At 34.7% G+C, this 72,089-nt stretch overlaps 1 protein-coding gene and 4 non-coding genes across 6 annotated transcripts; all 5 read left to right on the top strand.

Annotated features, from left to right (window-relative positions):
• The first annotated feature begins 44,065 nt into the window (after positions 1-44,065).
• LOC137835140 (putative beta-1,3-galactosyltransferase 14) lies at positions 44,066-48,657 on the top strand. 2 transcript variants are annotated; one of them, XM_090302234.1, is made up of 7 exons: positions 44,066-44,696; positions 45,540-45,673; positions 45,772-45,854; positions 45,972-46,071; positions 47,838-47,951; positions 48,036-48,178; positions 48,314-48,657. In XM_090302234.1, the coding sequence occupies exons 4-7, from the start codon at positions 46,031-46,033 to the stop codon at positions 48,397-48,399; spliced, it is 384 nt and encodes a 127-aa protein (XP_090158360.1). In that variant the 5' UTR covers positions 44,066-44,696; positions 45,540-45,673; positions 45,772-45,854; positions 45,972-46,030; the 3' UTR covers positions 48,400-48,657. The 2 variants fall into 2 exon arrangements, with proteins under 2 accessions (XP_090158360.1, XP_068499599.1); XM_068643498.2 differs by having other exon boundaries at positions 45,540-45,692.
• A 2,294-nt stretch (positions 48,658-50,951) lies between these two features.
• TRNAS-AGA (transfer RNA serine (anticodon AGA)) lies at positions 50,952-51,033 on the top strand. Its single transcript has one exon. It is a non-coding gene; the product is annotated as a tRNA-Ser (tRNA).
• A 9,609-nt stretch (positions 51,034-60,642) lies between these two features.
• On the top strand, positions 60,643-60,724 carry TRNAS-AGA (transfer RNA serine (anticodon AGA)). The gene has a single exon. It is a non-coding gene; the product is annotated as a tRNA-Ser (tRNA).
• An 8,256-nt stretch (positions 60,725-68,980) lies between these two features.
• TRNAS-AGA (transfer RNA serine (anticodon AGA)) lies at positions 68,981-69,062 on the top strand. Its single transcript has one exon. It is a non-coding gene; the product is annotated as a tRNA-Ser (tRNA).
• Positions 69,063-71,394: 2,332 nt separating this feature from the next.
• On the top strand, positions 71,395-71,476 carry TRNAS-AGA (transfer RNA serine (anticodon AGA)). Its single transcript has one exon. It is a non-coding gene; the product is annotated as a tRNA-Ser (tRNA).
• Positions 71,477-72,089: the final 613 nt, after the last annotated feature.

Below are 72,089 nucleotides of genomic sequence, written 5' to 3'. Positions count from 1 at the left end.
TTCGGTGTGCCCAAGCGCCTGGTGTCAGATAACGGAACTCAGTTTGCAAGTCACCTGTTGAAGAAGCTGTGCGAAGGGGTGAGAATTCAACAAGTATTTGCATCTGTCGAACACCCTCAGACGAATGGCCAAGTAGAGTCAGCCAATCGGGTTTTGCTGAGAGGCTTGAAGAGAAGGCTAGAGAAAGCCAAGGGATCGTGGGCTGAGGAGGTACCCCGTATAATTTGGGCGTACCACACCACCGAGCAGTCAGGAACCCATGAGACCCCGTTTAGCCTGGTCTATGGATGCGACGCAATGATTCCAGTAGAAATCCAGGAGAGCTCGCCGAGATTCCAGAACTTTGTAGCGGAAGACTCGAATGAGGAAAGAAGGCTGAATCTGGATTTGCTGGATGAGGTCAGGGAGGAGGCGAGAGTGAAGGCTGAGGCAGTAAAAAGAAGGATTGAACGAAGGTATAACTCGAAGGTGATGCCAAGGCAGTTTAGAGAAGGCAACCTGGTGATGAGGAAGGCCCACCAGTACGAGATGGAGAACAAGCTATCGCCTAAGTGGACGGGACCGTTCAGGATAACCGAGGTGCTCGGGAACGGCACCTACCGCTTAGAAACGTTGGAAGGAGGGGCGATTCCTCGCACTTGGAACGCCACGCACCTCAAGTTATATTACAGTTAAAAGCGTTGTAAGTAAAAACAAACACGACGAGTTTGCAAGCTTTCTGTTAAAACAGTTTGAAGGGGGCACTCTTTTTTTCCCTAAGGAGGGTTTTTAATGAGGCCACCCAATAAAGAAGAGTTTTCGAAGTTTAAAGTTGTTTTAGATTGCATGCTTGTCGTTATTGCGAAAGTTTTGAAGAAAAAACCTTGTCACTCGAACGTGATTTAAGGCAAGTTTTGAAGTTATGATTGCATGCTTTCTAAAAGGTTTTTAAGTCCCCGTCGTTTTTCGGCGATTGGCGGCATCAGTTAAAGTTAAAAGTCCTCATCGTCTTTCGGCGATCGGAGGCACCGACAATGTTTAAAAGACCTCAACGCCCTCGCGCGTCCTGAGGCGAGAAAGAGATAAAGACCTCCTCGCCGTCGAGCGAGTGCAGGCGAGTTAGAGTAAAAAGTCCTCAGTGCTTCCAGAGGAGAGAAGATGTAGCTTCTGGGGCAATGTAGAGGCACCAGTGAAAAGTCCTCAGTGTTTCCAGGGGAGAGAAGATGTAGCCCCTGGGGCAATGTAGAGGCACGAGTTAAAGACCTTCTCGCCGATGAGCGAGTTCAGGCAAGTTAAAGACCTTCTCGCCGCTGAGCGAGTTCAGGCGAGTTAAAGACCTTCTCGCCGCTGAGCGAGTTCAGGCGAGTTAAAGACCTTCTCGCCATCGAGCGAGTTCAGGCAAGATAAAATCCTTCTCGTCTCGAGCGAGTTCAGGTACGGTGTGGAGGGTGGAAAAAGTTTAAAGGATAGCTAAGGTAGGTTCGAAGAGAACACTTAGCTATCCGGCTTACTGTTCTGAAGGTCAGGGAAGGTAGAGAAGGATCCGAAGGGCGCCTCTACCCCCAGATGAGGGAACAATGGCCAAGTTGTGAAGGCAAGAGGAAGCTGGTATCGCCAAGACTCTTTGGCGACCAGGAGAAATTCAAGCGATGGCAAGAGCTAAGGCCCGTTTTGATAAGGCAGATCAGGTAAGCTATGTCTTAAGCTATTAGTTGGGTTGAAGCTCATTATTTGGAAAGTGGTTTCGCGCTGAGGTTCATTACCTTAAAGTTACAAGTTGTTAGAATGTTCTCGTTCGAAAGTTGATGGTTCGAAGCAGTTAGTACACAATTGCGCTCGCGAAGTTGCTAAGTCAATTTCGTTTAAGAGATTTATACCAGGAAAATAAAGTTAACAAAGAGATTATATAAAGAAGCAGGAAATGTCATAACACAGTGGCACCAGTTCAAAATACATGTACCGAAAAGGGGGGAAGATTATTACAAGTAAATGTGTGTAAGAGAGAAAACAGAGGAATAAGGGATGGAGGGAAGCAGCTAGTCTTCAGAAGGAACAATCTTCCCATCCACCACTTCATTGTTTAGCGACACCATGGAGAGATCCAAATCAGGGTACTGGCAGGCAAATTGCTCCAAGGCGGCGTCAAACCCAGCAGCGAGGATTTGGGCAGAGCTCAGCTCGAGTTCTTCAGTCTGCTTTTTTAGCCCCTCGGTCTGCTGTTCTAACTCTTCAGCTCGTTTCTTGAGTTCTTCAGTTGTTTCACGAGCTTGAAGGAGGTCTTCAGCAACCTTCTTGGATTCCGCCTGCGCCTGGGCCAGCTCTGCGGTGATTTTCTCATTTTCCTCTTTGGCCTCGGCGAGTTTAGCCATGGTGTCATCTCTCTCTTTTTCGACTTTCCCCAAGAAGACCTCCCGATCTACTGACCTCTTCTCAAGGTTTTCTACCTTGGCTGCATCGGCTTTGATCGACGCTTCCAGGTCAGCCACCTTGAGACGGTAGGGGATCAGTTTGCTCTCCAGCTCAATTTTCTCTTGAGCTAAGAGGTGCACCCTATGGCGTAGATCGGTGGCTTCCTTGCGCGCCACCCTCAGTTCGGTGCTCATGGCGTCCTCCACTCGCGAGTGGTCGATCTCTGCCAGCATAAGGTTGCAGGACAACTTCTCCGCCTCAATCCTTATTAGGCGATTCTCCTCCTGGAGCACGGAGATGTCGTCCTGAAGTTTCTTGCTGGAACTCTCCACAGCTTTTGATAAGATGGAGGGGAGGTCCTCTGCCATCATTTTGAGTTTTGCTGAGAAGGGTTCCCACATCCCTTTAACCGCAAGGGGAAGGTTGGCAATCGCTGGTGGTGGAGGCGTTGAAGGAGCCTGGTGCTGGCTCTCGCCACCGCCCTCTTGGACTGGTTGTTGAATTGGAGCTTCTTGGCGCGGTGGTGACGTGGGGGACTCAGTGATGATGATGGGCGAGTTGTGAGCGCCTTCATCCCCACCTTGCGCGGACTCGGCGTTTGAAGCAGTTGAAGGAGGACCCTCTCCAGCGGATATGAATGGCGTGGAGGCGCTCGGAGGGTTCTCCATAAAGTTGGGCTCAGTAGCCTCAACCACAAGAAATGCAGCCGCCAAGGGTACTACTTGAACTGGCGGTGTGGGAGCTGGGGGAGAAGGCGGTGTTGGAGTTGGAGCTGGCGGAGAAGGCGGTGTTGGTGTTGGAAGAGGAGGTGGAGCAGGTGGTGAAGAAGGTGCCACCCTTCTTCTTTTGGTGATGAGGCCATCCTCGGTTGCCTCATCGTCTTCTTCTTCATCACTCACCACCTGAGGAGTTTTCCTCTTTGGCTTCCCAAGGATGAGTTTTTTGCGTTGTTGGGCGGGCAAGGCTTCTGAAGGAGCTGGGCCTTTAGGGGGCGATCTGCCCTGGGCAGCGGCGATCTTCACCACTGAGTTGGGCACAGTTTGGGAGCCCGACGCCAACCCATGAGCTCGGGCGAGCGCCCTCAGTTCGGCCAGTTTTCCTTTGCCCAGCATGAGATCTGCATAATACAAAGGTATACAGGTCAGCTCAAAGACAAAGATAAACACATGAGTAAGTGTGCAAACGAAACAAACAAGTGGTGCAGAAAATAAAGACCAAGTCTTGTGCGCAACAAACAAGACGCCCAGCAACAGTTAACAGAGGTGCAGCACAGGGCAATAACTTAGATATTGAGGTAAGCACTAACCTATACGAGCCTCGAGTTGGCCCTCGTAGAACTCAAAGGTGATGATCGCAGAAGTGAGGAAGGTGATGTTAGCGGACGCCACGCTCTTCCAGAAGAGGCACAGGTCCTTGTCCAAAGCGCCCATGTTGTCGGGGCTTCTTGGCTTCCTAAAGCTTCCCTTGGAGTCTTTGTTTCCCTTGTTTACCCAGTACAAGGGAAAGCCGTCGAGCAGCGAAGCGTCCTGGTCATTTTGGCGCACTTGGACAAATTTGCCTTTCCAATCCTGGTAGGACTGCTGGAAGATATAGAGGACCGACCTCCCAGCAATTCCGTTCAGGCTCACCCAAACGCGATCTCCAGGGTTCTTGGCCTCGAACAGGAAGAGGAACACGTCTACCGAGGCCGGTAGTCCCAAGTGCGCGCATATAATCTGAAACGCCCGCACGAATGCCCAGCTGTTGGGATGGAGCTGGGCGGCGACGATGTCGAGCTCGATTAGTAATTCCCGCTCGAAACGGGTAAGGGGAAACCTAAGTTTCACCTTCTTGAATAAGGTGGTGTACACAAAGCAGAACAAATCGTCGTTGTTCCCTTTGTCGTCTGCACAGACTGGCACGTCGGGGGGGCAAGGTAGCACCATCAGCTTGTCATCATGCTCCTTGTGGAATGAAAGGTTGGGCTCATCCCCCTTCTTCAATCGAAGCACCACCAGGGGAGAGTTTACTGAAGAGGTCTCCTTCAGCAAAGTCGAGGTGGCCCATGGGTATAGCTTCTTGTAGTCTGGGGAAGGGATGGAGGCACCTCCGGTGATGGGTGGAGTTGCCTGAGCAAGGTTGGGATGAGAGGTTGCAGGCCTCTCAGCCTGGGAGGAGGAAGCACCAGGTGCTCGCGGTGGGTTATGAGCTTGAGATGGAGGGTTTCGTGACGAGGGAGGAGGATTCGCGGTGGTCTATGTTCGAGCCATCGCAGGAACTGCAAAGGAAAAAAGAAAAGAAAGGTGAGCGAAGGTTGCAAAGGTCGACTTGATTGTGAACGAAGGATGAAAAAGACGAACGAACGAAAGTTCGTTATGATGGGAGAAATGAAAGACGAAGCCCTAAGTGCGAAAAGGGAGAAGAAGAAGAAACAACCCACAGCGTATGCACCAGGCAGTTAAAGGATGATGCGAATCGGTTAAAATGCAGCAAAACTCAACAGAAGAAGTAAAGGGAGTACCTTTCAATGATCAGTCGAACGCTGAAGGAAGTTGAGGATTCAGAAGGTTGAAGAGCGTCGTGGGTTTTTGCAGAGGAAACTCAGAGCGTTTGAGAAGGCAAAGAGATGATGGAACAGTAGAAATGAAATGGGTTTAAGGGTTTTTCAAATGATTTTTGGAAGCGTAAACGACAACTAAAGATGATCGTTGATGAAGCCACGTGTCGAGCGATTGGAAGAGTGTTTGGTGGAGCGTCAGGAAAGCAGAAAGTACAAACGCTTGGGATTCTGCGCCAGCGCCACGTAGATCGGTATTGACGTGACTCCTTTAGTCTTTTCGCTGGACAAGTCTTCGCTTAAGACTGAGGGGCTTGTGTACCGCCCTGGTAGTCGGAAGTGATGACGTGGCATCAAGCTATTATATAGGCGTGTTGGACGGGACACCTGGCTGGCAGAAGGGAAGGAAGTCGGGGGGCTCGTGTAGTCGCCAGTTGTTAAGTTGGCGTGCTCCGATCTCCAGCATACCAAAACCGGCGGTCACCGGGTTGAAGATGAAGTCGCCAGATGTGAACCCAGGCGACCAAGTGATTAGAGATCGCCAAAACAAGGACATCGCCGAAGATGGAGTCAGATAGTCATTTCCCAGCTGGCCAGAGGATGAGCTCGGGAGACAGCTCACCTGAACATACACGGTGAAGCAAGAAGAGTAGATCATGAAGGCGGCCGGCGAGACCACAGGGAAGGTGTGTACGAAGGCACCCGAACTCACCACCCAGAAGAGATCACGCTCCAAGGCAGCTATGCACTGAGTTGTGTCATGCATAAGTAACTTAGCCAAAACCCTAAAGAGTAAGAAGTGGCGCCCAAGTCAAGGATGCTCCAGATGGTGACACATGTACAGCTGGATGCGAGCCACGTGTCCAGATGTGTAACTGTCAGGAGAGAGAAAGTGCACAGGTATATAAGAGATTCTAACGAACTTCTGAGGTACGCACGTTTAGATTGTTTCTTTACGCTTGCGAGTCTTGAGTACGCTGAGAGAGAACTTTTGCACGGTTCCTTAGAGTTCTTGAGTTTCTCTTAGTAATTGGTGGTTCAGTCGCTGACTTGGGCGTTGGAGTGTGATCGGCCGCAGCGGCGCCGTTCTGTCTTTTGCAGGTTCTTGAGGTGAATCGCGGTGAAGGACGGAGGCTAACACGACGCAGAAGTCGATCCAAGTTTGACGAGGCAAGGTTCTTGCGTCCTAGTCAACAGGCAGGATCAGAGTGGATTCAAATTGTTTTAAATGGATGATAAGAATGTTGTCCTCAATGGAATCATCAATGAGGAAGTCTATGTTGAACAACCACCGGGCTTTGAAGGTCATCAACATCCTAACCATGTATACAAGCTGAAAAAGGCCTTGTATGGGCTTAAGCAAGCTCCAAGGCAACGTGGTATGAGAGGCTTAGTAACTTGTATATGTTCATCCTTTGTAAAGTAAATTGTATATGTTCATCCTATGCTTTTGGCTTCATAAGAGCAAATGAGATTCTAAACATGCTTGAGGTAATGCAAAGGTATGAATGTATTTCATTATGCATTTCCCATCACTTTGAAAAATGATTTGCTTTGAAAAATAACATTTTCTTGCTGTCTCAGAAAAACAACCGATTGTTTTCATGAAACAACCGATTGTTTTACCTCTGGCACATTTGAATAAAGTTGTTATGATTTCTTATGCATGATTACAACTATTTATTTTCTTTCATAACCCATTATGAGTCAAATATGCATTCTCTGTGCCTCTGAATTAGATCATAAAGAGATGTATTCTTTGTTCTCCTTGAAATTCAAAGCTTGTTATGAATGGCAATCACATTGGTGGTCATGGGGTTGATGAATATTTGTGAATGTATCTTTGGAACGTCTGGAAGGTTTGCTCTTAATAGAAGAGAGAATATTTCTACCTAATCCGCCTCTTGAGCAATCATTTGACCAACTTGAATTGCTGGATGAAGAAAAGATAGGGGGAGAAATCGTGGTCTCCTTGGTACTTTGATTCTGTTGCTTTCATAGCTCTGATACACCATAGATTTTTGCTGCAATTTTGATATGGAATCACAGGTTTGTTGCTGCAATGGTGCTGCTACACATACTGGTATTATGATTTTTCTTAATCCTGTTTTTATCCCTTCTTTCATTCTATTTGAGAAGACAATTAGGGGGAGAATGGTGTGGTTTTATGTGTTGTGTTGCTGCTGCTACACTTTGGTGTTATCTGGTTTTATCATAGTTTAAATTCTGTTGTTGCCATGCTCTTATTCACCATAGTTCTGTTGCACACAAGTCTCATTTTGACACTAGTTTTTATGGTTATTTGACTGGTTTTTCTGCTTAAAGGCTTATGCAGAAAACTGGTTTTGTGTGCCTTGGTATCCTGCTGGTATACTTGTTATAATGTATGGCTTTAAACTAGAGGGGGGGGGGTGGTGAATGGTTTAAAGAGGGTTTTCGAAAAACTTTTCAGCCTTGAATGAAATTACTTCGAGAATATCTTGATTAAGAAATTAGTTTTTCAAAACACAAAGCAAAAAGCACAACACCAGAAAAAACAATCGGTTGTTTATACCAGTTTACAAAAATAAAAACTGAATTTAAAGAGTTAAGGGATAGAGAAAATGCACACAGAGATTTATACTGGTTCACTCTACACCCAGAGCTACATCTAGTCTTCTCAGAAACCACTGAGGAATTCCACTAAGCAATCAAACCTAGATCACTTACACCACAACCAAAGAAGTGACCTTGATCCCCTCAAGACACACACTTCTCTTGGTCAACACACCAACACTACGAATGTTGATCTTGATCCCCTCAAGAACACACAACACTTCTCAACAAACACACAAGGTTTCTTTTCAATAGATACAAGGATTACACTTGTTACAGAACAAATCTGAAATCAATACAAGAAAAAATCCTAGCTCACACTCTTTTATCAATTTCAATCTCAAAGCAATCTCAACTTTTCAAAAACTCAAAATCAGTAAGTTGTCAAAAACCCAAATCTGTTTTTCTGTATATAACCAAAGTTGTTGTTTGTTATCAAATCTTAACAAATTATTAATTGCATTTAAAGATTGGTCAAAGCATTAAAAATTGGAGCGTAAACAGTTAGAAAATAATTTAATGCTCAGTCAAAGCACAAACCATTTTTCTGTTATGGTACCAAAACAAACAATCGGTTGTTTCCTCGAATCAATCGATTGTTTTGGTTTTGACAGCTCAACCATTTGAAAAACAGTTTTCAATCTTTTCTAAAAACACCTAAGTATAAAACAATTGATTGTTTCGACAAAACAACAGGTTGTTTTTCACAGCTTGAAAAAAACTTTTCTTTTAAAAGGATTGAGAGTGCTTATGCTTTGGATTCAATCAAGAGTGGATTACATATTAAATCTACCCCAGATCCTATCTAAAACAACTCAGCAACAGCAAGCACAGCCAGCCTTCATCATCTTTCAAAGGGTTTGGATTATTCAAAGCTTGAACACCACTTGGTTCAAAGCCTTCATCTCCCCCTATTTGATGAAGACAAATCCCTGATGCTTGTGTTTGATCTGATTGAATCTGAAGCAGTACCTGCAAAAATAACATATATACAGTCCAATGCTCTTACAACAGCAGGTTAGATTTTCACATATTGAAAGCATATTTCTTGATAAACAATCGGTTGTTTACTCGAAACAATCGGTTGTTTCTATCAGTAGCAACAAAAAACAGTTTTATATAAGAGATTTTAACAGATTTAACCAGTTTCAGATAAGGATACACAAGAACCAATTAATTCTCCCCCTATTTGTCTTCACAAATAGACTTTAACATGTATCAAAACAATTTTAAAAGAGATTATTAAGATCAAGGATACCTAACTCATTTCTTAGAAAGAAGTACCTCTCTTTTGGTAGTGGTTTAGTGAAGATATCAGCTAACTGCAGTTTGGTCTCCACAAACTTCACTTCACAGTTCCCATTGCTTACATGATTCTTGATGAAATGATGCCTTATCTCAATATGTTTGGTCCTTGAGTGCTGAATCTGATTTTTGGTTAGATTGATGGCACTTGTGTTATCACACATCAAAGGGACTTTGCTGATTTGTAATCCAAAGTCTGCTAGTTGTTGTTTGAGCCACAAAATCTATGCACAAAAGCTCCCAGCAGCTATATACTCAGCCTCAGTAGTAGAGAGAGCAACACATGCTTGCTTCTTGCTATGCCATGAGATTAGGCTTGAGCCAAGAAGGTGACATGTACCACTTGTGCTCTTCCTATCTAGCTTGCAACCTGCAAAGTCAGAATCTGAATAACGAATTAAATGAATTGGAGAGTGAGAAGGATACCATAACCCAACAGTTGATGCTCCTTTGAGATATTTCAGAATTCTTTTTGCAGCTTTGAAGTGTGACTCTTTAGGATTTGCTTGATATCTTGCACAAAGAGACACCGCAAACATGATGTCTGGCCTACTAGCTGTTAGATATAGCAAAAAGCCAATCAATCCTTTGTATTTGGTTTGATCTACACCCTTTCCAGCAGCATCAGCATCCATGTAGCAGCTTGATGGCATTGGAGTGCTTGCTTTGCAACTCTCAATTTCAAATTTCTTGAGAATCTCCTTGCAATATTTTGATTGACATAGAAAGATCCCATCCTTTGTTTGCTTAACCTGCAATCCAAGAAAGAAAGATAGTTCTCCAATCATACACATTTCAAACTCACCTTTCATTGCAACCACAAATTCTTCACACAAACTATCTTGTGTAGCACCAAAGATGATGTCATCAACATAGATTTGCACAAGAATTATTTCTGAATTTGACTTTTTCATGAAGAGAGTCTTGTCTACCATTCCCCTTTCATAACCATGAGATAGCAGAAAGTTGCTAAGCCTCTCATACCACTTTCTTCAACTTGAAGACATGGTTGGGATGTTGATGATCTTCAAAGCCCGGTGGTTGATCCACATACACTTCCTCATTGATGTAGCCATTCAAGAAGGCACTCTTGACATCCATTTGGAAGAGTTTGAAACCACTTATACAAGCAAAAGCCAGCAGGAGCCTCACAGCCTCCAACCTTGCAACAGGGGCAAAGGTTTCACCATAATCTATGCCCTCCTCTTGATTGTAGCCTTTGGCAACTAGCCTTGCTTTGTTCCTTGTGATCACACCATCTTCATCCAACTTGTTTATGAACACCCACTTCGAACCTATAATGTTCATCTCAGCTGTTCTAGGGACAAGAAACCATACCTCATTCCTTGCAAACTGATTCAACTCTTCATGCATAGCTTCAACCCACTTTTCATCATTGAGAGCTTCATCAACTGACTTCGGTTCAATTTGTGAGACGAAAGTTGTGTGCCTACAGAAGTTTGAGATGGAGCTACGTGTGGAGACATCTTCCTTTATCTGCCCTATGATGTTTTCCACTAACAAATCTCTAGGAATCCTCCACTCTTTGGGTAGGTCACTCTGTTGCAGAATTTCAATCGGTTGTTTCTGCGAATCAACCGGTTGTTTTTCTGCACAGATTTCCAGCTTCTCCAAATTGATGCTCTGTTCATCTTCTTCAGCACTGGTCTTCGGGATTTGGATGTTTCTGCGATCTACCTCATCAAAGACAACATGAACTGACTCTTCTACAGTCATCAACCTCTTGTTGAAAAACACTTTTGTTTTAAAAGGATTGAGAGTGCTTATGCTTTGGATTCAATCAAGAGTGGATTACATATTAAATCTACCCCAGATCCTATCTAAAACAACTCAGCAACAACAAGCACAACCAACCTTCATCATCCTTCAAAGGGTTTGGATTCTTCAAAGCTTGAACACCACTTGGTTCAACAATACTTGCTTTGTATATGTACAAATTCTGTTTTGCAGGACCTTTCAAGTTCAAAAACAACAACACAAACAAACCAGGGATTTCTCTTCATCAAATAGGGGGAGATTGTTGAACAAGATGCTTTGATGTGTCCAAATCCAAGAGGAAAGCTTGAAGACCTTGCTGCTGGGTGTGTGTGTGTTGTCTAGTTGTTTGAAACTTGTTAATTCACTCCTTAAGATGATCCAAGTTCATTTGAATCTTTAACCTTTTGAAAAGATGTGTTTTCTAAAAAGCTGTCAAAATTTCAATAGGTTGTTTGAAACAACAGGTTGTTTTACCTTAGTAGTTTTTGAAAAGGTTTTGAAAAATTGGTTGACTTTGCTGTCAAACCAAAACAATCGATTGTTTCGACAAAACAACCAATTGTTTTCCTGAAAACCTTAACAGAATTCTGTTAAGTGGTTTTAATATGTTTTAAATGATCCTAACTAACTTGGCTCCTTTATTAAATGCTTTTGACCACTTGGATGGTCTATATAAAGGTGGTTTTACGCTCCTAATCTTGGAGTAAGAGAAAGAGTTTATCAAAACAGTTTTTCCAAGATTTGAAAGAGCTTTTGGATCATTCTTAAGTGTGTGGAATAGTATTGGATTGTAATTCTGAACTTTAAGCTTTGTAATACCCAGATGTATTTTATTCCCTTTTTCCTTGATTACTGTATTTCTGTAATTGGTGTTGCCAAGGAGTGTTGTGTGTTCTTGAGGTGTTCAAGATCAACATTCTTGGTGTGGTTTGCCAAAGGTAGTGTGTTTCTTGAGGGGTTCAAGGTCACTACTTTGGTGTGTGATGTGTGTAATCTGGTTTTGATTGCATAGTGGATTACCCAGTGGTTTCTGGGGACTGGATGTAGCTCTTGGTGTAAGAGTGCACCAGTATAAATCTGTTTGTGTGATTCTCTCTTTCCCTGATCTCACATATATCTATTTTAAGTTGTTTTTATAAACTGCTGATAAAAACAACCGATTGTTTCGACAAAACAACCGATTGTTTTTCTGATATCATCTTAAAACAATTTTGGGTATTTGTTTCCTAGATTCTTTTCTCTGTAATTCAACATTGATTTTCATTATACCTTCAAAGTTTGCGAAAATCCCCCTTTAACAATTCACCCCCTCTCGTTTAAGGCCATATATTCTAACAGATAGTTCTATTCATCCTTTCTGCAACCCCGTTCTGTTGTGGAGTACTTGGGATGGTGAGGTGTCTGGAAATGCCTTCCTTCTTGCAGAAATCATTGAATTCATTCGAATAGAACTCAAGGCCATTGTCTGTCCTTAGCCTCTTTATCTTCTTGCCTGTCTGATTCTCATTCAATAATTTCCACTCTTTAAAAGTGGAAAATGCTTCATTCTTATGTTTGAGAAAATACACCCACAGTTTTCGTGAGAAATCATCAATAATTGTCACCATATAATGACATTTACCTCTGGAGGGAACTTTTGACGGACCCCAAAGATCCGAATGAATATAATCCAAAGTACCTTTGGTTCTGTGTATGGCTTTAGAAAAACTAACCTTTTTTTCTGCTTACCAAAAATGCAATGTTCACAGAAATCAACCTTTCTAGTACAGTGGTTACCATGGTGACCCTTCTTCTTGAGGATTAGAATTCTCTTCTCAGTCATGTGGCCTAATCTCATATCCCACAACTTGGTGTTATCTTTGTTGGGTGAGGCAACAACTGCAAAACCTATAACTGTTGAACCCTGCAACACATACAAACTACCACATCGAATTGCCTTTAGTAACACAAGAGCTCCTTTAGACACTTTTAAAACTCCACCTTCAGCTAAGTATCTACACCCATGAGATTCAAAGGTGCCTAAGGAAATGATATTTCGTTTCAACTCAGGGACATATCTGACACTTGTTAAAGTTCTAACAATTCCATCATGTGTCTTGATTTTGATTGTTCCTTCACCAACAACTTTGCATTGAGCATCGTTTCCCATCAAAACAAGACCATTATAAACTGGTTCATATGTGGTAAAACAATCTTGATTGTGAGACATGTGAAAAGTACAACCAGAATCCATTCATTTTTAGACCTTTGTTCAGTGTTGGAAGCTACAAAACAATCCCCATCAGATTCAGTTTCAACAATACTAGCTTCGGCAAATTTTTCTGGTTGTTTACCATTTCCCTTATCTTCTCTATCTTGCTTATTTTTCAATTTATAACATTCAGAGATCTCATGTCCCTTTTTTTTGCAATAACGACAATATTTGGAATTCTTGCCTCTAGATTTTGACCTAGATTTATTTTTACTGTTCCTACCTTTCTCTTAGTTTCTCCCTTTAACTACTAATCCTTCACCAGAACTTTCAGAATGAATTTAAGTATCAAATTTTTCTTTGGCTAGTAAATTAGTCTTGACATCATCAAAGCTTAAGGTAAGATAATTACTGTATAACATTATTTCTTTGAATTGTCGATGCGAGGGTGGTAGAGAAATAATAAGTAGAACGACTTTATCTTCATCATCAATTTTAACATCCAAATTTTCCAAATCAATTATGATGGAATTAAATTCATCGAGGTGAGATTGGATGGGAGTACCTTCGGACATTCAGAGTGTAAAGAGTCACTCCTTTAACCGAAGTTTGTTTGCAAGACTTTTGGTCATGTATAGAGACTCCAATTTACTCCATATGCCTGCTGTAGTTTTCTCGTTGATGACCTCACGCAACACCTCACGGGACAAGCATAACTGGATTGCAGACAATGCCTTTTCATCCATCTCATCTCACTGCTCCTCCGTCATAGTGGTTGGCCTCGTCATTTTACCTGCCAGAACTTTCTTTAAACCATTATGGGAGAGAACAGCTAGCATCTGGACTCGCCAGATAGCAAAGCTAATTTTACCATCAAATTTCTCAATATCGAATTTCGACATTGTTAAACAACAGATCCTGGTTGAATTATCGAAAAAGCTCTGATACCAATTTGTAGTGATATCGTGTGCGGAAGCGTGATAATTTCAACCAAAGATTATGAGAAATAAAAGAAACAAAGAAAATGAAAATGATACCAGAAATTTTTAAGTGGAAAACCCCTTTGAATAGAGGTAAAAAACCATCGGCGAAAGAGTCAAAACTTTCACTATAATGGTATTGGGAGTACAATGAATTCCTCTCAGGCTAATAGATAAATAGCCCCAAAACAAATTATCTCTATATGGGTTAAACACTTACACCCAAGAGAAGAAATAGAGAGTATAGGAAAAGAGAGAGGAAGCAAGTGTATGTTGCTGTTTGTTGTGTGTGTTACATTGCTAGAAGGAAGCCACTATATATAGTGGTTCTAGAAGACAACAATAATTAAAACAATTAATGGTAAATAACCTCCCTTTAGTAACAACTAATTGTGAGCGATAAGTAACCTCCTAATAATTTCAATTAATTGTCAACGGTAAGTAATCTCCTCATTATTGCAAGAAAACTGAAAAGGTGAGTGATGAGCATATATTTATTCACACACAATATCTTTTCTTGATTTATTTTTGTGTTTTTTGTTTTTTCTTTTAATTGTTTGAATTTATTTTTGCTTTTGTTAATAAATAAGCTTTTTAGGATTGTCTAATGGCTGACATGTTTTATAATTCTTGAAAATCTTGGTTTCTTGATATTTTTCGTTTGGATTTTCTTTAAAATTGATAAATAAGTTGGTTATGAGAAATTTTGGGTTGAATCTTTTGATAGAATGTCCCTAGTGAGTTTTGAGCCTTAATTGATATATCATTTAATAACTCTTTTTAGTGTGTTTTCACTCATGTTTGCTTATACTCTAGAACTTAGCTTAATTCTTTGTTTTACAATTGTGATTTACGTGCATGAACTGATATGATAGAGGCATTCTTTGTTTAAATTAACCCACTAGCCATATTAGCCTACCTTTATGATAATCCATTTGTTAGCCCTTTGAGCCTATAGCCTTTTTCTTATTTTTAACCCTCATTACAAGCCTCAAAACAGAAAAACCATGTTTGTCCCTACCTTAGAAGATAAAGGAGCTTTGAAATTATTTGGGAATAGGTTTTTGAATAAGTGTGGGGGTGTATCTCATTTTCATAGTTTACCTCTTCAGTTTTAAAGAAAAAAAAAAGAAAAAAAATGGATAGAAAGAAAAGGAATACAACAAGAGAAAGAAAAACAAAGCAAAATAAATAAAATAAGAGTGGATCCTCTAATACATTGGATTGATTGTCTACTATATGAAAAAAAAAAATTATATATTGAAATAAAAAGAGGAGTTGAATTGTCATAATACTTACACTTGTTTTTAGACCTACCCACCATTGCTCCTTTGTTTTTCTATGGTTTTTAAGCTTTTTTTCCCCCATTTTACCTACCTTTACCTTAGCCTCATTACATCCCTTATGAAGTCCTCTTGATCTTTGATTGCATGTTTTTTCGATTGTTATGAATATTAGAGTCTTGCTAAGCATATGGTAGTGTTTGTCTGCATGGGTGCTGAGTGTAAATACAAACCCTAAACACTTGAGAGTAGGAAAGTGTCCAGTGAAGTTTTGTCAATTTTGATTCAACCTTTGATTTTAATTACCTGCTTGTATATTAAAATATAGGAATTTTCATTCACATTTTTCTTGATTCCTTGATTTCTTGAAATTATATCATGTTTGTCATTATGCATTCTTAGAATTTGCTATTTGTTATTTGCACTATTTTTCTTTTATTTTTAAACCTTAGAATGTTTTGCCCAGGAGTGCAAAAGGATAAGTGTGGGGGTATTTGATGAGCATATATTTATTCACACACAATAGCCTTAATCATAGATTATTGGACTATAATAATAAATAAATCCATTGTTTTAATTAATATTCATATAATTGGGTTTATTTGGACCTTAACTATTATCTTTGGTAATTTTGTGTTTTTAGGGTAAATTATCTGAAGCATCTACCTTTGTGAATGGGCCAAACATGCAAAAGTCCAAGTTGCTTCTTTGAATCAAAACAGAAAACAAATTCTGAGGAGAAGAAAGAGAAAATAAAATCTACAATATCTCAGAAACAGAAATGGAAGCAAATCTTCTGCAAAATACAAGAATTATGGAAAGATGGAAACTTAGAAACGGTTAACAAAATATAAACTACAATATTCTCTCAAGATCCTTGGAGCATAAAAGCCTATAAAAGGACACAAGCATAAAGGAGAGAAGAGAGAGCTTCATAGGGTTTTCTTAGTTTATTTTCTTCTTAGTAATTCTTTTGTTTTGCCTCTGCATGGAAGGCTAAACCATTTTGGTTGATTCTTTTGTAATTACCCATTGAGTTCTGAGGTTTTGTTCAATAAAAGTTTTGATTTTTTAATTCTCTATAGCAGTTGTTTTTATTGTCTAATCTCCTGGAAAACTGGTTTTTGTGAGAGGTTGTACTTGAACGCATGATTGAGAGTCTTCCTTATCTTAAATTTTGGTTTCTTAGTTAGTTCGCATTGTTCTAATTAATTTCTTGGGCGCATGATTCAAGGGAGAGGAGGTAAGCATTCCCATGGAGTATACACATGGAACAAAGTGGGTATTGATTAAACTAGTAGACGCATGCTTTACTGGTGAATTTCAGTTGAATCAGATCGGCGCATGTTCAATCTGGTTTAGCTCTGTTGGGGGATTGAGAAAAGATTAATCTTTAGAGAACCTGTGAAGAATTCAATGGTGGAAGAACTTGGGATCAACCGCTTTTTATTTGCTATTTTAATCTCTTTTATATTTTTTGCACAACTATCTCAAACCCCCTTTTCATCTTTATTGTTATTGCTAACTTTTATTGCTTGCAGATAGATTCTAAACCGTGATCAGCTGATTTTACTATTGGATTCGTTGGGAGACGACTTGGGGACATTTGTCCACAATTATACTATCATCTCTAGTGTTAGACAAGTCTACGCTAGAATCATACTAATTTGACAGCAAAACGACAGCTATCAGTGAGTCATAATCGACAATAAGTGTAATGGATATTCATCACTTAAAGAAGTTTTTTAAGATAAGAATCAAATATAAGAATTTCATACTCTTAAGACACTTCAGTAATCTCACAAAACATCTTTGTATTCAATATACAAGTGTAATTTTTATATGAGAGAAAATATTTACTTACAGGCTTTAGAATTCATCCAAGAGTTAAGAAGAATGGATAAAAACAATGATAACACAAGATTGAAAAATCCTAAGTATAAACACAAAAATAATTATTATATTAATGTAATGATGATACTAACCAAATCATTACATATAATATGAAAGCTAATATAATATGAAAGCTAATTCTATAATTCTACAGAGTTAACTTCCTTAATCTTATATTAGTTGTACAAGACATCTAAATTATTAAACTATGTTTAAATAATATTGACAGGATTTTATAATTATTTTCCATAATAACATATACTAATTCTAAAATGTAATTACAAAAGTATATTGTAACAAAATAAACAAAGTTAACGCATATTGCAAACTTTTTAGAAGTAATTTACATTATGTTTTAACAAAAAATATATATATAGTACGTTAAATTACTTTCTAGAGTAATATATAACATTTTCGAAAAGCAGTTATGAGAGCATATTTTTTACAAAATATGCATTATTTATCTTTATAGTAATAGTAAGCTAAAGACACGAACAAAAATGACTTCTTGAGACGTGGATGATCATTGTTCGTAAGGACTTATCCAAGGTGTATTGTGCAAGTCCCCCAGGATACAAATGGAACTTTTCAGATAAAAATTGAGGATATCAGAACTAGCAAGCAACTCTTAAAAGCGTAAAAACCCAAGAAGATGGAAATATTAGAAAAGGAAAAGAATAAAATAAATTTGTAATCTAGAGAGGAGTAGATGTGAGAGAACGCGAATCTGTGTTTTTTGGACCAAAGTGGAGGCATATTTATAGTCTAAAAGAGAAACCAAACCAGGGGAAGAAAGTAAGAAAAATGAGCAGAGAAAAGCGTGAACCTTCCCAATTGTGGAGGTACCGAGCCTGGGCGCATTCGATGGTGGGGCTGACACTGAACCTGGATGCATTTGAGGACAATGATGACTTTTTTACGGCAACTGTATCGCGTCAACACTAATAATTTGTCCCCAAGGACGGATATTGAACCCACAAGGAACATTTGAATTATCAAGTATAAGATTCACTAAAAAGAAAACAAAATAATAAAGTTTGTTGTGAGTTTGTTATAATGATTACAAGAATTATAAAGAAAGAGTTTGTTGGTTCAATTGGGAAAATTAGGATTGGGGTTCATCTTTCTTACTCTTCTGTATTTTGAAAAGCATAGTAATATTCTATCCTTTTATTGATGTTGATGCCCATATAAAAGTTATTTATATCAATTTCTTGCATATAAAATTATTAAGAGAGTCTCCTAAATATCAAATCCTCGCATATAAAATTATTAAGAAAGTCTTATAAATATTGATTCCTCGTATATTTATAAAAACTCTTTAGCATTACGATTAAATGTTTATAACAATTAACATTTCAAATATATTCCTAGCATTCAAATATGTTAAACATTATCATTTGGGTCAGAAACTTAAAGATACTTTTTAGTCAAATTTATGGATCTAGATCATGATAAACACGCATTACAAATAAAATGACAATACCAATCATCAATCAAGAAAAAAATATTATATTTAAATATCACCTCAATACATAAGAGTTTGAAAAGATTACTCCCAATCCCAAAGGCTAGAATTAGTCACTCATGTTGGCCATTACAAGTATGGAAAGCAAGAAAAGAAGATCCAGGATGTTTCTTCTTGAGGCTGCCTCCTCTAGGGTTTTCTAACACCTTTTATTCTCCCCATCGATGTCTAAGGTTACGCTTCACGCCTCATATTTAACCTAGTTGGGCTTGGGCTAAGTGACTTCTCGCCTGGACGTGATTGGGCTCGCTTAGGCGAGTTGGACAAAAACAAGCCCAATGTCTCTGGATTGATCTCGCCTAGGCGTGACTGAGCTTGCTTGGGTGAAATCCTCTAGGGGCTTTTGCCTTAGGCGAGTTTGGGCAAGTGTTTGGAGCATCTCAACTTTCCCTTTATATCTTGTATATTCTCCAGTTGCCCTTTCATCTCCATTTTTTCCTAAAATCTTGAAATTAACATAAATTTGGAAATAAGTCGTTCTTATTCATATTATAATCACAAAATATGTAAAAAAGTTTAAATTCATGAATTAGGGGTTATATTATAGTTATTTTATCTATTAATATCCATAAGTGTTTGTATTTTAATATGAAATATTACTGAAATATGACACTTATCAGACAGCATCGTACGTGTCATCCTCAGAGTAGATATAGTCTCCTATGTAACTGTTCTCACCGAAAATGTGGGGTCAGATCTTGGGGGTGGCCTCTGGATCAGTCCTTCGTAATTGCAGCCCTTTGATGCTTTAAGATCATTGCGAGATGAGGAGAGTTCCACCTATTCACAAGACTTTGACAATCAAGTTAGTGAGAACATTAAATATATCAATGTAATATGTATTGCATAGAATAATACTTACTTTTGTTTGGGGACTTAGGGCCCTTATATAGCACTCGTAGATCTTTCTTTAGGAGATTGTAACAACCTTTAAACTGTAAATATATTTCCCGTTATTCAGGGGTGACGATGTTTAAAGTATCGTCTCTTGTTATGTTTTTGCTAAGTTCATGGTGAAAAAAGAAACCATAATTAATTGTTAGACCCGATCCAACCGACCTGGAAACCTTATTCACACGATTAGATTCTGACCCTATCGTGACCGAACGGTACATAGCCCCCTAGCCTTCAGCCGAGCAGGGCGAGGTGAAGAGGTTCATCTCTTGGCGTGAAAAGACACTTGTGCAAAATGATGGTTGGGGCGCGAACTCCGAAGCACTTCTTGATAGGACATGTTCAATCAGGTGTTGTCGTGTGTACACGTGTCCCCTATCAACGGTTAAGGAAAACCGTATTTTCAAACTCCCTTTTTCAAAAAGAAAAAAAACCTTTCTTCTTCTCCCTCACTCCTCATTTTCGCGCCTCCTTGCTTCCGAAAAACTCAAAGAAAAACTCTTTCACCATCGTTTCGCCTAGGGGTGGCAAAGCGGGTTGGTCCACCCCGCATAGGCCCGCCCTACATACATAATGCGGGCTGGTTTTCATGACCCGCCCCGCATACGGGTTGGCCCGCATAACTTTTACAAATGGAAAAACCCTAAAACTGTTGCTCCACAAATCTGCAGAAAAAGGTAATGGAAAAAAAATTTCATGAGTAAAAGTGGTGGTCGCAATTGCAGATGGTGGAAGGTTAAGGAGGAAGGGATAACGCACCTTGAGGAAGACAACGGTGGATGGAAGGAATCGAGAGATGATGGGGTGGTGTTGGCGGTGGAGGCTGTCGTAGATGGAGGTGTTGGTGGTGGAGGATGACAATCGCAAAGATGGTGGTGTTGGCGATGGAGGACGCTCACAAAGATGGTGGTGTTGGTGGTGGAGGGAAGGAATCTGGAGATGGTGGTCTTGGCAGTGGAGGCGGTCGCAAATGGTGGTGTTGGCAGTGGAGGACGGCGGAAAGAGACAATGGTGTTCGTGGTGGAAGAATTGCAGCGGCAACAAATGGTTCTCGCTTGCAGATGCTGCTTGTTTTTTAGGGTTTGAAAATGATTGTGAGAAAAAAAAAGGGCAGCACATCACATCACATGTCGGCAGCGGGTCTACAACAAAATGGGATTTCTTGCGGGCTGACAGGCCAGCGCGCCCCTCCACGTCGTAAGCCCGCACGGGCCGCAGGTTATGCGGGGTGGGGTTAACTGGGTTAGCGGGTCAAAAAAGGGAACTCGCCCTGCGTTACTGTGTTTATTGTTTTATTTAATGCTTATGCTTTATTATTTCTGGATTGTCTGGTTGTTTACATGGCCTTTTCTGAATCTTTTATGTTTTTTGGATGTTTTAGTTTTTTAAAGATGGATTACACTTCTATTTACCCTTGGGCCAAAAAAGATTTAATTAAGGAAAAATCTGTTTACACAACCCATTTAAAAATTAAGGAGTTGAGAGAGTCTGGAGGTTCGAGTACCTATGAGAAGTTAGTTAAGGTTGTATTATGTGGGGAGGATGAGCTTGTGTGTTGTGATGAGTCATCCAATCCAAATGGGCCTTTATGTTTCTTTTACGATACCTTCATTACTAAGCTGAGGTTAAGTCTGCCTTTAACTGTTTTTTTAAAAGGAGATCTTGACCAAGCTATACGTGGTCCCTGCCCTGCTGCATCCAAACAACTAGGCATTCATACGAGCTTTCAACATGCTCTGCTCTTAATTTACATTTCGCCAACCTTGAACATATTCTTTTACCTTTCATCCTTTTAGAGGAAGGAGGAGTGGAATCCATGGAGGAAGAAGGAGATTTTTTAAACAAGAATAAAACTATACCAAATTTGAGAAGAGACAAGAGATATGGGCAATGGGTTGATTTGGTGAAGAAAAATAACTGCATAAAGCATATTATATAGGCACCAAAAACAACTTCATATTTTGGCTTTCAGTGGGTTGTTTTCCTCAAGAAAAATAGTCTTATTCAGAGACACACAGTCCCACGTCAGTCAACACCAGAAATCACATGGAAAGCAAATGTAGACTTTGACTAGTCATAAAGGCTCTTAATTTTCCAAGAAGATATGGAATATATTCCATTTATGACCAATGTAACTTCCTTTCAAAGCGAAATCAGACCCATGATGAATGCAAATTTGACTTGTAATAACTTGGTGAAGGAATCTGCAACAGAAGCAATGCATAGATTGAATCCAATTTAATGCAATGCTGTTAGGGGGGAAACAATCGGTTGTTTCGTGAAAACAATCAATTGTTTTTCTGTGACAACAATTAAAACATTTAACAATTTAAGGGTTATTGGCATAGAAGAACCAGAATAGAAATGCATACACACCTTTCCATAAATGAGTGATTTTGTATTTAAAGACATCGAATGAGATCATTCATAATAATGTGAAAGAAAACATCATTTTAAAAGAAAACTCTTATTCCTTAAAGAAAGTTCTACTATCAAATAGTTATGGTACATGATTAATGCAATGCTGTCAGGGGGGAAAAATCGGTTGTTTCATGAAAACAATCGATTGTTTTTCTGTGACAACAATTAAAACATTTCACAATTTAAGGGTTATTGGCACAGAAGAACTAGAATAGAAATGCATACACTACCTTTCCATAGATGAGTGATTTTGTATTTAAAGACATCGAATGAGATAATTCATAATCATGTGAAAGAAAACATCATTTTAAAAGAAAACTCTTATTCCTTAAAGAAAGTTCTACTATCAAATAGTTATGGTACATGATTAAAGAAAACCACATGACATTCAAGAAATCAAACTACAAATAAGATTTGTAACAAGAAGTCCAAGTCAAATCTACTCTTTCACACTTGATTCTCTAGCTCAAGGATTTTAAATTCTTTTAGATAACCTGCAAAAGAAATAAGATCAAGCACCAAGATTTGGTCCCCTTACAAATTAGGGCCCATTGGAGTTAATTTGGTCATAAGAACCCTTAAGATTCTTAGGAACCCACTTTAAAGTACCTCTGGGCACATAAAATTTCCTCACTTTACAGAAATTAACAAAATGTCCTTTTCTCATACAATAAAAGCAAGAAACAATCGGTTGTTTCGACTTTTCAATCGGTTGTTTTTCTGCAATGGTTGAAAAAGGTTTTGAAATGTCACTGTTCTTGCTCTGTGGATTAAAACCAAGTATAGATTTTCCAAAGACACAACTTTGAGATGCTAATACATTCTTAAATTTAGATTTTCCTTTTCAAAGTTTATCCACATTTTTCATAAGATAATGGATCTTATTTTCAAGAGATTCACAATTTTTACAAAAGCTTAAGTCACACTCACAAGAAGAGTTTTTGTAAATCAGTTCAAGAGTTTCAAAATTATTTCTGGATTTTTCTAACTCTTCTTCTAAGGTTTTGACTCTAGTTTCCAACTAGTTATTTAAGCCTTTTAACATATTGCTTATGAGGGCCAATTTATCAGCTTCTTCATGAGTTTCTTTGAAAACTTCAAGAAGTTGACTATAATTTTCAACATCAATGGAAGAGTTTGAACTTACAGTACTTGATTCATATTCTTCCTTTGCCTTCAAACACAATTGAATTCTGCATCTTCTGAGGAGGAGTTAAAGGAAGACACCTCATTATCTGGCCAAGCTATGTATGCTTTCTTGGCTTTGCCTCTACTCGCACTTTTCTTGATTTATGCTTTTTCTTTGTTCTCACTATTGGGACAATATGCTTTGATGTGTCCCTGCTCACCACAACCAAAATAGGTATACTTGTTAGAGTTAAAATCATTTGACTTCTTGCTACTGTACCTGTTAGAGGAGTGATTCTTGCTGTTGTTCTTCTTCAAGAATTTGCTGAATTTCATGGACAATAGGTTGAAGGTATCTTCATCACTATCACCACTTCATTCTTGACACCTCTTGTGACCAGCAGTCTTTAGAGAAATGCTTCTAACATGTTTGTCTTCATTTTCTTCAACAAACAACCTGTTCATTTCCAACTCATGCTCTCTAAGCTTTGCAAACAATGAAGTTGTTGTCATGGAAGTCAAATCTCTGGATTTTGAGATTGTTGTGACCTTTGGCTGCCATGTTCTGTCAAGACATTTGAGAATCTTGATATTAAGTTCCTCTTTCTCAAAAGTCTTTCCAAGACTCAAAAGATGATTAACAATATGAGAGAATATTTTTCTGCATTACAAAGATTGTCTCTCCCTTCTGCATTCGGAAGATTTCATACTCTTGAATGAGAGCATGCTTCCTTGATCTCTTCACATTGTTTGTCCCTTCATGAGTGACTTCAAGGATGTCCCACATCTCCTTTGCAAATTTACACTATGATACCCTGAAGAATTCATCAGAACTTAATGAAGATGTTATTATATTTATCGCAATCCAGTCAAATTTAGCTTTCTTGCTATCTGACTCAGTCCATTCAGACCAAGGTTTTTCAACACACACATCATCTTTTTCTGTTTTTGGAATAAAAGGACCATTTTCAATAGCATCCCAAATCCCTTTATCTGTTGATTGTACAAAAAAAATTCATTCTAATCTTCCGAAATTGATAGTTTACACCACAAAACAGAGGTGGTTTATTAATAGAAGCACCCTCCCCAAAGGGTAATTTATCATCTATGTAAAAGAAATTTTTGAATCAAAGCTTGAGTGACTTTCAAGCACCTAGCTCTAGATGCCAATTGTTAGAATAGGCTTTAAACAAGAGAGGTGGGGAGGGGGTGTGAATTGTTTAATGAAATATTTTCGAAAATACTGGACAAGAATGAAGATTAATGAAGAATCACGGAAGAAGCAATCAGATCAACTAAGAAACATAACGATTTTAAATTGATTCCAGAAAATCAATCGGTTGTTTATGCGAATCAACTGATTGTTTTTATCAGCAATTTACAAAAACATAGATCAAACAGTTTTAAAACAGTGAGGGATAAAGAGATTTACACACAATGTTTATACTGGTTCACTCTTAATCTGAGCTACATCCAGTCCCCAAAAACCCCTGGGTATTCCACTAGGTAATCAACCACAAATTAGATAACACAGACACCAAAGACCTGACCTTGAACCTTTCAAGAACACTCACCCTCTTTGAAACACAAACACTACAAGTCAGAACACCCTATGTGATGTGAGTTGATTTTTAGATGTTTTCATTTATGGCATAACATTTTACATAGATTGATATTTTTTAGCAATTATATGGTGAGAACCCAAAGAAGATCCTCACTGGACATGAACTTAACCAACTGGTTAAGTAAGTGTGAAGGTTCACTTCTAGAGGGCAAAGGAAAAATACAAGAATATGGTGATTGATGATGAAGGGCGAAATGTAAAAGAACATGGAAGGAAAAACAAGAACATAATGAACACTAAATTGACAAAGGATGAAAACAAGAACATAAGAACACAAAGATAAATGGAATAATGGAAAGAATGGAAGAGATGAGAGAAAGGAAAAGATTATGTGATGGAAGTGATGTGGATCACGCCACTTGGAGGGTGGTTTTACTCCAAGATAAGTGTTGATGGTCGCCACTTGAGATCTCTCAAACACTCAAGATAAGACCTAAATGCTAAGAGGAAACAAGCCTCACTAACACCTCACACAATTTGTGCAGAGTAACTTTTCTCTTCAAATTCAGCATGTAAAATACAATGGGTAGGCCTCCTATTTATAGGTGAAGGAGCCTTGGAAAACAAGCAAGAGGGGTAAGATGGGAAAAAGGAAAAAATGGGCAGCCTTAGGGTTTGACTAAGTCAAACCCGCATCCTAGGCTTGTCCTTCTAGAAACAAGGTCAAATTGTCTTCCTAAAGGGCTAGGAACAAGCTAAACTGATGCCTACACCCCCTATTATGCTAAAGACACCTTATTATAGCCTATCTTTGCTTTTTGGAGCCCTAAAGAGAGCCCAAATTATTTACAAACATATTCTATTTTTTAAGAAGACCAAAAGGAAGAACTTCTTATATTCGGGTTTATAGCTTCTTCTCCTTTTGTTGATTCTTTCTTGAGGCTTGGTGGAGCCTGACTTTGTATCTTGAGATGACTGATCCTTTTGGGAAGTGCTTGTTGTGTTCTTAGTTATCTGTCAGTTTGTATCACTATGACTGTAGACACCAGTACCTTACAAGTTTAAAAAATATGAAATGAATTACAAGTAAGAATAGGAAAGATCACACCTGATTCAAAAGGATTACAGCAGTTCCCTATTCCACTCTTAACCAAAGCAAAACATTAAGCAATCTTGCAATTTTGAAAACCTTTAATCTTTTTGGTAATCTTATCTCTATTTTTTTTAGAGACGTAAACACCAGTTATATAGCCTAAAAAATAGTCGTTTTAAATTTTCAATCAAAGGCCAAAACAGTTTTGACTAATGGAAAACAGATTTACCATACTTAACCATTTCTGTTAAGATTTTTAAAAAAATAATCGATTGAAAGCTCGATTCAATCGATTGAATTTTCCTTGACTGTGAGGTAATCCAATTTCAGCTATTTCAAATCCTTTTCAAAACCACCAAGTGTAAAACAACCGATTGAAACGACAAATCAACAGGTTGTTTTTCACTACTTTGAAAAACACTTTTCTTTTGAAATAACTTGATTGATTCAGTTTTGGATTAAGCTAAGAGTGGATTGACAAATTCTAATCTACCCATAACCCATGCCTACAAGCAACAACCTAGTCTTCAAGCAATCTTCATAGATTTGGAGATATCAAAGCTTTAAGTTCAATAGGTCCGACCTTAGGGTTTAGCCGATTCGATTTGTGGAAAATGTAGTAACCGAGTTGGTCCAACCTTAGGATTCAACAAAGTCAATTTTTTAGAGAACATTGTAATCGAGTTGGTTTGACTTTAGGATTCGACCAAGTCAATTTTGTATAGAATGTTGTAACCGAGTTGGCTCGACCTTAGGGTTCGACCAAGTCAATTTTGTAAAGAACGGTGTAACTGAGTTGGTCCAACCTTATGTTTCAGCCAAGTTGGTTTTGTAGAGAACGTAATAACCGAGTTGGCCCGACCTTAGGGTTCAGTCAAGTTGATTTGTAGAAAACGTTATTTTTTATGACCCAAATTTATTAACAGGGTGGCCTCGTTAAAAACTCCCCTTAGGAAAAAAAGAGTGTCGTTGAAATGAAAGAATCTCAAAAGAATAAATTCTTTGCTTTAAAACATAAAAATGAAAGAAATTTCTTAGCTAAAGTAGAACTTAGCAGTATTCAATGTCCTCGGGATGGCTCCTTCGTCAAGGGTTTCAAGTCGATAAGCCTTATTGTTGAGTACTTCAATCACTCGATATGGGCCAGACCACTTTGGCGATAAGTTATTTTCTATTTGGTAAGGGTGATCCTTTCGTAGTACCAAGACGTTCACCTTGAATTGTCGAGGGTTCACCTTGGTTTTGTATTTCAGCTCCACTCTTATCTTCAAAGCCTCAGAGCTTATCCGTGCATTGTCAAAAACTTCATCGAGACTAAATGCTTGGGTGCACCAAAGCGACACACCATATTTTTCCATACGAAATGTTGGATCTTCTAGGCGGTTATCTCGGCCACAGGTTCGGCTTCGATCCATTTGGTGAAATACTCGAAGGCGACGATGAGGTATTTCATCTGGTGAATGGCTAAGGGGAATGGCCCCAAGATGTCAATTCCCCAAGTATGGAAAGGCCACGAGCTGGATATGGAATACAACTCCTCTGGGGGTGCATGGCACCAGTCGACATGCCTTTGACATTTTTCGCATCTCTTAGTGTACCTTACATTGTCTTTTTTCATCGTTGGCCAATAGTATCCTACTCGAATTATCTTCAGGGAAAGAGCTCAGTCGTTGATGTGATTGCCACATATCTCTTCATGAAGCTCGGACATTATTTGTACACATTGATCTCCGCTTACACAATTAAGGAGAGGGTGAGTGTAGCCATGCCGGAAAAGGCGATCATCCACAAGGGTATACCGACTTGCATTCTTCTTGACAATTTTTTCCTGTGTTGGCTCGGGGGGAGCAGTCTGTTTGCTAGATATCGGGCATATGGTATCAACTGAGGTTATTTACAAGACTTCAAAATTGTTCTCCTCGTGTAGCTCTCGCATGATCACTTTAACCCCACCTTTTCCCAACAATGCTACAAAGATCAAATTAACTTTAATTGATGGCACATGTAGCATATTACTTAAAGCTAAAGTTTTACAAGATGTGAGCTTTAAAAGAGACATGAGTTATCCTGGAATCACCGAGACAAACTTTTTCTTATCCATCCCCCACACTTGTGTAGGAGGTAAACACATTTCTATTTCCACATATGTTTTTGGTAACCCTAGAGTCTACCATCCATTTACTCACATTGGTCACAAGGTTCACTTGTGAAATGGCCGCAATAATGGTCTCTTCCCTTTCGACTATATTTGCATTAGGAAGATTTTTGTTTTTGGTCCTATGTTTGCACTGAGGTGCATGATGACCTGACCTTCCATAGACAAAGCAATTTCCCTTCTTCTTCAAAGTAGGATTATTTCCATTGGGACGAGAAAATTTATTATTTTCTTATTGTGATCAGGTTTTTTCTTGTACCTTTTTGCAATTGGTTTGTCTTCTACCATGTTTGCCTTGGCAAACAAGGCTTTAGTGTTGAAGATGGGAAGCTTTGATGTGCCAAATCCTCATGAAGCCTGAAGCTGAGTGATGTCTTAGGTTTAAGTTTTGGTTTGAGGTTTAGAATCTTTGTAAGATCAGTTTTCAATCTCAGACAAAGCTCATTTTAAATTGTTTTTAAAGATTAAAGTGTTTTTCCATGCAAAGGGAAAAACAACCGATTAAAGTGTCGAGATAATCGGTTGTTTGTAACTTAACTGGCAAAGAAGGTTTTGAAACTGTTTTATAACTAAGAAGAGCATTCAACTGGTTAATTCATGGTTATAACCGATTAAATGTGTGTCCTTGTAACAACTTTTTGAAAATCCGTTTTAACTAATTTGATTGTTAGATTTGTATTAACGTTAGCATTTCTAGGTTTATAAATATGTTTTTTATTCAAACGTTTAGAGATTGATGAAATCATAAACCTTTTGAGACTCTGAGTTGAGATTGATTTTGAGAGATTACAAAACTGTTTGTGAAAAGGTTCCTACCAAGTTTTTAGCAAGATTACTTTGTGCTTTGTTGTCTTTCAAAGAACTGATCAATAGGGTGCTGGTGTATTGTGTTTTACCAGGTGTTTTCTAATCCTATTCAAGTTCTTGTAATTGTTCATATAACATTTTGTATAACTGTGCGAAATCATGTAAAGTCAGTGTGATTCTAGCTTGAGGTGTGTGTTGTGTGCAAGGAGGGTGAGTAGGCTTTGTGGGATTCAAAGTCACCTCTTTGTGTGTGGTGTTTGTGTAATCTGTGATTGGTTGCATAATGAAAACTTAGAGGTTTGACTGAGGACTAGATTTAGCTCTGTGATTGAGTGAACTAGTATAATCTCTGTGTGTGATTCTCTCTATCTCATCTTTCATTAAATTGTTTGTATTTTCCGCTGTCATAAACAACCAGTTAAATCACAATTTTAACCGATTGATATTCTGATTCCAGTTTCTATTTGACTATTGAATTGGTTTTTTGAATTGCTTTTTTGAGTTGTTTGTTAAAGCTTCATTCTAAGCAAAGTATTTGTGAAAATAGTTTGAAAACAATTGAACCCCCCCCCCCCCCCCCTCTCTTGTTGTAGCCATCAAACCTAACATTTAGCCCTTACAACAACACACTCATTTTTGTCGATGTCTTCAATGATGATGTAGGTGATCAGATCTGACAATGAAATTTGTTTGCGTTTGTGCTTTAGTTGTTGTTTGTAGTCAGTCCAAGATTGCGGAAGCTTTATGATCAGCAGTTCAGACATGAATTCATCAGGCAAGGTTATGCTCTCTGCTTTGATATCTTCAAGCAACTTGTGGTATTTGTTTATCTGAATCTTGATGTCCTTATCCTCAGTCATCTCCCAATGATAGTAGTTTTCGATCACGAACCTTTGTCTAATGACGTCTTCAGTAGTGTATTTGAGAATAAGAGAATCCCAAATATCTTTGCTTCCTTGTAAGAGTAATAGACATCTAACAAATAATTAGATAACACACTGAGTAAGGTATGACGACATACCTTATTTGCATGGGTCCAATCATCAATTTGTTTTGTAGGCATGCTAGAGTCACGTTTAAAAGTCGTAAGTGCAAAACCGACTTTGTACATGTCCAATAAGATAGACACGAGTTCTTGCTAGTGTCAAAAATTCTGACCATTGAAGACTTCAATTTTCAAGACATCCAGAAATGGTTTTGTAAATATGGTTTGAGTCGCAGAAACAACGTTTGACATCTTTGGTGTAAAGTTGTTGTTGTTTTCCATATTGTCAGCCATAAGTCCTTATGAATGTAGTGATAATATGCTAAAAATACGAGAAAAAAAATTGATTTCCAGAGGTGTGGATAATGATTGTCCGTAAGGACTTATCCACGGTGTATTGCGCAAGTCCCCATGATACAACAGGAATTTCTAGTATTAAAACTAGGAAGGAATTTCTAGTATTAAAACTAGGAAGCAACTCTTAAAAGAGTAGAAAACCTAGGATACTGGAAATATTATAAAAGGAAAAGAATAAAATAAAATTGTAATCTAGAGAGGAGTAGAGAAGAGAGAACGTGAATTTGTGTTTATTGAACCAAAGTGGAAGCGCATATTTACAGTGTAGAAGAAAAGCCAAACCAGCGAAAGAAGGGGAGAAAAGGGAGCAGAGAAAGACGTGAACCTTCCTGATTGTTGCAACACCAAGGTTGTGTGCATCTGATGGAAGGGTTGACACTAAACCTAGATGCATTTGAGGTCAAGATTGTGAACATTATCCTCTGAGCATATCCAATCTCCTTTGCTACATTTGGAGATCTCCTCCAACAATTCCAAAGTTGAAAAAAAAAAGGTTACTTCCACAAGGTTCTTCTGCACCACCTATTTTACTTTTTTAACACGATCTCATTCAGTTCTACAACTATCTCTACATTATTTTTTAACCCATCATACTAGAAAGTAAATTTCTATGATAAAAAGCACCGATGTTACAAACCTGTAATGTATGTGATAATTTTAGATTATTTGTTTCAGTACTTCCATAATTTTTTTTTCCTACAATGGAAGCACAGTTAAATTATTTATAAGGTCGAGAACAATTGGGCAAATCTCTATTTATTTATTTTAAATAAAGAAATTGCATTACACATTGATCAAGGTTTGGTAAAATAAAAGCAAATTAAGCCTATGTAATGGGAAATTATGAAAATATACAAATTATATGTATCGACCAGTCCTCGAACATCGACAGAGGGAGAGATCGGACGTTGGTGGTTTGAACAGCTATATTGGGTCACACAAGGTGGGCCCCAGAATTATACTAGTTACTAGTTAAAACATCAGGTATGAGAGGAAGTCCTAAGACACGAGGGATCCATGCAGGTGGTGTGTATAGCACACTCAGGCGCGACACAAGTAAATATCCCTTGGAGGCGCTAAGGCCCGATTAAGGTTAGGGTTTCCAAGGGAAGCTGCATGTATGACACGTGAATACTTAGGGCACCCACAGAACAGATGGCCCTAGAGATTTAGTGCACAAGTTGGTATCCAAGCGGCCATTCTGTTAGTCATTGCACTCCAGTTAAGGGAAGTCTTATGTGTCAGATTACGCTAAGATTACGTAATAGCGGCGTAGGGACATTCTCCAAGGAACCCTAGACATGGGTAACAAAATAGAGGTAAAGCCTAGTTTCAACCTATATAAAGGGTGCTAAGAACCCTAGCAAGGTACACAATTTCTAAGACTGAAACTACTTTATACATTTATTATTTCTTTTCCTCAGTATTGACTTGAGCGTCAAAGTGCAAACGGCCGTCAAGGCGCCCTTTGTCTTTGCAGGTGAGAGATTATTGAACCAAGGAAGTTCGATTCTCAGGCGGAGACAGGCGGGCCATAGATTGCCTTTCTTGTCAACTAGCGAGCGAGTCAACCGACAAGAACATTTGGCGTCCACCGTGGAACCCGATGAAACTTGATCCCATCCACAATTGTGTTTGAGTTTTTTGATGTGTTGGGCGACGAAACCTTTCGATTGGAAATTCAAGACGATGGAGCCATTCCTCAAACGAGGAACGCGCCAAGCCTCAAGTTCTATTTCAGGTTTTTTTTTTGACGAGGTCACCCAAATAAAATTTCAAGTTGTTCAATTGAAAAGTATGAGTGCAGTGCAGTTAATGAATCTCTCCCTTGAAGTGATACACCAAGATCAGAGGTAGTTTGGTTCCCTAATGAACCCTCTCTTGTATGAGTTCACCAAGGCGAAGAATAGTATGGTTCCTCGGTGAACCTCCCTCTTTCGCAAGTTTACCGAGGCTAAGAACATTATGGTTCAAACGTTAAGACCTGTCCCTTGACTTTTTATAGCAAGGTCACAGTCAGTTATTCAAACCTATCCCTTGACTTCATATAGCAAGGTAGCGATCAGTTGTTAAAAACCTGCCTTGCCTTATGGGTGAGGACGAGGTCAGTTAAGAACCGTTCACTTAAGTTAGAAACACCAAGATTGGAGCAACATAGTTCCTCAGCGGAACCCCTTCTTGTGTGGGAATGCCAAGGTTGAATAGAATGGTTCATTAGTTAAATTTATTCTTGCCCTCACGAAGCAAGGTCGAGAACAGTGCGGTCCAACAGACTAGGTGTGACCATCGACCAAATGAAGGCAGAAACGAGATCAGCAAGGAGACCTTCCCCCTTGTCTTGCAAGAAAATCAAAGACAGTGGGAAAGGCTTTCCTTGTCCTCATACAACAAGGATGAGGTTAGTTATTAAGATCCTCCCTTGACTTCATACAACAAGGATGAGGTCAGTTATTAAGATCCTCCCTTGACTTCATACAACAAGGATGAGGTCAGTTATTAAGATCCTCCCTTGACTTCATACAACAAGGATGAGGTCAGTTGTTAAGATCCTCCCTTGACTTCATACAGCACAGATGAGGTCAGTTATTAAAATCCTCCCTTGACTTCGTACAACAAGGATGAGGTCAGTTACGAACCGTTCACTTGGGTTAGAAGCCTCGAGATTGGGAGAGGATGATTCATAGAGAACACCTCCCCCTTGAGTGAAAACGCCAAGGTTGAACAGTATGGTTCGCCAGTTAAATCCTCCATTGCCTCTATACGACAAGGACGAGGTCAGTAAGTGAACCTCTCCCTTGGGTTAGAAACAACAAGACTGAGAATAGTATGGTTCTTAGTGAGCCTCCCTCTTTCGTGGGAATGCCAAGGTCGAAAATAGTATGGTTCCAAGTAAGACATCTCCCTTGCCTTCATACACCAAAGTCGAGAACAGTAAGTGAACCTCTCCCTTGCCTTTATACGCTAAGGTCGAGAATAGTATGGTTCCAAGTAAGACATCTCCCTTGCCTTCATACACCAAGGTCGAGAATAGTAAGTGAACCTCTCCCTTGCCTTTATACGCCAAGGTCGAGAATAGTATGGTTCCAAGTAAGACATCTCCCTTTCCTTCATACGTCAAGGTCGTGAACAGTAAGTGAACCTCTCCCTTGCCTTTATACGCCAAGGTCCCTTTAAGGAGCAGTTAGGTTCATGGCGAACCATAGTGAAATCTCCCTTTGGGGAGCAGTAAGGTGATTCAGATGGAATGACCCAGGCTCAGTAAGACTCTGAACTCGGGTGCCCAGAATCGTAGCTAGCCATGACTAAGATTGTTTTGCTTAATCCAGTAAAGATAACCCTGTGGGGATAGAGTTGCACCACAAAGGTGTTAAGAGTAGACTTAATGTGTAAGCCAACACTCAAGGCAGATACTCTAAGTTGCCAAATGCCATTTAAGGGCAGACTTGGTGTAGAGATCGACCTCGAGTCAGATGCTCAGGTCACCCCTAATCTCGGCGGAGGATATGTTAGGAAAGCAATAAAACTTTCCAAATGCATTATGTTGATAAGGTTGACAATTATATTGCCATCAGTTAATTAAGGCGTACATTGGCCTAAGGTAGTTGAGGTTTACTGGGTTATCACCTACCCCTAAAAAACTATTGTTAGCCACCTGAGCACTCATTAGTCTCTTCGCCGAAACGAGTTACAACTCGAGAATGGGAGGCTTGTGTACCGACCAGTCCTCGGACATCGACAGAGGGAGAGATCGAACGTCGGTGGTTTGAACAACTATATTGGGCCACGTAAGGTGGACCCCATAATTATACTAGTTACCAATTAAAATATCAGATATGAGAGGAAGCCCTAAGACACGAGGGATCCATGCAGGTGATGTGTATAACACATTCAAGCGCGGCACAAATAAATAGCCCTTGGAGGCGTTAAGGCCCGATTAAGGTTAGGGTTTCCAAGGGAAGCTGCATGTATGACACGTGAATACTTAGGGCACCCACAAAACAAATGGCCCCAGAGATTTGGTGCTCAAGTTGGTACCCAGACGACCATTCTGTTAGTCATTGCACTCTAGTTAAGGGAAGTCTTATGTGCCAGATTACGCTAAGATTATGTAATAGTAGCGCAGGGACATTCTCCAAGGAACCCTAGACATGGGTAACAAAACAGAGGTAAACCCTAGTTTCTACCTATATAAAAGGTGCTAAGAACCCTAGCAAGGTACACAGTTTCTAAGACTGAAACTACTTTATACACTTATTGTTTCTTTGCCCCAGTACTGACTTGAGCGTCAGAATGCAAACGGCCGTCAAGGCACCCTTTGTCTTTGCAGGTGAGAGATTCTTCAACCAAGAAAGTTCGATTCTCAGGCGGAGACAGACGGGCCAAAAATTGCCATTCGAGTCAACCAGCGAGCGAGTCAATCGGCGAGAACATTTTATGAAAGAGTTGAAATGTTCTTATACCCCATAATAACTTATTTATGCACTCCCTAGTTTTCGAAAAATATATTTTGTCCTAAGTAAAATCTAAATATGAATGAGTGTTTTGAATAGTTCGTCCCTAATTAAATTTATAAAAAAAAATCATCTGTTTGCTTTTAAATGTTAAATACAAAAATTATGTTTTCATATGTTATATTTCGAAAGATAATATAATTAGATAATTAAAAAATTAAAAAATTCATCTGCTTACATTTAAGTGTTAAAGACAAAAATTCTATTTTCGTGTTTGCTATAACTCAAAAGATAAAAGTGTTGTATTGTTGTTACCTTTAAAGTAATTATCAAGAATTATGAGTTATTTGGAAAAATAAAATATTAAGATATTTTTTTCTTTATTTTTAGGTAAAATAATTTTTTTAAATTTTTTTTAAGCATAATTAATGTAAAATAAACTGAAATGTTCTTTTAAAAATAATTTTTTATAAAAAAATATATTATAGAAAAGAAATTATGTTTCTTTCACTCGTCTCCTTTTATTATTTGTTAGAATTTTTAAATTTGTACTTTTGTACTTTTTTCAAATCAATTTGACTCTATTTTTTTAACATTTATTTTAAAATTATTCAAATAAAATTAAATTTTGACACCTAGTATTGAGCAGTAGTTCTTTAACTTTCTATAGAATGAGAATCACTACCTTATCTTAGTTATAATAGTTTACACACTATGAATATAAGTGTGAATAAATTGGCTTTATTTTATTGTCTTTGATGTTTCTCTGATCTTTATATATAATACAAACACATTTATATATTATAATAAAAATTATTAAATAAAAATTAATTTTTAAAAATTAAAAAATAATTAGTTACTATATTAACTAAATTAAATATTATTTTAAATATTAAAAAATTATTAATCTTTAAAATAGTTTTTATTATTAATAAAAAATTAAACTAATTTCTAAATTATATCAATTAACTACCAAACTGCCAATTTTAAAATCTAAATTAGTTGATAATTAAAATATTAATAACTAATTATATATAAATTTAAAAATAAGTTTATAATTTTTTATTAATAATAGAAACTAGTCTAGATATTAATATTTAAAAAATATTTAATTTATAGTGATTAATTATTTTTTATCTTTAAAATTAATTTTTTTAATAATTTATTATTAAGTATTATTTCTAATTCCTATGCTTGATGACAAGAAACTATTCATGTTGGTTTATTTATTTTCTTATTAATAAGGAATACATTTTACATTAAATAATTTAAAAATATATTTTAAATTAAGAAATTTAAAAATGCCTTTTAAATTACTTAATTCATAAATAAATTATGAATTTTTCCTAAGTTATTGTAACATTGAAAATTAGAAGGCTTGAATAATGGTCCTATAAAAAGTATTTTTCAGGGTTTTAGGATATATGCAGAACAACCAATCTAAAAACTGAACTCCTATAAAGAAGCCCAATGATAATGGCAGCAGTGAAGTGAAGGAGTATTCTCATTATGCTAACTGTATTCTCATTATGGTAAAAAGTTTATTTCATCCTAGTGACTATAATCAAATTATTAAATAATAATTAAATTTAAAAACTAAAAATATTTAATCATTATATTAATAAAATTAGATACTATTTTTAGAGACTAAAATATTATTTAAAGTTGTTTCTATTATTAATAAAAATTTATACAATAATTTTTAAATTGATATCTAAATTAGTTACTAAAGTTTTGGCTATTAATATTTTAGATTGTAAATTAATCTCTAAAACACTTTAGAATATAAAGTAGTTAGTAACTCAAACCTTAATAGCTAATGGCTAGATAATAATTTAAAAATTATTTTATAAATTTTTATTAATAATAGAAACTATTTTAGATACTAATAATTTTTTAGTTTACAAAATTATTTCTAATTTAGTTAAATAGTAACTAATTATCTTTAAAATTAATTTCTATTTGATGATTTTCTTGTAGTGAGTTTTTTTCTCTCATTTCCACTTTACAACCCCTTTTAATAATAAAATATTATGTTTTTTTTAATAAAAATAAATATAATTTTTTTTTAAATAAAATAATAATATATTTGATTGTCAAATGTGGATGTTAACTAAGAGTGTCAACCTATCATTATTCAATAAATATTAATTACATTCTTTCATGAGTGTGAGAAGGAGAATTTTAGGTTTTCATTTTCTTAGATTAGCATACTTTTATTAGTTGTAAATATAAACATATTTTTATGTTCTTAAGACTTTGTTTGGATATATTTAAGATAGAGGAAAATGATGGATTTAAGGGGAAAAAAAAATAGTCAAAAATGAAGTTATTTCTATTAAGGGATAAGAAGTGGAAAGTGAAAAGAAAATTTCAAAAAAAATGTGTGAATATGATTATAACATTTTTTAATTGATTAAATTTTAAGATAACAGTTTTATCATTGTGATTAAAATTAATTTGAAATCAAATATTATTTATTATTTGTGTATGCAACTTGCTCGTAATTAAAATATTTTTTATGTTACGATCATTGAAGTTAGTTGCAAAAAAATATGAATTACCTGACGTTGTAAATACATGAAAAAGGTTATACTAACCTAAATACTAATTAATTAAGTAATTAAACTTGCATCAAACAAGTCACCAAGTTAGAGGATAATAGAAAGATAAGATTTTAGCTTTATTCTCTCTCCACTGAATGATTTTGGTGTGGCTGGGGTTTGTGTGAGTGCTTGTTCATTCTCCAGCTTGGTGGTGAACGATGGTGGCGCAGGGGTAGTGGGTGTTGGTTGGTGGCAACACGGAAGTCTGCAAAGACGTTGGTGGTGGCGCGACGGTTCTCTAGTTTGCATACAAGGTGTATTCTTTCCTTAAATACATTTTTTTGTAAAGTTGCCACCTTTTTGTGTAGCCAGTTCTAATTTGTGGTAAAGTCAAGATTTTTATCAAAAATTGTGGTAAAGTCAATATTTTTATCAATGAACGTGTGCGGGTGCTATTGGCGAGGGTATCAAGGCATTGCACACAAAAAAAGTGGCCCCATTTTTCATATAGCTAGATCTAATTTGTGGTCAAGTCAAGATTTTTATAAAGAAATGTATGTGAGTGTTGCTGGCAGTGGTTTTGTAGGGTTAAGGGTGTCTTTTCTTGGAGTTTTGTGGAACTTCAAGAATGGTAGAGGCCTCTTCCAATTTCTTGATACCTTGGGATTGTTTGAAAGAGAACGAAGTGGTTCCAACTAAGAAGGCATTTGTTATGCAAGGACATAGGAAAAAAATTGCTAGACCTTTGGCAATACTTGTGACATCCCTGTGTCCCAACTACCTAAACTTTGTATCAATGAGGACATGGTTTTTGTACGGGTTGAAGAGGAAGATTACTTGCCCGGTCTTGAGGATTGCAAGACCCATCTACATGGTCAAATTATTCTATCTAAGGAGGATAAACCTCTCACACACATTGATTTAACTAAAAAGTTGTAGCTTGTGTGGAAGATTATTGGATCTTGGAAAGCAATCCTGCTTGAGAGAGGTTTTTATGAGTTTGAGTTCTACGCACTACACCTCCCCAATCAAGACGAACAGTCACTTCCCATTTCCAGAAAAAGTTCCCCTGCCTCTGTGTAGAAAGATAAAGTGGGTCACCATATTTTCCTACTAGGGTCACCACATACTGTCACCCTCTAAGTTGAGTAAATTTTTGTGGTCACTTCACACTGTCTTACTCTCATGACCTCTAAGGAAATCATTTAACCCACTTTCTCCCAACCTCATGCCCCTCCCCAACCAAGATGAACACTCACTTCCCATTTTTAGAAAAAGTTTCATTGGGTCTGTGCAAGAAGTGTAATGTGGGGTCACCACATATTCCATCTAGGGTGACCACATACTGTCACCCTCTAAGTTGGGTGAATTTTTGTGCTCACTTCACACTGTCTTACTATCATGGCGTCTAAGTAACTCATTTAACCCATTTTCTCCCCACCTTACTTCTCTCCCCAACCAAGACGAACAATCATTTGACATTTTTAAAAAAAGTTTCTCTGGGTCTGTGCAGGAAGTATAATATGGGTCACTACATATTCCCTCTAGGGTCACCACATATTGCCATTATCTAAGTTGAATGAATTTTGTGGTTACTTCACATTGTCCTACTCTCATGCACTATATGGAACTCATTTAACCCACTTTCTCCCCACCTCATGCCCCTCCCCAATCAAGATGAACACTCACTTCCCATTTCTAGAAAAAGATTCCATGGGTCTGTGCAAGAAGTGTAATGTGGGTCACCACATATTCTCTTTAGGGTCACCACATATTGTCACCCTCTAAGTTGTTTGAATTTTTGTGGTGACTTTACATTGTCTTACTCTCATGTCCTCTAAGAAACTCATTTAACTCACTTTCTCCTCACCTCATGCCCTACCCCAACCAACACGAACACTCACTTCCCATTTCCAGAAAAAGTTTCCCTGGGTCTGTGCAGGAAGTGTAATGTGGGTCACCACATATTCCTACTAGGGTCACCACATACTGTCACCCTCTAAGTTGAGTGAATTTTTGTGCTCACTTCACACTATCCTACTCTCATGGTCTCTAAGGAACTCATTTAACCCACTTTCATCCCACCTCATGCCTCTCCCCATCCAACACGAACACTCACTTGACATTTCCAGAAAAAGTTTCCCTGGGTCTGTGCAGGAAGTGTAATGTGGGCCACATATGCCCTTTAGGGTCACCACATACTGTAACTCTCTAAGTTGAGTGAATTTTGTGGTTACTTCACACTGTCCTACTCTCATGTCCTCTAAAGAATTCATTTAACCTACTTTCTCCCCACCTAATGCCCTTTAGAACTAACACGAACACTCACTAGACAGTTTTAGAAAAAGTTTCTCTAGGTTTGTGCAGAAAGTCTAATGTGGGTCACCTCATATTCCTACTAGGGTCACCACATATTGTCATCCTCTAAGTTCGGTGAATTTTGTGCTTACTTGACACTGCCCTGTAGTCTTGGCCTTTAAAAAACTTATTTAACTCACTTTCTCCCTACATCATGCCTCACCCCGACCAGAATAACTTTATAAAATGTCTTTTTTGGAGAAAAAAAAATACTAAAAACGTATACATAGTTACACAAACCAAGTAAACGCAAATATATACTTTTAACAATAGATTCCACAAAAAAACAAGTCATGCTCCATAAAAAACCAAATAGTAAACTCAGACAACTATGACCACATCAAATTTAAACACAAACTTTAGCTCAGACAAGGGTCAGCACATGGAAAATAACACATTAAACCCAATACAAAGCACACAACATAAAATCTTTCACTTAATAAAGAAATGAATAGAATATGTACTACCTTGGATTACTAATCCCTAAACCCACGGTGGAAGAGAAGGTGGAGGAGAAACTTTGAAAAGGTGGAAGAGCACGACACTTGCAGTACGACAAGAACGTGAAGGATAATGAAGGAAAATGAAGGAGAATGCACACGACACTTGCAACAAGTGAAACGGAACAAACGAAATGAAGGGAAAGAGTACCACAGGATGAGAAATAAGAACTTGAAGAAGAAAACTTAAGAGTTGCCCCAATTTCTTAGCCCTGATTTCTTTACATTCTAACCCTAAATCTATTTAACGCGAGCCCCACAACTCTAATAGAATAATATTAATTTTGCCACGTATGCAGTTGTATGGTGGAGTAAGTGCAGTATCGGTTGTTCAACCACCATTTTTCTTTTTTTCTCTGACACACTATAACATGTTTCTTGCATGCAAAATTATTATTTGACAACTCTTTTCATTGCACCAGATTACAACTTCAAATGTGTTTTTTACCCTTCAACAAATCTACTTACTTCATATATGTACCTAATTTCTATAATGTGCAAGAAATTATCAAATGAAATGATGATGAACTAGTGAATCTAAATTTTCAAATAAAGAAATTTTATATATTTTATTTTTTAAATTATAATTTTTTTACTTTATTTTAATAAAAATATTTTTTTAACAACTAACTCTACATGACAATCGTGATATGATATTTAAAAAAAAATTATTTTTATAATGTTTTAAAAAAATTATTTTGACAACTTTCTATTTTTATTTTACATTGATTATTTTGAAGTAATATAAAAAAAAATTAGTGGAATAATCATATTATAATGTCATCATCTTTAATACTAACATACAAGTACATATAATAAAATATATCATACTTAAATTAAAAAAATTAAAAAATATAATTAAAATTTTGATATTATTAATTATTAAATAATTGATTTTTTGAGATATTAAAATCACTTTATTCAATTTAAATGACACAAATGCTTGGTAAAAAGAAAATTTTAATTTTTGAAAAAAATTAAAATTAAAAAAAAATCTCATAATTGTTATATTTAAGTAACATTTTCAAGAACTAACATTTTCGAATTTTTATGTTATGATTAAAAAAATCATTAATTAGAGGATATGAAAATCTTTTTTTTTCTCAAAATAAAATAAAAATTTAAATAATAAAAGTTATATGTTATTATTAATAATATATTTTATCAATTCAATTATTTATTTATAAATTTTATAATTTATGAAATTCATAATTTTCAAACATAAAAAAATCCGCATACCTATTGTTTCTTTAAAATAATTCGAAAATTTAAAACATTAAACATTATAAACTTGTGAAATAGTTATATTATTCATATAGTAAAACTTAATAGTATTTTTATTGATCATTTACATCCTTACATCCTTTTGCAGGGTTTACATTCTCTATCAACACCACCACAAAACATATTTTAGGATGTTCATTATTTCAACGGTCTCATCAGAAAGGTAAAACCCTATAGAAGGACTACCACTTATGTAAACATCTGAGTTTTGTTTTATTATATTGCGGGGTGGTGCATGAGGTATGTGTAAAGTAACCTCAATAGAGGAGACCAAGGTACAATTATCTAATCTCAATGTTAATGTAGTTAGTCAAAGTAAGTGGTGACCTGTGTAAGAATAAGTGGTGACCCCTGTTACCAACTTTTTGCATAATTAATTAACTTTAGAAATGTTGAGGTTTGTGTTGTTCTTGTGTAGGATGGTGCAATGCATGAGATATGTGTAAAGTAACCCTAGTGGAGGACACAAAGGTCAAGTTCTCTAATCTGACTATTAATGTAGTTAGAGATAGTCATAGTAATTGGTGATCTGTGTAGGAATAAGTGGTGACTTACTACCAAGTTTATGCACAGTTAAGTAATTTTATAAATTGTAAGCTTTATGTTGTTCTTGTGTAAGGTGGTGCATGAGGTGTGTGTAAAGTGACCTTAATGGAAGACACCAATGTACAATTATCTAATTTCAATGTTAATTAGTCAGAGTAAGTGGTGATCCGCTACCAACTTTCTGCACAACGAAGTAATTTTAGAAATTTTGAGCTTTGTATTGTTTTTGGGTGGGGCAATGCAGTGTATGAGATGTGTGTAAAGTCATCCCAGTGGAGAACACGATGGTCAATGTCACTGTTAATGTAGTTAGTCACATTCACATTAAATGGTGACCTATTACCAAGTTTTTGTACAATAAAATAATTTTAGAAATTTAAACTTTGTTTTGTTCTTGGGTAGTGCATGACATGTGTGTAAAGTGACCTTAGTGGAGGACACCAAGGTCAAGTTCTCTAATCTCAATGTGAATGTAGTTAGCCACAGTAAGTGGTGACGTGCTACCGAGTTTCTGTACACTAATCAAATTTTTGAAAATTTAAGCTTATTGTGTTCTTGGGTGAGGTGGTGCATGAAGTGTGTGTAAAGTGACCCCAGTTGAGTACATCAAGACCAAGTTCTGTAATCTCAGTGTCAATGTATTTAGTGACAGAAACACAAAGTGGTGACCTAGGTAGGAATAAATGGTGATCTACTACCAAGTTTCTGTATAATGAAGTAATTTTAGAAATTTTGAGCTTTATGTTGTTCTTGGGTGGGGTGATGCATGAGGTGTTTGTACAGTGACCTCAGTTGAGGACATCGAGGAAAAGATCTTTAATGTCAGTGTCAACGTAGTTAGTCATAGTAAGTGGTGACTTGTTATCAAATTTTTGCACACTAAACAAATTTCCGACATTTTAAGCTTACTGTTGTTGTTCAGTGGGGTGGTGCATGAAGAATGTGTGAAGTGACTCCACTGGAGGACACCAAGGTGAATTTCTCTAATGTCACTATTATTCGTGTACAATTATTGTAGTGGACCATTCAAACTTGTAGTTGTGTACAATATTTATAATTTATGATTTAGGTTGGATAATTTTATTAGTTAGTGGGTTTATGTTACCAATGTTGCATTCTTCAAAATGTTTAAAGTAATCGATTTCATTTTTCATGTAATAAATAAATTTCACGTATGATAAACAAACTCATGAGTTCACCTTATTCATCATCCTCATTGACTATTGTGCAAAAACTTTGATTAGGTCACCATTTCCTAAACCATTTTTTCTGAATGACCAACACATTAACCTCAACCATACTCAAGTTCAATTGTCCATTACTTTAATAAATAAAATCCTTCATGCTAAATTCAATCACAATATGCATTTAAGCATACAAAAAATCATTTTGAATAAAATTATAACAATGATATCAAGAAAGTCCAATTCAAAAATATGTTTGTGATAAATATTTATTTTAGTCAAGAAAATATTTGACTAGACTAAATTGGGATTTAAGAATATAAAGATAAATAAATAATACTAACTAAGTGGAAAAAATTATTATTGTTCTCACTGGTTGACCTCAGACGGATTGAATGGACACGTTCCTTCTCTGATTAATTAGTGTTTCGAGGTACTTGGTGCTCCACTAGGACAAAAGGGGATCTACCTGTTGATCACACTCCAACGATCAAGTCAGTGAGAGCATTCAAAAATATCAAATCAGTTTCAGTCTCAAGTATTCAGAAACAGCGTGCCTTTACTAGGGGTCTCAAGCCCCCTTTTATAGATATTCTTTCAACAGTTCTCTCCCATCTCAACAGAGCGAGATTTCAACAGGGAGAATATAATCTAAAAAAAAACATATAATCATAACAGAAAAACATATTGCTTACGTGCACCTTTATTCTCGGGTGCTTAACAACGATAAAATATTATGTTGACTCATGCACCTTTATTCTCAGGTGCTAACTACTTTATTTTCAACAACTTTTATTGGTATTTAATTAGCGTATTTATCATAAACAATTAGAATATTCCTTCTATTTTAATTATCTTTTTCAAGTTGTCTTCCAATATCTAGGTCGAGCTCATGGCCCATCCTTTGGGCTCATACTTGTCCAAATCGAACTGACCTAATCACTTGGATCGAGGTTCCAAACACTTTTGACCACTACAATTATAATTACTATTAATATTATTAACATTATTATTATTATTGTAATTATTATTATTATTAAAATTGTTATTAATATTAGTATTGTTATTATTAATAAAAAAACAAAACCGGAGAAAAAATAAACCGTATAGTGCAAAAAAAATTTTGCAAATACGTCTAAAAAAAACAAACAAACCCAAGATATGAAAACTACAAAAAAAAAAATGAAAAACATTCTAACATATCACAGTACAGTAGATGCATAGACTATTAAAATATTAATATTTTGGTGGTGCACGTAATCGAAATATCGGGACCCTTGTTCCATTTATGAATAGTTTTATGTGAGATTGTGTAAGTTGTAGTGTTGGTGTGGGTAAGATAAACAAAGAAGTCCAAAAGACATAAGAAAGAAGAGAGAAAAAGAGAAGAAAATTAAGCACAGAAAGATGGGTTGTTTGTTTGGTGACGAGATCGAAGAGAGAAAGAGAAAGAAACAGCATAACTGTCAATAACAGATGCTTGCTGGCTAAGCATAAACCAAACCCAATCATCCCTTTCTTTCACTTCACCTTCACACTCTCAACAACCTCTCATCTTCACTCACACCACACACCCTTTAACCTCCATTCCCTCACACCCGGAGCTTCTTCCACTTCCTCAAACCATGCCTTCTTCTTCCCCCAAATCCTTCTACCCTCGTCCTCCCCCTCGCACAACCTCCTTCCTCATCTTTGCATGCCTCTTCCTCTCCGCTTTCTTCTTCCTTTTCCTCAGACCCCTTTTGGACCCTCCCTGCCCCAACCGCACCCCCACATCGGTTCGAGTCCTCTGGGACCACAGCCCCACCACCCACCACAACCCTCCGCTTCATAACAGACACAAAGTCATGGCCTTTGTGGGAGTTCAAACCGGCTTCGGATCCGTGGGCAGGCGCCAATCTCTCAGGAACACTTGGTTTCCTTCCGATCCACATGCACTTCAAGGGTACACCCTTTCTTTATTTATTTCCTGATCTTTGCAATATTTGTTTTTCGCCAAAACTTAAGTATAGATTTCTTCGCTAATCTGGGTAATAAAGATGGAAGAGAAAGTGAATGATTTGCGTAGTCTTATAGTAATCTGTTATCACTGATCTGCTTTTGGAAGAGGAGTTGCTTGGGAGTTCTGATAAACATATACTCCTTTCCTTACACTGTACTTTGAGGTGTACAATGTGAAGAAAAAATGGAAAAGAAAGAATGAAAATGAAGAGAAAGAGAGTGAAAAGGGTGATAATTGATTGCTTGGGTAGAAATGAATATATGTTTCTAACTATTTGATTGCTTGGAGTTGTTGACATTGCCATGTCTTTATAAGTTGTTACAGTTTTAGCCATGGAAGATACTAGGTTCTTATCTGTATTTGTGTGGCCTGAATTTATCTACTATATCAAAATTTGTGCACAGATGCGGCTGAAGGTGAAATTAGTCTATTTTTACGGAATTATTTAAATTTTGTAGAAATCAATTCTATTCAGATTATATCAACAATTGTCATTCAATTTGACCAATGGTTAATACTAATCTGGTATATTTTCCAAGGCCAGATGAGTGAGTTTATGTTTCTGCTTTATGAATATGATACTTTTTGGGCATCTGTAATAATGTCAATTTTTATTTCTATTTTGGAATTTCTAATTTCTAGAATTTTAGCTGCAATGTACGTAGGCCACTGGTTAGCTGTATGTTTTGTTGGGTATTTTGAAGGTGTTTGTGTCTGAGAGTGATGTGATCTAATGGAATTATCTCCATTCATTATGATAAGCAAAATTTGTTTTGTTTCTTGCAGCTTGGAAGAAGCCACTGGCTTGGCTTTTAGGTTTGTGATTGGTAGAACGAGTGATAGATCAAAGATGTCTGCTCTTCAGAAGGAAGTGGCACAATATGATGATTTCATTTTACTGGATATAGAAGAGGAGTACAGTAAGCTCCCATACAAAACGTGTGTGCTGAGGGTTAGTAAACTGCTATATTTTATGTCAGTAGTTTGTTGCTGAGTTGAATTTGGTCATTTATTACAGATTAGCTTTCTTCAAAGCTGCTTATGCACTTTTTGAAGCAGACTTTTATGTCAAAGCAGATGATGACATATACTTAAGGCCAGGTGCTATATCTTTCAGTGCCTAACTTGGTTAAATATGGTGATGAACTTTGTTTATGAGATTAATGATTTCTCTATAATTAATTAAGATTTGTGTAACATATTTATTTTTAATGTCAGACCGTCTTTCACTACTGCTGGCTAAAGAGCGATCTCACCCTCAGACTTACATAGGATGCATGAAAAAAGGCCCTGTTTTCACTGACCCCAAACTCAAATGGTTAGTTCTGTTTAGATTAACTCTATTTTATCTCCAAATTTTAAGTTTATCACTTTATCATTGTACCTTTTGACCTTGCAAGCAGAATTAAGTTTTAAGTATATGCATCATCCTGAGATACTCTGCAAAATCAAATTCTTACTAGTTCTAGATGTAGTTTTCTTTCATTCATTTTTGTTGTGGGGACATGACTTTTCTTGAAGCAGATAGGAGAAGAGTTTGGATAATTTATACTAATTATGCCAGTACTGTCCAGATTACAGTTCTGCACTTCTGCATACATCCACTCAGGGTTTCCTCCTAACAAGGACTTTTCCTCCCTCAAACACTACACAAACAATCCACCATAAAACTTATATAATTGATGAGTCTTAGATAATTGATAAGTGTTTATACAGTGATACACCATATTACAATATAAAGGAGAAATAATTTTTTGTTAAAATAGACTAATTTTAAAATTATATTGAACATATAATTGGTATCTTTCAAATTTATAGTCGAAAGGAACATTTTCGATAATTTATTGATAATTTTAAGAAAAATAACTGTAAATAAAATAAAATTTTGTATAATTTTGTTAATATTAATTTATACAATAATATTCATAGTTTTTTTATTTAACAACATTTATAGTTATTGTCATACATAAATTCAACGTATATTATTTATTAGAATATTGAATTAAATAATAATAATTTAAATATTTTTTAAAATATTATTTATAATTTTAAAATATTATATACTTTTTTATAATATAAAAATTAGTTATATATAATTTTGTATACTTTAGTTAAAATTTATTTTTAATACTTTTCTTAATTTATAAAAACTAAATTAAAAGTAAAATTTTAGAAAATTATATGTAGTTTTAGTAAAAATTGTCATTTGAACTTTTATGTTATATCCTAGCATTATTTAGTTTGTTATCTTGTATACACCAATCATTTAATGGGATTATACATTATGATGTTATTATCCTATTATTATTTATCTTATTGTATCCTATTATATCACCACTATTTTATATGGGACTGGATTTTCAATATTAAATTTTTAGTGCATGTTTGATGAAGGATAAAAGAGTTAAAGTTTAGAAAAGGGAATATTTTAAATAAGCTTGCTATGTGTGTGGAAGTTTATAGTATGAATTTGAGAAATTAAATGACTATTCTCTCGGAGGGTTTATTTCTATAAATATTTTAATTAAGTTTATGATGCAATATAAGAAAATCATTAAATAACAATTAAAATTAGAGATAAAAAATAATTAGACACTATATTAATTAAATTATATATTATTTTAAAAATTAAAAAATTATTTATATTTAAAGTGATTTTTATTGTTAATAAAAATTTATAAAATGATTTCTAAATTGGTATCTAGTCATTAACTACCAGGATTTTAGCTATTAATATTATAAATTTTAAATTGATCCAATTAGTCTTTTAGAGACTAATTTAGAATCTAAAATATTAATAGCTAAAATGTTGATAACTAATAATTAGATATCAATTTAAAAACTACTTAATAAATTTTTATTAATAATAAAAATTACTTTAAATATTAATAATTTTTTTAGTTTATGAAATTATAGTTGCAATGATTTTCTTATATTACTCATAGTGTCCTTCAAATTCTCATAGTTTTTTTTTTTTTTATTCTCTTACTTTTGCTCTCTTCTTTTCTCTTACCTCTTCCAACCATGCAAATGTATGAAATTGAGAATGTTTGAATTGAATTGTTTTTTACCTTGATCTTGCAGGTATGAGCCACTATCTAATTTACTTGGAAAAGAATATTTTCTTCATGCTTATGGTCCTATATACACACTTTCTGCTGATGTTGTATCAAGCTTGGTAGCACTTAAGAATAACAGGCATGTTTCATTTCTCCATTTCATTATTTAGAAATAGTGATGTGGTATTATAATGAATGTAATGTTTGTAGTTTTTAATGACAGTTTCCGGATGTTCAGCAATGAGGATGTTACAATTGGAGCTTGGATGCTTGCAATGAATGTGAATTATGAGAATAGTCCTGAACTCTGTGCTCCACACTGTACCTCCACATCAATTGCTGTCTGGGATATTCCCAAGTGTTCAGGTTCCTATTTCTCCCCTCTTTTTTCACAAACTTTTAATTCATATTCAACATCATTTCAAACCAAAACTTAACATAAGATGAAGTTGCACTTGAAACTAATATATTTTATCCAATCACCCCCACATTCTTCTACAGGTCTCTGTAATCCAGAAAAGAGAATGTTGGAACTCCATCAGCAGGAAAGTTGTGCCAAGACTCCAACTTTGGACTCTGATGAATAGTTTTTGTGTGAATAATTAGGAAGAAGTGAAGCTCAATTTTATGTTTCACTGCTGCCATTCATTGCAATCCTTTTCTCTTTCTCATTCATATTTTTTCATCTCTGCACACTCTCATGTATCTTATTTTTTACTCTTCCCTTTTTCTTCTTACCTTCTTTAGGGAACAAGGCTTTGTAGTTTATATACAACACTAAAAGGTAGATAGACTTTACATATTCACTAATTTCTTAAATTTAATTTCATTCTTTTTTAAGATTATATCCAGCAGTAAATGAGACATTCTACAAATTAACTTATACATAAGTTAATTTTAATTTACATTTTAAAAAAATAGTTTTTTTTTTAAAAAAAAAAATTATGTAATACTGATTTTAATAAAAAAAATTATTAATAACGCGTCTGTTTTTTATTTATTTTTTTAAATATCTTTAAAATTTTGTATTTTTTATTATAAATATCGTATTATAAGTATATAATAATTATAATGTTATGAATTAATATATGATGTTATTACAAATTTTAATATATATATATATATAAATAAATATGAAAACACTAATTTCGAGTATATAATTTTATGATATTGTAACTAAATTATTATTTAGAAAAATCAAATAAAAATTAGTATTCATGAATTTATTTAAATTTATCAATAATTTATAAGAAATAAAATTGTTATTAATGAATTTATTTATTAAATTATAAGATTAATTGAGTATATTTTTTATAAATTATGTATATATATATATATATTAAAAATTGTTACATATATAATCGTTATTTCTAAAATGAAGAGTTATTTAATTATTTTAAAATAAAAATAAATTATTATTATGTATTTTATTAGATAAATAAATAAATTATTATTATTTATTAAAAGATGAATAATCTAAATGATATACACTTTTTTTATTTTGACAAAAAATTACTATTATTATAATAATTATTCAAATAAAAATATGTTATTAATTATAATAAGATTTTTATTAAAAGTAATTATAAAAATAAATATTTTTTTATTTTATTTTATGAATTTTTTATTGTGTAGATAGTTTTTTTTATTGGAAAAAATTATTTAAATTTTAAAAAAAGTTATTTAAAGGATAAAGCTGTAAGAAATTGAGTTTTTTTTTGTCTTTTTTTTTCTAAATTCAAATTTTCAGTTTAAAAATAAATAACTGTTAAATTTATTATATTTTAGTATTATAAATGATAAAGGTAGGTAATCAGGTGTACTTATACGCATTGTAATCTATCAGGTCAGGAACTTATTCATAATTTTACTCGTGGAATCAAATTATGAATCCTGATGAGAAAATTAAGATATAGTAACACCACAAATTTGGTTGCCAAAATTTTCTCAATATTAAAATCTCCAATATTAGAACAAACATATAATCAAACTTTATTTTCTATTGTATAAAATTAATAATACAAACCTATACAACATGGGTAACAAATTATATTGATTAGAGTATTGGATTGTAACTTTTTTTTCCATATGAATAAATCATAAATTATTATTGTAAAGAAAAATGGTTCTGAATCTTTTAGATACTTTTGATTGAAAGCTTTCCCAAATCAATTAAACTTGAACCAAATTATCATGTTTTAAATAAATTTCAAAATAATTGTAACTTAATTAATTAGACATGATCAAATAGTGATCTAAGTCTTTCTATACTAAATAAATATTAAAAAATCTTGACATATATATTTTAAATTGCTCAAATTCTTTTAAGAGAATGAATTGTGTAACCTACTATACGTAAATAGATTGTAAAATACCTTTTTTTAGCAAACTCTTTGATTGTGTGTATTTAGAAAGACTTTCGTAATTTTTTTAAAGAATTTGACACTTTTAAATAAACTCAAATTCAATCTCCATTTTAATTGCAATTTTTTTACACTAATAATAAGATTTGCAAAACCATATTCTTTACGAATACTTTTTAGGTATTTAACAAAACCACTTACCATTTCAACTGCTACATCAAACCAGATTCTCATTAGCAATGATTTTGATAATATTATATTATAAAGAATGACATAATTCATGAGAATGTATGATATATGAAAGTTCCAATTTTTTTAAAGGTTGTTAATGAAAAAGAACATAAATAACCAGTTGATTAAAATTATTAAAGTACCAAATAAACTTATTTTGATGAAATCATCTAACAAAAACTGGTTAAACAAATTTATAAAAACTACTAAAGTGACTTGTGATAATGTATTCATGCCCCTAAACACATAATTTGTAAGGAGTAATTATAAATTAAGTAATCATATTGGCAGCACTACACATAGAAAGTAACAGGTTTATCATGGACATTTTGATAAAAAAAATTGTATTCTTTCTTTAGAACCCTAAATTTCAGATTAAAGTTTTTGTGCATTCTGAAAACTTTAGCCCTAGTACATATAGATGCTAAGAACATCAAGGATTTGACAGATCTAGAAGTGAGTGTAAAACCTTTACCAGATCAGCAAAGCATCATTTATATTCTGTACAGAACAAGAGTAAAGTTAGTTTTATTATTATCAACGAAGTGGACATGCCGGAGTGGTTATCGGGCATGACTAGAAATCATGTGGGCTCTGCTCGTGCAGGTTCGAATCCTGCTGTTCATGATTTTTTTATCATTTTCCATTTTTTTTAACTCTAAGCATTCTCCAACTTTTTGTTACCATCTCATGATTTAGACTTCAAAATTAAGCGCTTTTATAGTCTTTCTTTACCTATTATTCTATGGAAACAAAATTTAGATCCTACAAATTTGCCCACTTTTTTAACAACCAACACTGTTTTCCTTAACCAATTTTCCATAAAGATAAATCATTATGTTTTAGAAAAGTAGCCAAATTAGAAAAGGAAAGCCCAAAATATGATAGGAAATTCTTGTTGCTTGATTTGTGAATGTTTCTGGCAAAAAAAGAAGAAAAAAAAAGAACAATAAGAAGTGAGAAATAACATTATGAATGAATATTATTGGCAGAAAGGATGGGTGTACCTAAATGAAAAGAAATTGGACCCCATTACTTATAAATAAATCAACTTTTTCCTTTCTTTGAAGTCAAGCTTCTTGTTCATTTTATTTTAATATTAATATTGTCATCTTATTTGGGTACCATTCTTCAATTCTTCCAATGAATAATGGTTTGAGAGTACTTGCCAAGATTCGTAATAAGTAGTGGCAAATATGGGCCTCCAATCATGGACCCATTATTGGGCCATCAAAAATCAATCATGCTGGGCCATTCTTCTAATTCTGGAATGGTTTGCAACGGATTAGGATACAGAGGGACCCACCTGGCCCATCAAACATCTACCTTTGTGTTCCAATAAGTAAAAACAAATAGTGAACATGCTTCCTGCTGACGTGGACCTGACACATTTCCTACCTCCTACCCTTAAACCTATCTTCTATGGCTACCCATTAGCCAAATCAAATTATTTATTTTAATATATGGGAACAAAAAATTTAAAATAACTTATTCAAATATCATTTTTTTGTTTTGCATAATCTAATTCAATTTTTTTTAAATTATTCTATTATATATTTTATTTTCATCCAAATATTTTATTATTTAATTTTATCGTTAACATGATGATATTATTAAGACTTTCATTTTTATCTTTCTAACTCTCTGATCAATTTGTGTTTTTTTCTGTAATCTTCTTCAATTTATTGATTAACTCATTTTTAAAAAGAGAAAGGAATGATTTGACCCATAAATTAAAAGAGATAAAAAGAAATAAAAAACACTTTAATCCATGAGCGGATGAAATGAAAATAGCGACTTCATTATCTAGTTGAGAACAAAATCAAACAATACTTAAATTTAATTTAACTTATTTATTTTAATATAATTTTTTTTAAATCTTAAGTAATAATTAAATACATTTTCAGAAACTAAAGTAAAAATTTTAAAAAAAATTGTTCATAATACTAATTATTAATTTTCTTATTTCCAAAAACTAAAATGAGAAAGTATTCACCCTTATTTTCATTTCATGAGAGAAGTAATATCATTGGCATAATTTTTTATTAAAAATTAAATCTATGTTAATATAATTTGACATGAAAAACTAATAATAATTGAGGCATTCTTGGTGTAATATTTGTTTTTTAAATAAAATTTCAAATTGTGTGGAGAATAAAAATCAAAACTAGTCAGTGACATAAAAACACCTTTGAGAACTCTTCTAAAAATATACTCTGTGACATCTTCACTATTTTTTTTATTGTGTTTTAAATTAGAAAAGTTGGGTGGTGGAGGAAAATCACAGAGCAAAGCATAATCATGTTTATGATCACAATGTGATTTGATTATTGTGCCAATTGTGTATCGTTTATGGTAGTTTCTGTGGCCTCATGATATGGATGGTGATTTGGACAGCACTACAAGCAGAACACAACAACCTAGGTTTTGAAGAAATTAGATTTTGTCAAAGAAGGAACAATCATTATGCAACAATATATTAGGTTTCAAAATAAACCAAGATTTCATACCCTGTCTTTTACATCAGTTCTTCTGCAATACTAAAACTTTTTTAAAATCATGTAACATAAAATAAAATAATGCATGTTGTGTTAAGGATGAAGTAATATTGCAATATAAGATTTTAAAATTGAAAAACAAGTGAAATTTATAAATCTACCATTTTCAAGATTGATGGTAAAAATATTTTATTTTCGTTTTTGTGAACCTAGTGTTCTATTTGTACGTACCAATAGAGCAGGTTCATTTATGTTATTGAAAGGGCCAAATAAATTCAACTATGAGTTTGTTTGAAGATAATAACAAAAACAACAAATAACTCATAGATGGGTCACACAATTATATAGTTATGGAGATGAAAATAATTTATATTATTTTTATACTTTACAATTATTTTGTAATTTAGGGAATGCATTTATTTATTATACATACATGATGAAGAAAAGTAGGTAGTACAAACTGACTTACTTGGCAGGTTGCTATTGTCGGTAACCAGTGAGAACCCCTTTCTGTTCAATTTGGATGAAAATAATTTTTGTGAATAAATTAAAGTATTTTGCCTTTTAAACTTTTTTCCTTTTTCCTTTTATTATTTCTTCCCATTTTTACTAACTTAGAAAATGTTTTCATATTTAATGTTCATATGAGTTTATGATAAAAATGGTTAACACTGAGAGAGATAAAGGTGTGAGATTTAGTGAATTGAGAAATAATAATGGGTGTGTAAAATAGAAAATGAAGTAGAGACAAGATGGTGTAGTAGATAAGGAATTTTTTTCTTATACACCCAAAAAAGAAACAAAATTTCCCAATCTAGCCATATTTACTATAATAATATGTGATTATTTAAGTTATAATTATTAAATATATAATTCAATAAATTTATTGTGTTTAAAATTGTAATATACAATTATTAAGTTATCACAATTTAATTAATAAATAATACTAATTTAATAATAATTAAATCATTAAATATTTTAATAATTAATTAAATTAAATTAAGACTATTAATTTTACTAATTATTTAATTACTAATTTTTAATAAATTTATTTTAATTAAATTTGTAAATATTAAAACATAACTTATAATATAATAAATAATATTATTTTTACTTAACATCTTTTTAATTAAAATTAAAAAATAAAGTTGTAAAAAATTATTATAGCCTGCTAGATGGTTGATGAGTGAGTATTTAGCTTTCCATAATTTTATTCGTGACTTATTTTATGCTTATTTTTTGTGTTTTACTTTTTATTTGATTTATCCTTGAAATGTTTTTTTTATCAATATGACCTTATTTTAATAGTATGAATTTTTTTATTGATAATTATTAATTAAAAATAAATATTATTTTATTATAATTATAATTTATTTATTGATTTAATATATACCAATTTAATTACAATAAATTTATTAATATTTTTTAAAATTATATAATTATTAAAATTAATATTTTTTATTTAATTTAGTAGTTAAATAATTGAATAATTATTAAAGGTAATTTTTTTATTAACTAAATAGTTATAATTTAATAAATTTAGTACAATTTCAAATACAATAAATTTATTAAATCATTATAATTTAAATCATTATACATTAGTATGATTTAATTGAAAAAAATACATTTGAAAAAAGAAAAGAAAAAGGACAGTGTGAACTACACAGTAAACGTGGGTAGTCACAGTAGGAAATTCTGTTTTTTGTTTTTTGTTATATAAGAAAAATATTGATTGATTGGGGCAGTTTAGTTTGTGGTCTTGTGCTATAGTGGTTTGAAAGTTGAGTGGTGGTTTAATACAGTGTGAAAAAGGAACAAGAAAATCCTAATTCCATCTAATTATGTTGCTCTTAGGAACCTAATTAAAAGTTGTAATAAAAATTATACTCAAATGGTTGTAGTACAAATCATGGAAGTGCATCAAAATCATAAGGGAAAGAATCTTCACACCACTTTTCATATACATAAAAAATTGTGCTTTCAAATAGCTTCGGTGGAACAATTCCAGTCACAAGAACCCCTTCCATTAATTAAATAATTAATTTCCTCTTTTATGCTGCATTTACCAAGTATATAGTAGAAGCACGATTGGACAGAGACACATCCATATAAATCTATATATTATATTATTATAAATTATATAAATTGATAAATTAAAATTTATGTGAATAAATATAATTGAGTTTTATTCTTTGTAAGAGAAAGATCTTATATGTTGTGTTGGAACTTTGTTAGAGTTAAAAAAATTCAAAAAATATGTTTTAAATTGAACATTTTACCTATATATATATATATATCATAATCTTGTTATCTGATACATGTGTACCATGGTTGATAGTTTAGCAGTAGTGTGATATTTGGTAAGGGGCATTTTCCAGTTCCTGAAGTGTGTGTATTAGAAAGCAAAGAAGTGAAGAGAATGGTGAGAATGAAGTAAGCAGAGAGAGAGAGAGAGAGAGAGAGAGAGAGAGAGAAGTGGGTTATCCCATTTGCATATAAGAAGGATGAATGTCCTGACACATTATTGATACTATATAGTTAATTTAAGCAGAAATGAATGTAGCATATAGCATCTTTATGAAGATAATAACAGAATGCAGATCCAAAGCATGTAAAAATAATAATGTAGTTGAGAATAAAAACAATGAGTGAAGACACAAGAGGACAGGACAACAGAGAGCTTCCCTGAAGAAAACTAATGAGTCCCATTATTTGGCACTCAAAGAATCCTATGTAGAATGGCCCTCATTTCAGCAGACACTAAAGTTTATCCACCTCTTCCCAATTATAATGCCCATGTGCCCTATACCCATTTCCACACAACAACTTCCCCCCAGGAACATCTACAACATCTTCTACTCCTTTCATTTTCATACCTTTATGCCTACATCGATTTTCTGTTTTATAACCATTTAACATGTCTAAAGCAAATCACATTATTTTCTACTGCATCCACTCTTTAGGAAATGCTCTACACTTTCACATGAATGCAGTATTAGTTGTACAATATATTGTTTAGGACCATCAACCCTGATTCATATTTTTATTTCATTATTCATCCAAGGACAAGGGACCTCAAGAAAAGCGTGCCATTTAGTTGCCTTTCTTTTTCTTTGACAAACAACAAGACATGAAAGCCTAAACATAGGTATGTCTAGTCTATACCTATTAAAGAACTATACCAATGGATCACTGTAATGTTCCTGAAACCCATGATTACAGTGTCCCAGAACTTCCTTCAATTATATAAACCGTACTCATATAATTCGAGGATACTTCAGACAACATTCGATGTTCCAGCACCATTTCTTGCAAGCTACTCACATGCCATTTTATCCTCTTGTTGGAAATTACCAACTTCAAACATGCCTTCAAAAGTTTTAAGGTCATCATCTGTGGTTTGGTTTCTAATCTTCTGTGGACCAGCAGGCTCGGTGGCTTTGTTTATTTATGTTATGCAGTTATCCCCCCAAGGCTTTCTCTCTATTTAATTCTCCTTTTCTACCTTTCTAGTTAATATTGTGTTGGTTTCTCATGGTTTCAAGGAAGTTAAAGATGAAGATGAAGATAGGAGAATGAAAGATGAGTGTGTAGAGGGATAAGGATGGAGGAGGAGGATAAGAAATGGTGTTCCTTTAGACATACAAAAGCTAAAGAAAAGGAATTTACACTGCCAAAGTCCACCTAAAGGTTTATGATTTCCCTTCCACTACACCACATGGCCTATCACGTGTCATTGTTGCTCCATGACAAAATCTCCTTATCCACTCCAATTCTTGAGACTTGATCATTATACCCTTCATGGATCACCACCTCTAGCTTTGTGCAACATTTAGTAATGTTGATAATTCTAGAGTGACCCTTAATTTGTGTCCACAAAACAAAGTTACAAACACTGAATTTTGCATCTGCATTGTGGCAAGTGAGAACAAAAGCTAAAAACCATAATAATATCAGCATTTAGCTCCTCTGACTGAAGCACAATGAGGGACAAAAAATTTGAACAGAAAATGAAGGACGAAATTGCATCACCACCTCTCCCTTTTCCCAAAGCCCAAAATTTCCTCTCTCTCATGTGATGTGCTTGATGGATCTGACACCCATGATTATTGGGTGTGCAGTGTTATCTTCAAATGCTCTCAACTCACAGTATCTTTCAAACTCAGGTTTCAAAGTCCTAGACATTCTAAATTTCCAAACTCTCCAATTCATTTCACTCACGTGCTGCTCCATAGGTGGAGAGGGATAATCAAACTCTAATATATTTCATATAATCTTTGGACAAAGCTACAAAAACTCTCCCAAAACCTATTTTAGTTCACTTTTATTCTCAGTTTAGGATAGCATAGCAGTCTCATTTTTATAGATTCTTTATCATTGTATCAGTGCCTTCAATTTCCCTTTGTTTCTCTATTCATATACTTCAATTTTCCAACATTTGTTTGTTTGTTTGTTTTCAAATTACTCCAGTTTTTAACTTTGGAAAATCCAAATGAATGAGACAAAGCAATAGTCAGCTTCTCAATCTGCCTAGGTTTTGGTTTAAACAAAGAACTTTTCACTTTGTTCTCTGTCCTACATGTTTGGATCATGGTTGTGAGTGAAAGAACGGATAAAATCATTTCATATCCATTCATTAAGTTTCTACTATCGTTATCTTATTACATATTCTGAAATTTAACTTTTATAGACATTACATTCTTATTTTATTCATATACTTATATTTCGACTTTTACACATCGGAACTAAATTATAATAAAAGACGTGTTATGTCTTATATTTTATATCAAAGAAAAAATTATGAGGATTTTTTTTTCCAAAATTAAGATTAACTTTGAAAAGATATATTAAATTAATTAATTAATTAACATAAAGAAATAAAAACAATAAGATATTGATTATTAATAATTGAAAAATGAAAACATCACATTTAAAAAATTACTCATCTGATTTATCTTAAATTTAGTATATATTAGTTTAGGAAATTATTTCATTTCAGAAAATTTTGTAGTAATTAAAGATATACTTAGAAATCATCATGTTATAATCAAGAATAAGTGTAGACAAAATTTGTTTCAAATTTAAACAAGAAATAAAATAAAATAATATTAATATTAATGTAAAATTTGTCTAATCACTAAAAAAATCACTTTTAACGATCATCAAAATTAGTCGTTAAGCACATTTGCAACCGAAATAGCCATCAAATAAATATGGCAATGAAAAACTTAGTCACAAAGCACTTTGCGACCAATTTATCAGTCAGTCGCAATTTAGCAAACGAAATTTCAATTGTTATTTCGTCGCAGAAAGCTTGATCACCACATTTCTAGGAGACCAAATTAGGGACCAAGTTTTGATCGAAAAATCGGTCACTAAAGTAAAAGGAGATAACGATCACTGTTTCGATCACTAATGAGTTGAAATTATTAATTAAAATAAAATAAATTTTGGTGGCTAAATGTGAGACCTCTAACGAACAAACTCATTTTAGTGGCTATATTGTTTTTTCTAATTGCAGCGACTGATCCTTTTTCGGTCACTAAATGTTGGGTTGTCATGTATGGCGACCAAACCCACTTTCGAGCACTAATGAGTGACTTTGTAGATTTAGCCACTAAATCGTTTTCAGTGGATATTTTATATGTATTATTAATACCCATTTAAAATGTTATTTTGACCTATTTGTAAATAAATTTCAAACCTTCTTATATATACTTAAAATTCAATCAAGCTAAACGAAAATGAACTCCAATACATAATTTAGGAAATACTTGTATATAAATTAAAAGTAAACTATATTACATAACAAAAATGATTATAAACAAGATAAAATAGTCAAATCTATTATACAATTTAACATACAACTAATCTTCTGCACTATCATATGTAATGTGTCTCCTTTATGATGTCCACTGGTAGTAGGATCTGAAGGGACTAACATGGGATCGTTCATTTGAATGTGTTGAAAGATGAGTTTCATCTGCTCATCTTGTTGGCAAATGCGTTCACTTTGCTCTTGATGAGTTTCATCAATTGCTCCATCTTTTTTTCTAGTGTCCTCTCCTTAGCATCTTTTGTCATAAGTTCAACATTTAGCTTTTGAATAGTCTCACACATTTCTTCTATTTGATGGACTACTGGAGCTTGGCTTGTAGCAAAGTGAGAACTTGTGGAACTATTAAACCTTAAATTAAATATATAAAAACACAAAAATATAATAATATTATGATTTTATCACACTAAGTTGTAGTAGATATGAAAACACCATAGTAGGCTGAGGCTCCCTTCTCAACAACCCGATATGTCTTGGCAATGGTACTCTTGTTTTGGAATTCTATAGAACTCCAATGTTGGTCCAAGGTTGCTCGAACAGGTAGTGGAATCCAGGTCTCCTTATCTTGATCATACCTAACTTTGTTCATAGCATTTTTAAAGATACGAGAGCCTTTTGTATCAAAAATGGATTTAATGACTTGGTCTTGTTTCGGATCTCACCTATATTCTTCCTGCATGAAAAATCAATTACAAAACAAATATTGCAGAATAATAAAATAACATTTTAAATGTAATCATAACTCAAATTACCTTAAACTCTCCAAACCATCTATATCTGAGCTCAAGACGGACCTTCCTCCAAGTGGGACTGGGTTCATCATATTTTTGTTTCATGATTTGTCAGATTAAATTGGAAGGTTCATTTGCTGGTGTAAATATGTGTTCAAAACATATTGTCAAAATGATATATGAAAATAAGAACATATAAATGAATAAAAATTAGATTAAAATATACTTATTCTCCGTTTTTTGCATGAAATCAGGGCCTCAGATCAACTACATTGGCATACTCATACTAAGGTGTAAGTGTAAGAGAGTCTTATATCGACGAAGGTCGATTCATAGTTGGCTCAGTAAAAATGGTAGTGGGAATTGATTATTCTACATGATGATAAAAAAAAATTCCATGAAGTGTTGGAAGAACAGACGAAGGGGGAATGTTGGTGTTGGGTGAAGATTCGTCATCAACACGAACACCTTGATCACCACGATTAGGTGGTCTACCACCACTGCCTCTACCCTTTAGTGTCATCTGCAAGTGAAACTTATTGCATATAAAAGATGTAATACAATAATCAAAGTGGATCAATCAATTTTGAATAATAAATAAAGTAATCATGATCAAAAGACTCAAACCTGATAATGTTTTCTATAGCCAAATATGTCAGTTGTCTTATTTGTCATACACTACAATTATAGGAAATAGCAATAAAATTAATGTAAACATAGTTTAGACAAGGTATACAATCAATTTTAATGCATGAATCACGTTCCAGTTCTACGAGAAGACATAGAACAGATTCCATAAGAGACAAATCAGAAGTGGAGCTTCTCACCAAAGTCAACCGACGAAAACATGTATTCATGCCCCTAAACACAAATAATTTGTAAGGAGTAATTATAAATTAAGTAAGCATATTGGCAGCACTACCACATAGAAAGTAACAGGTTTATCATGGACATTTCATAAAAAAAGTATTCTTTCTTTAGAACCCTAAATTTCATATTAAAGTTTTTGTACATTTTTGAAAACTTTAGCCCTAATACATATAGATGCTAAGAACACCAAGGATTTGACAGATCTAGAAGTGAGTGTAAAACCTTTTGCAGATCAGCAAAGCATAATTTATATTGTGCAAATGGTTTAACTATTAAAGTTAGTTTTGTTGTTATCATCACAGTGGACATGCCGGAGTGGTTATCGGGCATGACTAGAAATCATGTGGGCTCTGCCCGCGCAGGTTCGAATCCTGCTGTTCACGCTTTTTTATCATAAAATTGTCAATAAATTTAAAATTAAAAAATAATTATATTTAATAAGTTTTATAAACTAATATTTCAAAACTAGGGTTCTAAGCATTCTCCAACCATAAAATACAAAATGTTAAAGATGGAATCAACTTTTGTATTGGACTTCAAAATTAAGCACTTTTCTAGTCTTTCTTTACCTATGATTCTATGGAAAAAAAAATTTAGATCCTACAAATTTGCCCACTTTTTTAACAACCAACATTGTTTTCCTTAACCAATTTGTCAGATTATATTGGAAGGTTCATTTGCTAGTGTAAATTTGTGTTCAAAACATATTGTCAAAATGATATATGAAAATAAGAACATATTAATGAATAATAATTAGATTAAAATATACTTACTCTCCTTTTTTCGCATGAAATCAGGGCCTCAAACTTAGGTGTAAGTGTAAGAGAGTCTTGTATCGACGAAGGTTGATTCATAGTTGGCTCAGTATAAACGGTAGTGGGAATTGATTATTCAACAAGATGTTCACGCTTTTTTATCATAAAATTGTCAATAAATTTAAAATTAAAAAATAATTATATTTAATAAGTTTTATAAACTAATATTTCAAAACTAGGGTTCTAAGCATTCTCCAACCATAAAATACAAAATGTTAAAGATGGAATCAACTTGTGTATTGGAGTTATAGCAACTTTTTGTACTCTCATGATTTAGACTTCAAAATTAAGCACTTTTCTAGTCTTTCTTTACCTATGATTCTATGGAAACAAAATTTAGATCCTACAAATTTGCCCACTTTTTTAACAACCAACATTGTTTTCCTTAACCAATTTGTCAGATTATATTGGAAGGTTCATTTGCTGGTGTAAATTTGTGTTCAAAACATATTGTCAAAATGATATATGAAAATAAGAACATATTAATGAATAACAATTAGATTAAAATATACCTACTCTCCGTTTTTTGCATGAAATCAGGGCCTCAAATGAACTATATTGCCATACTCATACTTAGGTGTAAGTGTAAGAGAGTCTTGTATCGACGAAGGTTGATTCATAGTTGGCTCAGTATAAACGGTAGTGGGAATTGATTATTCTACATGATGTTCAAAAAATTTCCATGAAGTGTTGGAAGAACAGACGAAGGGGGAATGTTGGTGTTGGGTGAAGATTCGTCAGCAACATGAATGTTATAATGTATGGCTTTAAACTAGAGGGGGGTGAATGGTTTAAATAGGGTTTTCACAAACTTTTTAAGATAGAATAAAATTCTTTGCAAGAAACCAGATTTAGGAATTCAGTTTGCCAAGAACAAAGCTCAAAACAGAAAAGCAACAGAAAAACAATCGATTTTTTACACCAGTAATATAACAACAACTGAAATTAAAGAGTTTAAGGAAGAGAGAATTGCACAAAAAGTTTATACTGGTTCACTCTTAACCTAAGAGCTACATCCAGTTTCCCAGAAGCCACTGGGGAATCCACTAAGTAATCAAATCCAGATTACATAGACACACCACCAAAGAAGTGACATTGATCCCCTCAAGACACACACTTCCTTTGGCTCAGCATTTACACCACCAAGAATGTTGATCTTGACAACCTCAAGAGCACACAACCCTTCTTGGCTTTACAACACCAGAATGTACACAAATCACAAAACGAATTACACTGTAACAGAATCAACTGAAATCAATACAGAGTAATCCTATTCCACTTCTCTCTTGAATAACCAAAGCTCAAGTTCAAACTCAAATGCTTTTAAAACTCTTTGAAAAACTCAAATATGTTTTTCTTTCTTGTTGTTTGTTATAAAACATTAACAAACTATTTATATTATTCAAATCTTGGTCAAAGCATTTAAAGCAGGAGCGTATTCAGTTATGAAATCAATTAAAGCTCTTTTAACAAACAAAATTGTTTTATGTTAGGATTCCAAACAAACAATCGGTTGAAATAGCGAATCAATCGGTTGTTTGGGTTTGACAGCAAGTCAACCATCCAAAACAGTTTTCAAACTTTTTCAAAAACACCTAAGTATAAAACAATCGGTTGTTTCGACAAAACAACATGTTGTTTTTCACTTAGTTTGAAAAACACTTTAATCTTAAAAGATTTGAAAACACTTAAGCTTTAGATTCAACAAAGAGTGGATTACGAATATAGTCTACCCCAAATCCTATTCTAAAGCACCTCAGCAACAGCAAGCACATCCAGCCTTCCATAAAACACAAAGGATTTGGATTCTTCAAAGCTTGAACACACTTGATTCAACAATCTCCCCCTATTTGATGAAGACAAATCCCTGGTTGCTTGTGTTGGACTTGTTTGAATCTGAAGCAGTTCCTGCAAAACAAAGTTTAAGCAAAGCACAATATCTCTGATAGAAGGTTAGAGCAGTAAAACAAAACACGTTGTGTTTAACAAAAACAACAACTAAAAACCACCAGAAATACCAGCATATCAGCAGCAAAGCAACATAATTTAAAAGTTACTTAAACAAAACATAGTTTGCAGAAAATAAAACATAGCATAAAATCTCCCCCTATTTGTCTTCACAAATAGACAATAAGAATAGATAAAAAAAAGGAAATTGTTCCAGATTATACAGAATTTAAAAGGCAAAAGCACTTAAACTGATACAGGGCAAAAAACAATCGGTTGTTTCGATCATTCAACCGGTTGTTTCTCCTTCAATCATCCTTGCCATACTGAAGTTCAAAGATCTGGTTCTGAACAGCTTCAATCTGTTCATCCAGGGTCATAAAGCGAGTATCCATGCTATTGAATCTGTTGTCAATGCTCTGGAAATTGGTCACACAAAGATCATGGAGATTTCTTTAATTTTCGGCAAAGTCATCAAGCCTATTCACCATGTATCTTTCAAAAGAAGACATAGAAGGTATCTCATCTCCTTGATGTCCTGCACTTGTTCCAACTTCAAAGGTAGTTGCAGGATGCTCTTCATTGTGAATATCCATATCAGCAGCTTGATCTTCTTCATCAAAATCAGCAGCTGCAGTACTTGATGAACCACCATGATCACCATCTTTGCTCACCCATTTTCCACTTATTTTGGTGAATCCCATCTTGCTTAGAGAGCCATTTTTCATTTCTTGTGTTGACTTAACCAACTAAGAGGTCTCATCTTCAGGATTCTCTTCAAAATAGAGCAAGAATTTAGAGATTAAAACAACATAGGGATAGTGGTAATCACTTAACCTCATGGATTTTTGCATATGTTCTTTGATGATATGAATCCAGTTGATCTTGATATTCTTCATGACGCAGTAGATGTATACAAGATCTTCTTCTGTTAAGACAGAATGGTTGCTCCCCATTGGAGTTAGAATCCAAGTAACAATAAGAGCAAACACCCTTTCATTCAATTTCAAGCCTCCAATAGAACAAGTTCTCACTTGGGCTTGTTGATTCTTCAAGCAACTCTTGTAGTATTGGACTTTGTTGAAATCCTCCACTACTCCAAGATTTCCCTTGTTAATCCTTAGACCAGCATACTTTAAACCCGTTACTGCAGTCCACACATCATGGGTAATCTCCATGTCTACACCTTTCACATGAGAAACAAGGTTGTTTCCTTCAAACTTAAGGTTGGTGTAGAATACCCGAATTAAATCAGGGTATATGTTTCCCTTCATCTCCAAGAATCTTCTTAGAAACTGATCTTTTAGAAGCTTTCTCACATTGTCAAGCTTTTGACTTTTCAGCCAATCAAAGGAAACAACTTTGGGGTTGTTGATCACCTTTGTGCTTGTTTCAAAACGATATCTCTCAATCAGCTCATTATCCCCTGAAAACCAGCCCTCAAGTCTCCCTCCAGACCTCACAGCTCTTGTTTTGATCCTCTTTGATGTAGGAGGAGTGGACTCCATGATAGCAGAAAAAGAGGCAAAGGGTCTCACACAAAGAGAGCAAGAGATGTTGCAAGAGATGGCTCAATTGATTATTCTTGTGAGAGAGAACAACTGCACCAGAATTTATAGAAAAGTTGAACCTTACTGCAATCAATTGATGTGAGTGGGTTTCAGTCTTCAAAGAGAAAAGACTTGACCAAGACCTGCACAGAAAACGTCAAAAAAAGCAGAAAACCACATGGTCATCACATGTGATCTTTGACTAGTCATAAAGGCTCTTGAATTTTCAAGATTATGGAATATATTCCTTCATGACATGTTGTAACTTCCTCCAGAACATAAACAGGCTTTCAATACAACTTTATTGACTCAAGATCTTTTCATAATTGAGATCTGCAACTGACAGAATACAAAAAGAAATTAAATTCATTCTTTCACAGTGCTGCCAGAGAGGAAACAATCGGTTGTTTTGAGGAAACAATCGGTTGTTTTTCTGCAGCAAGGATTCAAAAACATATGTAATTATTCAGAGAAAGAGTTTTTAAGCATGAAACAGTAATTAACAAATCAAAGGCAGAGTTAAGGAAGGTCTTATCCTTTTATGAGGTCCCTTCAATGAGTCATTTGTTTTGTGATCAAGAAGCTTCTTTTGACCTTTGAAAAGACTTGGACTTGTACATAACATTGATTCAGTTCCAGTGTTAATCTTTTCCTTCCAAGAACCTGATCAGATGATTCAGAGCCTCATGTTCTTCTAGATTCCCTGCATAAACATGAATTCAAGCAACAAAGTTTGGTCCCCTTACAAATGTGGGTCCATTTGGTTTATTTTTATCATTTGAAACCTCACAACCTTTGGGAATCCATTTCATAAAACCTCTAGGAACAGAATATTTCCTTATTTTGCAGAATCTGACAGAATGGTCTCTCTTCATGCAATAAAAGCATGTAACAACCGGTTGTTTCGACTTAACAATCAGTTGTTTTACTGACAATTTTGAAAAATTCTTTGAGAAATTATCTTGCTTGTTTTGTGGATTAAAACCTAATCCAAATCTTCCAAACACGCAATTTTGAGATGCCAAGACATTCTCAAAGTTGGATTTTCCTTTTGAAAGCTTATCCACAATACTAACAAGATAATGTACTTTCTTTTCAAGATTTTCACAATTTTCACAAACTAGAGAGTCACACATGAGAAGAGTTTTTGCAATGATTTTCCAGATTTTCAAAATCAATTTTTGATTTTTCCAGCTCTTCTTCCAGTGTCTTAACCCTCTTGTCAAGCCAGTTGTTAAGCCCTTTCAAACGGTTGTTTGAGAGAACCAATCGGCTAGCTTCTTCATGTGTTTCTTGAAAAGCTTCAAGCAATTTACTATAATTTTTAGCATTTAGAGAAGCACATGAACTTACATCACTTGAGCTACATGACTCATCATCTTCTTCTGCAATCAAGCATATGTTTGCCTTTTCTTCTTCACTTGATGATGAGCTTGATGAGGAGACTTCATTCTCATCCCAAGCTATGTATGCTCTTCTTGAGTTTCCCTTTTTCTCCTTGTGGCTTGATTTCTTTTCATTGCTTTCTTTGTTTGGGCAATCTGCTTTAGTGTGCCCTTGTTCACCACAACCAAAGCAAGTATAGTTGTTAGAATTGAAATCACTAGTTTTCTAGTTGCCATACCTTTCTTTGTTGGCTTCTTTGTTGCGATTTCTCTTCAAAAATCTACTAAACTTCTTGGACAGCAAACTAAGGTTTTCTTCTTCACTTTCATCACTTGATTCTTGCTTGCTTTTGTGCTTGGCAACTTTTAAAGCAATGCTTCTCACATGCTTGTCTTCACTCTCTTGAACATTGAGTCTATTCATTTCTAACTCATGTTCTCTAAGCTTACCAAATAAAGAAGCCGTTGTCAAGGATGTCAAATATTTTAATTAGAAATTGCTATTACCTTTGGTTGCCATGATCTATCAAGAAACTTGAGGATCTTGATATTTAGCTCTTCTTTATCAAAGGCTTTCCCAAGGCTCATAAGGTGGTTGATGATGTGGGTGAACCTTTTTTGTACTTCAGCGATTGACTCACCTTTAAGCATTCTAAACATTTCATATTCCTCAATTAGAGTATGCTTCTTAGCTCTCTTCACATCATTGGTTCCTTCATGAGTCACCTCCAAAGTGTCCCACATCTCCTTGGCCGAAGAGCATTGAGAAATCCTAAAAAATTCATCCGAATTCAAGGCAAATGTTATGATGTTCTTAGCAATACAATCAAATTTGGCCTTCTTGTTTTCAGAATAAGTCCACTGAGACCAAGGTTTTTCAATGGAAGATCCATCTTTTTCAATTTTTGGAATAAAATGACCATTTTCAATTGCATCCCAAATTCCCTTGTCAAGGGATTCAACAAAGATTTTCGTCCTAACTTTCCAGAATTGGTAATTTAAACCACAGAAAAGAGATGGTCTGTTGATTGATGCACCCCCTCCAAAAGGTAGTTTTTCAGCCATTGAAAAAAGAGTTTAGGATCAAACTTGAGTATTTTTCAAGTACCAAGCTCTTGATGCCAATTATTAGAATGTATGGCTTTAAACTAGAGGGGGTGAATGGTTTAAAGGGGTTTTCACAAACTTTTTAATATAGAATGAAATTCTTTGCAAGAAACCAGAATTAGGAATTCAGTTTGCCAAGAACAAAGCTCAAAACAGAAAAGCAACAGAAAAACAATCGGTTGTTTCACAGAAACAATAGGTTGTTTATACCAGTAATATAACAGCAACTGAAATTAAAGAGTTTAAGGAAGAGAGAATTGCACAAACAGTTTATACTGGTTCACTCTTAACCCAAGAGCTACATCCAGTTTCCCAGAAACCACTGGGGAATCCACTAAGTAATCAAATCCAGATTACATACACACACCACCAAAGAAGTGACCTTGATCCCCTCAAGACACACACTTCCTTTGGCTCAGCATTTACACCACCAAGAATGTTGATCTTGACAACCTCAAGAGCACACAACCCTTCTTGGCTTTACAACACGAAAATGTACACAAATCACAGAACAAATTACACTGTTACAGAATCAACTGAAATCAATACAGAGTAATCCTATTCCACTTCTCTCTTGAATAACCAAAGCTCAAGTTCAAACTCAAATGCTTTTAAAACTCTTTGAAAAACTCAAATATGTTTTTCTTTCTTGTTGTTTGTTATAAAACATTAACAAACTATTTATATTATTCAAATCTTGGTCAAAGCATTTAAAGCAGGAGCGTATTCAGTTATGAAATCAATTAAAGCTCTTTTAACAAACAAAATTGATTTTTGTTAGGATTCCAAACAAACAATCGGTTGAAATAGCGAATCAATTGGTTGTTTGGGTTTGACAGCAAGTCAACCATCCAAAACAGTTTTCAAACTTTTTCAAAAACACCAAAATATAAACAATCGGTTGTTTCGACAAAACAACAGGTTGTTTTTCACTTAGTTTGAAAAACACTTTAATCTTAAAAGATTTGAAAACACTTAAGCTTTAGATTCAACAAAGAGTGGATTACGAATATAATCTACCCCAGATCCTATTCTAAATCACCTCAGCAACAACAAACACATCCAACCTTCCATCAAACACAAAGGATTTGGATTTTTCAAAGCTTGAACACAGTTGATTCAACAATGAACACCTCGATCACCACGATTAGGTGGTCTACCACCACCACCTCTACCTTTTGGTGTCATCTGCAAGTGAAACTTATTGCATATAAAAGATGTAATACAATAATCAAAGTGGATCAATCAATTTTGAATAATAAATAAAGTAATCATGATCAAAAGACTCAAACCTGATAATGTTTTCTATAGCCAAATATGTCAGTTGTCTTATTTGTCATTCACTACAATTATAGGAAATAACAATAAAATTAATGTAAACATAGTTTAGAGAAGGTATACAATCAATTTTAATGCATGAATCACGTTCTAGTTCAACGAGAAGACGAAGAACAGATTCCAGAAGAGACAAATCAGAAGTGGAGCTTCTCACCAAAGTCAACCGACAAAAACATGTATTCATGCCCCTAAACACAAATAATTTGTAAGGATTAATTATAAATTAAGTAAATATATTGGCAGCACTACCACATATAAAGTAACAGGTTTATCATGGACATTTCATAAAAAAAGTATTCTTTCTTTAGAACCCTAAATTTCAGATTAAATTTTTTGTACATTTTGAAAACTTTAGCCCTAATACATATAGATGCTAAGAACACCAAGGATTTGATAGATCTAGAAGTGAGTGTAAAACCTTTTGCAGATCAGCAAAGCATAATTTATATTGTGCAAATGGTTTGAATATTAAAGTTAGTTTTGTTGTTATCATCACAGTGGACATGCCGGAGTGGTTATCGGGCATGACTAGAAATCATGTGGGCTCTGCCCGCGCAGGTTCGAATCCTGCTGTTCACGCTTTTTTTATCATAAAATTGTCAATAAATTTAAAATTTAAAAATAATTATATTTAATAAGTTTTATAAACTAATATTTCAAAAGTAGGGTTCTAAGGATTCTCCAACCATTTTTTTTATCAACAATAAAATAAATAAATAGGGACCACTTCAGGGGTGGTCCAACCCATAAAATACAAAATGTTAAAGATGGAATCAACTTTTGTATTGGAGTTATAACAACTTTACTCTCATGATTTAGACTTCAAAATTAAGCACTTTTCTAGTCTTTTTTTACCTATTATTCTATTGAAGCAAAATTTAGATCATACAAATTTGCCCACTTTTTAACAACCAACATTGTTTTCCTTAACCAATTTGTCAGATTATATTGGAAGGTTCATTTGGTGGTGTAAATTTGTGTTCAAAACATATTCTCAAAATGATATATGAAAATAAGAACATATTAATGAATAACAATTAGATTAAAATATACTTATTCTCCGTTTTTTGCATGAAATCAGGGCCTCAAATCAACTACGTTGGCATACTCATACTCGGGTGTAAGTGTAAGAGAGTCTTATATCGACGAAGGTCGATTCATAGTTGGCTTTGTAAAAACGATAGTCGGAATTGATTTTTCTACATGATGTTCAAAAAAATTTCCATGAAGTGTTGGAAGAACAGACGAAGGGTGAATGTTGCTATAGATTAGTCAGCAACACGAACACCTTGATCACCTTGATTAGGTGGTCTACCACCACCACCTCTACCTTTTGGTGTCATCTGCAAGTGAAACTTATTGCATATAAAAGATGTAATACAATAATCAAAGTGGATCAATCAATTTTGAATAATAAATAAAGTAATCATGATCAAAAGACTCAAACCTGATAATGTTTTCTATAGCCAAATACGTCAGTTGTCTTATTTGTCATTCACTACAATTATAGGATATAACAATAAAATTAATGTAAACATAATTTAGACAAGGTATATATTACCAAGTGGACTTTAAGCCTAACTCAACCCCATAAAACCGGCTCATAAGATTGAGGTCTGCACCCATTTATATATTATGAAATGTCCTTATCTCTAGTCGATGTGGGATCTCCAACACACCCCCCTCACGCTGAGAGTGATAGATAGAAGCTCGTGCGTGGGACTATATATTTTGGGTGGTCCGATAGCGGCCCGATAGCAGGTGGCACGATAGGCCCAACAAATACTCGCTAGGATAGGCTCAAAATGGCTCTGATACCATATTACCAAGTGGACTTTAAGCCTAACTCAACCCCATAAAACCGGCTCATAAGATTGAGGTTTGCACCCATTTATATATTATGAAATGTCCTTATCTCTAGTCGATGTGGGATCTCCAACACACCCCCCTCACGCCGAGAGTGATAGATAGAAGCTCGTGCGTGGGACAATATATTTTGGGTGGTCCGATAGCGGTCCAATAGCGGGTGGCACGATAGGCCCAACAAATACTCGCTAGGATAGGCTCAAAATGGCTCTGATACCATATTACCAAGTGGACTTTAAGCCTAACTCAACCCCATAAAACCGACTCATAAGATTGAGGTCTGCACCCATTTATATATTATGAAATGTCCTTATCTCTAGTCGATGTGGGATCTCCAACACACCCCCCTCACGCCGAGAGTGATAGATAGAAGCTCGTGCGTGGGACTATATATTTTGGGTGGTCCGATAGCGGCCCGATAGCGGGTGGCACGATAGGCCCAACAAATACTCGCTAGGATAGGCTCAAAATGGCTCTGATACCATATTACCAAGTGGACTTTAAGCCTAACTCAACCCCATAAAACCGGCTCATAAGATTGAGGTCTGCACCCATTTATATATTATGAAATGTCCTTATCTCTAGTCGATGTGGGATCTCCAACAGTATACAATCAATTTTAATGCATGAATTACGTTACAGTTCAACGAGAAGACGTAGAACAAATTCCAGAAGAGACAAATCAGAAGTGGAGCTTCTCACCAAAGTCAACCGAAAAAAATATGTATTTATGCCCCTAAACACAAATAATTTGTAAGGAGTATTTATAAATTAAGTAATCATATTGGCAACACTACCACATAGAAAGTACCAGGTTTATCATGGACATTTCATAAAAAAAGTATTCTTTCTTTAGAACCCTAAATTTCAGATTAAAGTTTTTGTACATTCTGAAAACATTAGCCCTAATACATATAGATGCTAAGAACACCAAGGATTTGACAGATCTAGAAGTGAGTGTAAAACCTTTTGCAGATCAGCAAAACATAATTTATATTGTGCAAATGGTTTGAATATTAAAGTTAGTTTTGTTGTTATCATCACAGTGGACATGCCGGAGTGGTTATCGGGCATGACTAGAAATCATGTGGGCTCTGCCCGCGCAGGTTCGAATCCTGCTGTTCACGCTTTTTTATCCATAAAATTTTCAATAAATTTAAAATTTAAAAATAATTATATTTAATAAGTTTTATAAACTAATATTTCAAAACTAGGGTTCAAGCATTCTCCAAACATAAGATACAAAATGTTAAAGATGGGTTCAACTTTTGTATTGGAGTTATAGGAACTTTTTGTACTCTCGTGATTTAGACTTCAAAATTAAGCACTTTTCTAGTCTTTCTTTACCTATTATTCTATTGAAACAAAATTTAGATCATACAAATTTGCCCACTTTTTTAACAACCAACATTGTTTTCCTTAACCAATTTGTCAGATTATATTGGAAGGTTCATTTACTGGTGTAAATTTGTATTCAAAACATATTCTCAAACTGATATATGAAAATTAGAACATATTAATGACTAACAATTAGATTAAAATATACTTACTCCCCATTTTTTGCATGAAATCAAGGCCTCAAATCAACTATATTGTCATACTCGTACTCAAGTGTAAGGGTAAGAGAGTCTTGTATCGACGAAGGTTGATTCATAGTTGGCTCAGTAAAAACGGTAGTGGGAATGTATTATTCTACATGATGTTCAAAAAATTTCCATGAAGTGTTGGAAGAACAGACGA

Source organism: Phaseolus vulgaris, chromosome 5, assembly GCF_051622355.1.
Source record: "Phaseolus vulgaris cultivar YP4 chromosome 5, ASM5162235v1, whole genome shotgun sequence".
NCBI classification, from domain to species: domain Eukaryota; kingdom Viridiplantae; phylum Streptophyta; class Magnoliopsida; order Fabales; family Fabaceae; genus Phaseolus; species Phaseolus vulgaris.
The sequence above is the reverse complement of the archived record's forward strand: the minus strand, read 5'-3'. Positions and strand labels throughout refer to the sequence as shown.

Excerpts from the sequence above, each read along its gene's own strand:
- LOC137835140 (XM_068643498.2), top strand. The coding sequence starts at position 44,377 with ATGCCTTCTTCTTCCCCCAAATCCTTCTACCCTCGTCCTCCCCCTCGC. Across the intron at positions 45,693-45,771 it reads AGTAAGCTCCCATACAAAAC|ATTAGCTTTCTTCAAAGCTG; the intron begins GTGTGTGCTGAG and ends CATTTATTACAG. Across the intron at positions 46,072-47,837 it reads ACTGACCCCAAACTCAAATG|GTATGAGCCACTATCTAATT; the intron begins GTTAGTTCTGTT and ends TTGATCTTGCAG.